The 72089-nt window shown below is 34.6% G+C and overlaps 2 protein-coding genes across 3 annotated transcripts; one reads left to right on the plus strand and one right to left on the minus strand.

Moving 5' to 3' along the window:
- The first annotated feature begins 33852 nt into the window (after positions 1 to 33852).
- On the plus strand, positions 33853 to 38064 carry LOC120196537 (aspartic proteinase CDR1-like). The gene is made up of 12 exons (XM_039198327.1): positions 33853 to 34106; positions 34174 to 34294; positions 35145 to 35572; positions 35681 to 35837; positions 36161 to 36243; positions 36352 to 36448; positions 36639 to 36711; positions 36857 to 37066; positions 37234 to 37358; positions 37475 to 37576; positions 37655 to 37752; positions 37838 to 38064. Exons 1-12 carry the CDS (start codon positions 33853 to 33855, stop codon positions 38010 to 38012), a joined length of 1923 nt encoding a protein of 640 aa, XP_039054258.1. The 3' UTR covers positions 38013 to 38064.
- A 634-nt stretch (positions 38065 to 38698) lies between these two features.
- Positions 38699 to 55079, minus strand: LOC120196708 (peamaclein-like). 2 transcript variants are annotated; one of them, XM_039198447.1, is made up of 4 exons: positions 55066 to 55079; positions 54053 to 54059; positions 39054 to 39200; positions 38699 to 38920 (listed from the first exon to the last, which is right to left on the minus strand). In XM_039198447.1, the coding sequence occupies exons 3-4, from the start codon at positions 39172 to 39174 to the stop codon at positions 38736 to 38738; spliced, it is 306 nt and encodes a 101-aa protein (XP_039054378.1). In that variant the 5' UTR covers positions 39175 to 39200; positions 54053 to 54059; positions 55066 to 55079; the 3' UTR covers positions 38699 to 38735. The 2 variants fall into 2 exon arrangements, with proteins under 2 accessions (XP_039054378.1, XP_039054379.1); XM_039198448.1 differs by having other exon boundaries at positions 38719 to 38922; positions 39071 to 39200.
- Between the last annotated feature and the right edge of the window lie 17010 nt (positions 55080 to 72089).

Below are 72089 nucleotides of genomic sequence, written 5' to 3' on the forward strand. Positions count from 1 at the left end.
AGAATTTGGCTGTGTTGTGTGAATTTTATTTATGTAATTTGAATTTAAGAATCATTTTTCTATGACAATTTTCTTCTCATCCTGGTATTGATGTTGCATATGGTAAAGCATTCTTCTATTATGCACAATTCAAAGAATATGTCATCTTTTGCGGCAACAATGGTACGCATCTTTGTGATTAAATTCTTGTTCAATTTTTTTTAATTTATTTATTTTAAAATTCTTGAATGTTCTTAATCTTGCATTAGAATATTATCCAGATATTTTCTCCGAAATGTGATAAATTCTAAGCAAAATAAGTGATATGTTCAGATCGGATACCCAAATATCCGATCTAAAAATTCAAATATCCAATTTTTTTCAGATCGGACTTGGATTATTATTTTAATTATTTGAAAATTTAAATATCTAAATTTATGATTGAATTATTTTTTCTTCAATTTTTGGTCCATAAGATATATATACTTTGGTTGGTAAGAAATTATAATAAGACAAGTGTACCGTTACTCAGTTTAAAACTTTGTAAAATATATTTCCTCAAGAAGTCATTGTTTGGGGAAACTTAGTTATAGATTGTCATCCAATAAAAAAGGTTTTGACTTTTGAATAACAAATGTGAAATATTGATGGTTATTATAAACCTGTTAGAGTTTTGAGTAGAAAATATTGACACGTAATTTCATTAGGGATGGGCACGAGGTGGGGGCGGACCGATATTTTGACCGCTTCGTCCCTGATTTGAAAACTTATTTTTTATATCCGATTCTGTCCTGCCATGAATTTTAGTTTTTCTCTTGTCTCGACTGCGATCTAAACCGACTCGAATTTATTAATATTTAAAATTAATTAAAATTAATATATCTTATAATAATATATTTATAATTATTTATTATATTTTAAATGGTTAAAACAATATATTTTATAATATTTTTTATATTTTTAATAATTAAAGAACATATTTTAATAATATAAAATTAAAATTCCTAAAATATTAAATGTATTATTTATAAGAGGTATAAATTAACTGGGTCGGGTGGGATTGGTGATTTTTCACCTTAAACCTGACCCCGTCCTGTCCCAAACTTATATATTATATAATCCATCTCGTCCCACCCGAGCCCCAAAATTTCAACAAAAAAAAAAATCACCCTTATAGGATCGGGTCGGGATTCATTGGATTTGGATATTTTTTACTATCCCTAAATTTCATGCAGATATTTAGAGATTGCAATGGTGGTCTACACATATTCCTTCTCTCATTTTTCTAACTCCCAACCTTTTTGTTTTGGTTGTCCTCCCGGTTCTAAGGCTTCGTCTTTATTAATCGGATCGACTCATGTTGCATACCTGATTTCGGTGGGTGAGTCTCCCCACAAAGATTTTTTACATACATAAAGACTCAAACTCAAAACCTTGTTTAAGCGATATTAAGATGCTTACTATTTAAACCACCCTATTGGTTACAACTCCCAACCTTGTTGGACTGGGATATATACGTGTGTCGTCTATTTACATGCGCTTTTTTCAGTGGTGCACTTTAAGCTCTGCAGGTCTTAAGATTTCAACTAACTAGTTGGTTTCGATCACAAACTCTTCAACATTCAAGTGCCCAAGATCTAATCTGCTATGAACTAATGAATATGTTTTAATTAAGGTTTTTGTCAGTTTAAGATTCCCTACGGTTAAAACCTGTGCTTCTACCATACCAATTGCAGCAGTTCCGGATCAGGGCACCATCATCAACATTAATTTTTAATCTTCCAACCGAAGGTTCACACCAGTCAGTGACCCACCCGGAGTAGACATTGCATTAACCGTGGAAAACACATGTCGAAGATATCTAGCATTTTCCACCACCAGCACTGTCGGTTGGAGCTTCCCCTCATGCACCAAACTTTTTCACCACAAGGCCACCATTGAAGTGAATCAATCACGGTCAAGAGTTGACTCAACAAGCCATGCTTTGCATGTTGCATGCTGACTGTTCAAAAGACGTGCGTCAACACCGCACGTTAAGAGTAAGGATTTCCTTTGTCACGTACAATATGCGTGCGTCAACACCGTGCGTCAAGAGTAAGGATTTCCTTTATCACGTACATCATTTTAATCTTTGGTAGGGTTCTCATCTTGGACAACGCTTTCCACAACTTCAAGGGTCCGATGCAATATCGTTTTGACTCAGCAACCAATGGTAACTTGAGCCTGCGCGGGTTGAATAGATACCAATGGAGTGACGGCTCCATAACAAGACATTCTTACGGAAAGGTGCAATGGGGTAGCCAAGGATCATAACAGCATCAACATTAGATAACTGTTAGTAAATGAGACCTTTTAGCTTACTCAATAAATTATGTTCATGAATATGTCAAGTTTAATAAAGAGAAGATGAAGTGTCTAGAGTTGATAGGAGTAGTTGAAATGCCAAAAGGTTGTGACTATTCATTGTATCACAATTATTATAAGACATGCCTCACCCCTATATAAAGAACTCTTGTACTCTTCAAATATATATACAAACACATCAATCAAAGTCAAAATTCTCTTTACTTATTCTTCTTTTCTTCTACTTTTCTCCATATTTTCCCTACTTTGCTTCAACAATGGGTATCAAGAGCCATATGGTCCTAAGGGTCTAGAAATCACAAATAAACTCAAAAGGAATACAAGTAAGAAAGAAGATGAATTTCACCGATTGAAGTATGGCTTCAACGTCAACCTCTTTCATATCAATTTCTATGCCATCACCTTCTATCTTCACAGGGGATAACTATGATTATTGGTGCATTAAAATGAAGCTTTTTCTTAAAGCAAGTGCATTATGGGAGATCATGGAGATTGGTTACGAAGAGAAAAAGAAAGATGTACAATACACTGATGCAGAATTAAAAAAGTTCAGCGATGATGAGATGAATTAGGATGCAAGAGCTTTATCTCATATCATCAATTATGTCTGAGATATAATTTTCCCCAAAATCATGAGAGCATCTTCCGCAAAAGAAGCATGGTGACTTTTCTAGGAGGAATTCCATGGTGATTAAAAAATCAGAAATATTTGATTCTACACTTTGAGCAGTCAATATGATAACATGAAGATGAAGGAGGATACCAAAGGTTACACTTCTAGATTCATGGAAGTTGTAAACCAAATGAAGATATATAGGGAGGATATCTCATATGCAAAAAAAGTGCAAAAGATCTTAGGATCTCTGGACAGAAAGTTCAACACAGTGTCCACCATCATCGTTGAATCAAAAGATGTAACAAAGCTCAGCGAAATAGAGTTAATGGGGTTTTTGCTTGCCTATGAGCACAAATTCAGCAAGAATGAAGAAAACACATCCTCTGAAACTGCTTTTCCATCAAAGCAATAACAAAAATCCTTAAATAATAAGGGGAACAATCGAAAGAATCAAGGTGTTTCAAGAACAGGGAAGGAGCACCCACAATCAAACGGCAAGTATCATGCTTGTAGCATATATAATAAAATGAATCACCTTGAAAAAAATTGCTATTACAAGGGGAAGTCAAAAATGCAATTACTGCAAGAAATTTGACCATTTGGAGAAAGATTGTTGGCATAAACAAAAGGCACAACAATCACAGGGTCGTATTTCCAATGAAGCAGAAGACTCCTTGTTTTATGTACGACAAGCTTTCACCTCTAGTGGAAGCAAAGATAAGTGGTTGATTAACAGTGGGTGCACTTCTCACATGACAAATGATTAAAGCATATTCAACAAGCTTGACTCTTTAATCAAAGTTCCAGTTTGCATGGGGAATGGAGTAGTGGTAAAGTTCATTAGAAAAGGCACGACTTCTGTACAAACAAAAAAAAGGTACAAAATACATTAACAATGTTCTCATTGTTCCATATTTGAATGAGAGTTTACTTAGTTTTGCTCAAATGGTCAGAAATGGTTATTCACTTATCTATGAAAATAACCATTGTACTATCATGGACTCGGAGAAAAAGGAGATTGCAAATGTCTCCATGGAAAACAAAAGCTTTGTTTTGAAATGAGATTCTGCAGCAGAAGGAGAACATGCAACTCACTCTAATGATACATGGATATGGCACAGAAGGTATGGACATTTCAATATGCGTGCTCTTTGTGAACTTCATAAGAAAAATATGGTGAGAGACTTTCCTTCAATTTCCTTAAGCAATGATCTATGTGAGCCTTGTAAACTTGGCAAGCAACATAGGTTACCTTTCCCGAAGGAGAAAGTCTGGAGAGCATCAGAAAAATTGCAACTAGTTCATACAAATGTTTGTAGAACTCACATAACCTTTTCTCTTGGTGGAAACAAGTATTTCATCCTCTTCATCGATGATTTCACTCGTATGACATAGGTGTATTTCATGAAAGAAAAGTCAGAAGTTTTTAATGTCTTTAAAAAATTCAAAGCACTTTGTTGCGTATAGAGTACTATAAAATTATACGCAATTAATGTGCAAGTATACACAATCGCTCAAGTAATATAATGATGAGTGAGTAATGTCTCCACATGTATTTGTTGAAATTTATTAGTTTAACCAAAGCAAAGAATTACTTTATCTATGCATAGTTAGTGTGATGGTATGTACCAATGGAAAATGTCAAGGCAAAAATGATGGAAATGTCATGGCAAAGCAAACTGTGTGTAGAGAAATAAAGTGAAAATATAAAGGCAAAACAAAAAGGTAAATATTGGATTTGACTAGAATGACTTGATAATCCTCGTACAACAAGCTACTATGGGAATGAATTATAGGAGTCACTTGGGAAACTTAAGTCTAACTTCTTAGGATAATCTCACTTCTATGTTCTACTTACTCGATATAGTTTACTAAAGATGCCCTATGCTATCTCTAGTCAAGGGACTCGATAGGTTGAGAATGCCATGACAATACCTATTGGCATTAGTAGGTGCAGGGATCCCATCAGTCTAACAGAATATGTCATGACAATACCATTCATTATTCACACTAACATATACCCTCTCGACCGAGCACTACTCCTTTTAGTTGATTGAAATCCTAGCCTTATGTTTAAATGTTGATAGTCTTAGTTACTATCTAAAACCCATTGCTTATGTTGATCTTCCTTAGTTTCTCTCGAATACTAAAGATGAGCTACTTAGTTTCTCTTGAACACTAAGTATTTTCGTAAGGAATGACTACTCTCACAGCTCCTACAACTTTAAGACATTAAGCACCATAAACAAAACAAATAAAATAATATATAAGAACAATCATCCATTGAAGAAAGAACTTAAGCATTCATCGTGAATTCCCACCAAATAAAGTTAGTTCATGGTGGCTTTCAAATAATCCATGAAATAATTCATAAAATCCATTCGTCCCTTGCAACCCAAATCAAATGAGAAATAACAAAAAAGGTGATGGAGGAAAGAGCCTTTGACGCGTGCTGTCGGAGCTTTCCTTGACCACGACAAACTGTCTTAGCTCGCTAGCTCTTCCCAGATGCCTAGCTCTCCACTCCTTTGAGTTCGTTAATAGAGGAACACCACTAAAAATGTAATGAAGAGAACGATGGAGAATATGAAGATTTTTTATGCTGGAGTGCGTAACCTCTTCTCTCTTTTTTGAAGTATCCTTTAATAATAAAAATATATAAAGGTATTCTTGAGATTTTGCACTCAAAATACCCATCATACCCCTGGAGTCATCTTTTGTGCATGAGGTCTATATTTACAGGTGGCAATGGTCCCCAGCAGGCGGTTACAACCATCAGACACGTGCCTTGCCAGCTGTCATTTTTTTAAAAAATATCTTTTTGTCTTTTTCTATGCCAGAAATGCCAAGGCATTTTAATCTGCTTCAACAACGTGTGATGTCACTACATTCCTTCTCAGCTTGCCCTTTTTTCTTGTCATTTCCTGCACATCACTAAAAACCACACCTTCCTCCTCATACAATATCTTAATAAAATAAAATAAAATAACACAACTACTACACATGCAATTATATACAACTACATGCATCTACAATAACCTATATGAACCCTTAAACAAATAATAACTTAAGTGAAAAAGGTCTTAAAAGTAGTCTTTTTACGGAGTTATCACACCCCCAAACTTATGTTATTTCTTTTCCTCAAGCAATGGATAACAATTAACACAAATAAAATGTCATGGCAATTTTCAACAACCAGACAGTCAAGACAAAAATAAAATTTCAGCCCTTGGAAAAATTGGCTTCAACATGCTAGACATATAGAGAAATCAAGTACTTTTCCCTAGGTCAAGATTCTTTATGGTTGTGTATGTGCGTGATTGTATCTAATCTATACTTAACAAATTTAAGCAATTTCTAATTAAGTTCCCTACTTTTGCCCCTACAATACTCATTCATTCAACATATTTAGACTCCCTTTTTACTTTTTTAACCTCCTACGAGGAGATTTAACCTATCACACCTACCATCCCACACCTACCATCCCACACTCTAGGTAAAAGAGAGCATACCTTCTACCTCCAAGCTAATCAAGTAGAGTCATTCCATGACTGCTTTCATTCACTCATACACACATGGCTTCCATTTATTAAAGAAAGTTCCAGGCACTGCCATGACAAAGAACAGTGTCCCTCTACAGCTTTTCCGAAGCATTTATTCACAATTTTAGACATAAGGGATTTCTCATTGATTTATCATTTCAGTATAATTCCAAATTTCAATGCCAAGGATAACTAGAGTTATTTCATAAAAATTTCCTAAATTCATTAAGTATAGAGGATATACAATCATGTAAGAATAATTCACAAAGCATCAAACCTTAAAGTCATTTCTATTATTCTCAACAGTCATTTATGTTCAATTTCTAGCCTAAAAAGTTCATCATCATCGGGTATCACCAAAACATTCTGTCTAACTGTCCTACCACTTACTGATGCCATGGCATAATGTTATGCTAATACTATCATGCATATGTTCTACAAAGAACACAACCTCCCCCAAACTTGAGAGAAGTGTTGTCCTCAATGCTTAAGACAACAAATTACTTACTTAAACTAAATGCAATGTTATGTAATGCAAAAATGAATGTGAAATGAGTGCAAAGTGAGGTACCTCAATTTTTTATGGTGGTGGCGGTGCTTGCAGCTCCATATCTTGTTCTCTTTCAGAGAGGATCAGGGTTGGAATCGCTCCGGAGTAACAAACTGGTGGTCAGGATCTAAGACTGGCTTAGCAATGGGAGGGTCAACATCATCAGGCTCAGGAGATGCCTCGACATCAAATACCGATAGAATTTCATCCGGGAAACCCAAAAAGTTTCATTCGATGTGGGGAAAAATTTCTTGAAACATGGACTGAACCACATCATCCTTGTGTTTTACATAGCCAAAAACATTTTTTAAAACACCAATTAGAACATGCAAATGTGTTTGTGTCTATAGGATAGTTCATTCGATAGCAAGCATTCTTTCCTCGACATTAGATGGTTTGTCATCCTCAGACTCTTTAGTCGTAGCTGCCTTAGTTTTAAGGTTAACCAAACCCAATAACATTGGGAACCGAGCTCTTGTTATGCTCAAGACCCCAAACAACACCTCATCAAAACTACTTTCAGAAACTTTTTTCTTTCAATAGAATGCAGTAATAAGATTCAGAAAGACCAAAGAACTAGCTTTCTTACTCAAGCATTCATGCACTTGTTTAACAATTATTCTACCTACATCAATAGGACGTGTAACCATAATGGAGTGTAAAAGCATTAAACGTGGAAATGTTACCATCGTATTGGGGGCGGTCTGTATGAGCTTACGCTTTATGAAATGGTTCAATAGATTTGTGCGCGGTTGAATATGTTCTCGATTAACGAAGTAACGAATGGTATGGTGGCCATTCCAAGTGGTATTCGGAAAACATAAATCCTCAAGGACTCTGTCGTATGTTGCACTGTCAGCATCTTTCTAAAAGTTTGCATGCTAATCTTCAACTCCATGTAAATGAAAATAACAATTAATGGTAGAGGGCGTGAACCAAATATATTTACCTCGAACGAAAATGGCATGTTGATTTGGTTTAGAAATATTCGCATATAACTCTTTTACGAAAGAGACGTTAACAAGGCTGGGATGCCTCACAAACTTGTGTCATTTCAATGGTTCAATAATGTCCATCACCTCTGGCCCAAAACCGCCGTCATGTTCATCAATGAAGACGAAACCCAACTGAAAGAAAAGCTTACGGTTCTTGAAATTTTGAAATTGTTCATTTGCCGCATCGTCTACAAACTACTGAGGGATAGTTATTTCAGCTTCCGCGGGTCTCATTCGTACCATTTTTATAGCGGTTTGAAGGAAAAAATACAAAAACTTGAGAGCTTATTTTGCTTCAATGGCATCGATTTTGGTGGAAAATGAGAGAAGATGATGATGAATAGGAAAAGTTAAAAGAAATAATGGGAGAGATAGAGTGAGTGGATGGTTGAAAATAAATGAGTGGATGGTGTAAATGGGTAGGTGGGAAAAAGAAAAAGAAAACTGTAAAACTAAATGTGATGTGAAAGGAAAATATAGAGAGAGAAATAAAGATATAAAAAATAAAAGAATATAAAGAAAGAAAGTATAAAAGAATATTTACTCTTTAATTGCTTTGTCTTTTTCCTTCCCCTCTTGGTAACCGCTCATTTGTGCATCCCTAGGTACTGGTGGGTCCTTACAGTACAAAACAAATTGTCATTATCCACGAATAATAAAAAAAAATAAAGAAAAAGAAAAAGGAAAAAAATAAATTTGTTATTTTTGCACAATCAACATAATTCAATGTCATGGCATTGAATTTTTGTTCATGGTTCACGCACACTCAGACGTCGTGCAGATACAACATCGACTTATCACACAACATTAGAGCTCCATTGTAAACTTTTAGGCATTAACTATTTACCTAAAGATCGTCCTATCGTCCGCATTTTTTATATATATTGCTCCTTGAGGATAAACATGATGCATCTTAAATGGTCCTAATCGTTAAGATTTGAGCTTTCCAAGGAAGAGCTTAAGTCTAGAATTGTAAAGTAATACTTGTTGACCAACATTAAAATATCGTCGCATTAGCTTTTGGTCACGCCACTTTTCAGTCTTTTCATTGTATATCCTGGCATTCTTATACTCTTGTTTTCTGAACTTTTCCATCTCATTGAGGTCCAACAATCTTTGTTCCCCAGCTAACTGAGCATCAAAATTTTTCCTCTTAATGGCCTAATACGCTTTATGTTATAGCTCGACATGGAGGTGGAAAACCTTCCCATACACCAACTTGAATGGTGACATGCCCAGCGGAGTCTTAAAAACTATTCTATATTCCCATAGTTCCTCATCTAACTTTGGTGCTAATCATTCTGCATTGGATTCACCCCTTTGTCTAAGATCTGCTTAATCTCGCAGTTGGATATTTTAGCTTGGCCATTCGTTTGTGGATGGTATGTCATGGCAATCTTGTGACAGATTACATATCTTCTTAATGTCTTGGCAATCAACTTGTTATCAAAGTGGGTTCCTTCATCGCTAATAATGGCTCGAGGTACTCCAAACTGAGTGAAGATGTATTTATGCAAAAACTTAAGCACGATTTTAAAATCATTCTTTGATGTCGTAATTACCTCCACCCACTTGGATACGTAATCCATGGCCAACAAAATGTGTAGATCACCACAAGAATATGGGTATGGTCCCATGAAATCAATACCCCAAATGTCAAACAACTCAATTTCCAAAATGCCTTGCAGTGACGTTTTATGTCAGCTGGATATGTTCCCAGTGCGTTGGCATCGATTGCAGGACTTGTAAAATGCCTGAGCATCCTTGAACAAAGTTGGCTAATAAAAGCCTGACTACTAAACCTTGGAAATGGTCATTGCTCCTCCAAAATGGCCTCCACTTGGCGTCGTATGACAATGATATAGAATGTCTCATTTCTCTTATTCAGGTACACATCGTCTAATGAGCTGGTCAATACAATGTTTAAATAAATATGGCTCATCCGAAAAGTAGAACCTTGCATCATGCTTGAATTTTTCTTACCCTAGTTGTTCAAATCAAAAGGCAGTATACCACTAATAAGAAAATTAACAAGGTCAGCGTACCACAGAATTGTCATGGCATATAAAATTATCTCATCAGGGAATTTCTCTTGAATATCTACAGTGTCATGGTATTTAGAATCATTCTCTAGCCTAGATAAATGATCAGCAACTTGGTTCTCAATACCTTTTTTATCTACATACTCTAAGTCAAATTCTTGCAAAAATAAGATCCACCTAATTAGTATAGGCTTGGCATCATTTTTATTCACTAAGTATTTTATAGCTGAGTGATCAGTATGAACAATAACTTCAGTGCCTATTAGGTATGGTCTAAATTTATCAAATGCAAATACTACAATAAGTAATTCTTTATCGGTGGTTGTGTAATTCATTTGTGCCTCATTCAAGGTACGACTAGCATAGTATATGACTGAAACATTTTACCTTGTAGTTGCCCCAAAACAACTCCTATGGCATAATTGCTTGAATCACACATTAGTTAAAATGGCGATGTCCAGTCGGGAGGAACTACAATGGGCGCAAAGATCAATCGTTGCTTCAGCTCAGTGAATGCGCCTAGGTATAATTCATCAAACACAAAAGGTTGGTTGTGTTTAAGCAAGGTGCATAAGGGCTTAGAGATTTTAGAGAAGTCCTTGATAAATCTTTTATAAAAGCTAGTGTGTCCAAGAAAACTCCTTATGCCCTTGATAGAAGTAGGCGATGCCAATTTTTCAATTACTTCAATTTTTCTTTATCCACATCAATGCCCTTGCGAAATATCTTGTGCGCTAAAACACTGCCTTCAGTCACCATGAAGTGACATTTCTCCCAGTTCAAAACCAGATCAACCTCCTCATATCTCTTGAGAACTTTTGCCAAATTGCAAAGGCATCACTCGAAGTCGTTTCTAGAAATGGAGAAATCATCCATGAATATCTTAAAGAAGTCCTTAACCATATCAGAAAAGATATATTGCATATAATACTGAAAAGTTTTCGGTGCATTAAAGATTCCAAAAGCATCATCCTATAGGCAAAAGTGCCATAGGGATAAATGAATGTAGTTTTATCCCGATCCTCTGGTGTGATGGCAATTTGATTGTACCAAAAATATTCATCTAAGAAATAGTAAAATGCTTTGCCTGCAAATCGATCAAACATTTGATTGATGAATGGTAGAGGAAAAGGGTCATTCTTTGTAGCTTTGTTGAACTTACGATAATCCATACATATCCTTCATCCAGTGATAGTGTGAGTGGGCAATAACTCATTATCCTCACTGGTAACTATAGTCGTTTCACCTTTCTCTGGCACACATTGGACAGGGCTCACTATGAGCTATTAGATATAGGGTAAATTACTCTGACATCAAGCCATTTAAGTATCTCTTTCATTACCACTTTTTTCATAACGAGGTTGAGTCTTCGTTTCGGTTCTATCGAGTTGTCATGGCATTCTTCTAGCAGGATCTTATGCATGCAAATCGTGGGACTAATCCCTTTTAAATCAAGCATAGTCCAACCAAGCGCTTTCTTATGTTGAGATAAAACACTTTACAAACTTTGCTCTTGGTTAGTAGTAAGGTTAGAGTAAATAATCATAGGTAAAATATTATCACTACCCAAATAAACATATTTAAGATGCCCTGGAAAAAGGCTTAAGCTCCAGGGTAGGTGCATGCAATAACGATGGCTTAGGAGGAATAAATTCATCAAAATTCAGGGGTTCAAATTTCATACCTGGTCTAACTAGTAGTAAGCTAGACTGTTCCATCCCAGCTGGCAATTTGTCACGATCTTTAAGATTTCATCATCAATAGAACATTCCTTATCTGTTAGTGGAATGAAATTGTTTTAGCAGAGTTGTTCAGTTTCTTCTTCAATCAATGAGTTCATTTAAAAAATTCCTTGGCATTCTTCAGGGTCGGCAACATACTTGAGAGTATGAAAAACATTGACAGTCACACATTGGTCAGCCACTCTCATGGTAAGCTCATATTTTTGATTATCAATTAGGATACGACTAGTGGCTAAGAAAGGCCTACCCAAGATGATGGGTGCCTTGGCATCAACTTCACAGTCAAGGATAAGGAAGTCGGCTGGAAACACAAATTTATCCACCCTCACTATGACATCCTCGACTCTCTCTTCAGGTCTAACATGGGAGTGGTCGGCAAGTTGTAGAATCATGGAGGTGGGTCTCGCATCTCATATGCCAAGCTTCAAGAATATATGTTTTGACATTAAGTTCATACATGAACTAATATCATATAGTGCATTTCCAATGAAATGAGCTCATATAGAACATTGACAAATGAAGTTGCCCATATCATTTTGCTTTGGTGGCAACTTACTTAATGCAGAGCAATATTCTTTTGCCATGGAAACTGTCTTACTTCTCAACTTTCCTTTTTTTGGTGAAAATTTCCTTAAGAAATTTGGCATAAGTCGGTATTTGTTCAATAACTTCCAAGAAAGGTACATTAATGTGGAGATGATCAAGAATTTCTATGAACTTTTTGAATTGAACTTCAACATTGTGCTTCTTTAGTCTTTGTGGGAAGGGTGGTGGGGGTCTAATTTCCTTAATTGTGGGAGTTAAAATTGTTTTTTCCTTGGTATTAGAATTTAGTGCTTCGATAGGCTTACTAGTAGAACCCTCATCCTTATCCTTTTTAGTAATGATTTTATTGTGTAATTCACATTCAACTTGTTCAGCAGTGGAGGTAGAGTCATCATGTTTTGTTCCCTCAAAATTGACTTGTTGATTAATCTTCATTCCACTCCTAAAAGTCAATGCGTTGCATTGCTCTTTTCCAAGCGATTTAGTGACTTCAGTGTCACTTTGAAATTGTCTTTGACGATGCTCTTGCAATGCCGTAACAATTTGACCAACTTGACCTTCCAAAGCTCTCAGAGATGAGCAATGGCTTTGATGTAAGGTGCCTTGACTATGAAGTAAAGAACTAATGCTTGCTGAAGATAAGGCTCCCTTGTTAGCATTTTTCCATGGCTTAGTATTTTGGTATCCTTGAGATTTAGTGTAATTATGCTGACGAGTAGGTTGACTAGTATTATGGGTTCCTTGATTACCCCATGAGAAATTAGGGTGTTAATGCCATCCTACATTATAATTGTTAAAATATGGATTGTTATTATTCCTATTTAAATTACCTACAAAGTTGATGGACTCGTGATTGGTTGGGCATTCGCTCTCGTGATGATTGCCTTGGCATAACAGACATGCCAAGCTAGCTGCTTTTACTTCCTTTACCTCAGTGGAGCGTTGAAAATTTTTCAGCATATTAGTGATAGCTGAGAGTTGAGTAGACACAGAGTCCTTGGTATCTAACTCAAATGCCCTAGGTGCCTTTCCAGTTTTAAGCCTTGAGGAAGGGAATTGATAGTCATTGTTGGCAATTCTATCCAAAATAGCACACACCTCAGTAGGTGATTTATCCAACAATGTCCTATTTGCTGAGGCATCAATCATCATCCTTGTGGGTGCATTGACTCAATTATAAGACATAAATAATTTATTCCAATATTGAAAACCATGATTAGAACACTTTTGAAGAAAAATCTTGTAACAATCCCAACATTCATACATAGATTCGTTATCGCACTTGCGAAAGGATGCTATGTCATTCCTTAGCCAATGGTTCATGTTCGGTGGGTTATAGTGCAATAGGAAACTTTTGCAAAGATCATCCCATGGTTTCATCAAACTGGATGGAACACCACTCAACCAAGCCCTCACTCGATCATGCAAAGAGTAGGGAAATAACTTTAATTTTAGCACACCTCATGCACTCCTTGTTGGCGGAAAGGATCACAAACCTCTAAAAAGTTACGAATATGCTACCTATCATATTCAATTGGCATGTCCCCAAACTTCCCTATAGAATTCAACATATTAAACATGACTGGTTTGAGGTCAAAATGAGCTCTTTGAATTTCGGGTGCTACAATTCCAGGATTCAGATAATCTAGTATAGAATTCAAATGATCACGAATAGCACGAGGCCTATCAACAAGTCTAACATTTTGGAATGCCTCGGCATTCTGATTTCTGTCATCTTGACCAATGCCCTGGTTCCCAATTTGATACATATTTTCTTGAGCACGTTTCCTTTGCCCAAAAAGTCTCTCAATCTCAAGTTCAATCAGTTTCAATGGCTCATCAGAATATCTTCTAGGCATACATCAAATAAGCTTGAAAAAGAATAAAGTAAAATATAAAGTAAACTATACAAAAATAAAGAAGAAAAAAATAAAATGCTCTGGAAAAACTAATTAACTTCACGTTGACAATCCCCGAAAACAACGCCAAAAATTTGTTGCGTGTTATGAGTACTATAAAATTATACACAATTAATGTGCATGTATACACAATCTCTCATGTAATATAATGATGAGTGAGTATTGTATCCATAGGGATTGAAAGAAATTTTTGAGTTTAACCAAAGCAAAGAACCACTTTATCTAAATATAGTTAGTGTGATGGTATGTACCAATGGAAAATGTCAAGTTTAAAAGGATGAAAATATCGTGGCAAAGAAAATTGAGTGTAGTGAAATAAAGTAAAAATATAAAGGCAAAATAAAAAGGTAAATACTGAATTTGACAAAATGACTTGAAATTCCTCTCACAACAAGATACAATGGGAATGAATGATAGTAATCACTTGGGAAACTTAAGTTTAACTTCTTAGGATAATCTCACTTCTATGTTATACTTTCCCGACAGAGTTTACTACAGATGCCCTATGCTATCTCTAGTCAAGGGACTCGACATGTTAAGAATGCTATGGCAATACCTATTAGCATTAGCAGGTGTAGGGATCCCATCAGTCTAACAGAATATGTCACGACAATACCATTCAATATTCATACTAACATCTACCCTCTCGATCGAGCACTACTTCTTTTAGACGATTGAAATCTTAGCCTTATGTTTAAAGGTGGATTAAGCTTAGTTACTAACTAAAACCTATTGCTTATGTTGATCTTCCTTAGTTTCTCTCAAATACTAAAGATGAGCTACTTAGTTTCTCTCGAACACTAAGTATTTTCTAAGAAATGGCTAATCTCATAGCTCCTACAACCTTAATACATTAAGCACCATAAACAAAACAAATAAAATCATAGAAAAGAAAAATCATCCATTAAAGAAATAACTTAAGCATCCATCATGAACTCTCACCAAATAAAGCTAGTTCATGGTGGGGTTTGAATAATCCATGAAATAATTCATAAAATTGATTCGTACCTTGCAACCCAAATCAAATGAGAAATAATAGCAAAGGGGAAGGAGGAAAAATCCTTCAACGCGCGCTGTCAGAGCTATCATTGACCACCATAAATTGCCTTAGCTCGCTAGTTCCTCTCGAATGTCTAGCTCGCCACTCCTTTGAGCTCGTTAATAGAGGAACACCACTAAAAATGGAGGGAAGAGAACAGTGGAGAAGATGGAGAAGATGAAGAAGATGAAGATTTTTCTGCTGGAGTACGTAACCTCTAATCTATTCCTTGTGAGATGTCCTTTAATAATAAAAATATCTATGGGTATTCTTGGGATTATACACTCAAAATACCCATCATACCCCTAGAGTCATCTTTTGTGTATGAGGTCTATCTTTACATGTGGTAGTGGCTCCCAGTATGTGGTTATAACCATTAAACACATGCATTACCACCTGTTCTTTTTTGAAAATATCTTTTACCTTTTTCAGTAACGTGTGATGTTACAACATTCATTCCCACCTCTCCCTTTTAGCTTGTTATTTCCTGCTCATCACTAAAAACCACAGCTTTTTCCTCATACAACACCTTAATAAAATAAAATAACACAACCACCACTAATGCAATTATATGCAGCTACATACATCTAAAATGACCTATATGAACCCTTAAACAAACAATAACTTAAGTAAAAAGGGTCCTAAAAATAGCCTTTTTACGGAGTTATCACACTCGCAAAAACCCAAAGGGGTGTAAACTATAGAAACTCAGATTTGATCGAGGCAAAGAGTATACTTCTACATAATTTGATGTTTAATGTGAATATGAAGGAATTGAGCATCATCTTATAGTGGGTTATACACCTCATTAAAATAGAATTTCTGAATGAAAAAATAGAACTGTTATGGAGAAGGCTCGATGCATGCTAATGGAGAAGAATTTACCAATGAAATTCTAGGTGGAAGCTGTGAGTACAACAATATATATGTTGAATATATTGTTCACAAAGGTAGTTCAAGATAAAAATCTGATTGAAGCATGGTTTGGAAGAAAGCCATCAGCGAAACACTTAAGAGTATTTGACTCAATTTGCTATGGTCATATTCCAACTCAAAAGAGAAGAAAACTAGATGAAAAGGCTAAAAGAGGAATCTTCCTTGGCTATGATTCTCAAGACAAAGGCTATCGAATTTTCAATATTGACACCGAGAAGATCATGATCAGTAAAGATGTGGAGTTTAATGAAGATCGAAGATGTAATTGGGATTAAGAGTAGGTTAAAAAAGGAATTATGTACTGGTTTTTAATCCCAATGATATAGTGAGTGATGAACCTAGCAATGAGAATGATGACAATCACATGCCACCTTCTCCTATACAACCTAACGATGATAGAGGTGAGTCTAGTGATAGTAAGAATGCTATAGGTCCTCGAGGTAAAAAATCACTCTTGAACTTATATAGAGAATGCCATGTCTTTCACTTAGATCCAGAGGAATGTGAAAAATGCTACCTTCGAGCTGAAGAGAACCAAACATATGAGCATGCTTCTGAAGACAAAAGGTCACAGCAAGTGATAGAAAATGAAATGAGTATGATCAAGAAAAATCAAACTTAGGAGTTGGTTGATAGACCAAACGATCTCAAAGTTATAGGCATAAAATGGGTCTACAAGATCAAATTGAATCTTGATTGCTCTATAAGTTAGTACAAGGCCTGACTAGTCATCAAAGGATACTCCTAGTAGCCAGGAATTAACTATGGAGATATATTTCTCTTGTTGCTAGACTTGACATAGTGAAAACTTTGATTGCTTTAGCAGCACAAGAGCAATGGAAGATTTATCAACTTGATGTTAAGTATGCTTTCCTCAATGGTGAACTCAATGTTGAAATTTTCATTGAGCAACCTCCCAGATTTATTATCGAAGGAACAGAAGAAAAAGTGTTCAAGTTGAAAAAGACTCTTTAAGGCCTAAAAAAAGCACCACGAGCGTGGTATAGGAAAATTGACACTTATCTCATTGAAAAGGGGGTTGATAGAAGAAAAAATGAACGCACTCTTTATATAAAAAATAAGGCAAGAATGATTTGCTCATCATTTCACTTTATGTTGATGATCTTTTTGTCGTAGAAAACAGTTAAAAAATGATCCTCTCGTTCAATGAGGAGATGAAGAAAAAGTTTGAAATGACAGACTTGGTCTTAATGAATTACTTTTTGGGGATGAAAGTTCATCAAGGAGAAGATGAAATTTTTATCTCTCAAAGGAAGTATGCCAATGATGTTCTTTAGAAGTTCAAAACTATAAGTCGATTAGTACACCTCTTGTAGTGAAATAGAAGCTGTCCAAGTTTAATGGTCAGAGCAAAATTGACGCTAAGGAATTGTTGAACAATGTTTTATAATATTTTGATCTAACAAATTAAGGAAAAATTCGTTTGGACTTGAATTTAATTTGTCCAAAGTTTTCAAAAGTTTTCAAAAATAATTTAACGTCCATTAAATTAGAATTTGAGCATAAAATTGATTTTCTGGGTACGTAGTACCGATATTGTTCTTACAGATCGATACTGCATGAATAGTACTGATAATGTTCATGTGGTACTGATACCAAAGGTAAGAGAATTATCAATACTCTCTAGGTAGTATTGATACTACCAAGTGTTTTTCAAACAGCTCAAATTCTAGAATGTAAAATAGGTACCGATACTCAAAGGAGTATCGATGCTACTATACATAGTAGTGTCGATACCATAAGCATAGTATCGATACTGGTCAAGCCCAACAGATAGTAACAGCTAGTTGATTTAAAAATTATAAAGGAAGTACCGATACTCATTAAAGGAGTATCGATACTCATAGCCTTGGGCAGTTTTAGTTTGCAAAAAATTAATCCCCAAATGGCTCAAAATCATCCCCCAATGGCTAGAAATGGCCACAAACACATTCCAATCTATGAAAACAAGTTGAGGACACATGAAGAAAGGTTAGAACACCTATCCAAGCAATCAAACACAAGAGAAGCGTTTTTCATTTCTATTTTTCCTTTCTCTTGTAAATATTAGTATTTTTAGTGACATTAATTTTTGTAAACACATACCTTGTGAGGTTTTCTTGTTTTCACATTTTATTTCTTTTGTAAAAGGGGAGTGTTTCTATCTAAACCTGTTAAAAGTTAGGGATTTGTAAAGGTTATCTTTTTATACTGTGAAAAAAAAGAACAAATTACTGAATTTGTTAGAAAATCTTTAGTGAGGAGCTAAGGTAGAGGATGTAGACTTGGTTGAGAAGTTGAACCATAATAAATCCTTGTGTATCTATTTTCTTATCTCTTAAATCTCCTTACTCCCTAAACTCAAATAACTAATTCAATCCCTCTTGGCAATATTCGGTTGGTCAATTGAGCTTCATCGAATATCCCAATAATTGGTAGTAGAGCTTGACTCATTAGAAGGTTTAACAACCTTGAGACGATCCTAGAATAAGCTCTATCAATTCCCGACACAATTGAGAAGATGGTTTCGACCTCCGGCTCTTACTACATTGAAGATTTTCAACCGATCAATAAGCCACCTTATTTTAATGGAGCAAATTATGCCTATTAGAAGAATAAGATGATGCTCTTCATTCAAGCCAATGATCTAGGAGCTTGGAACTCAATCATGAGAGGGTGCTCTATTCCAATCGGTGAGATGGATGATTGGAGTGATGGAGAGAAGAAGAAATTCCAACTCAATGCTAAGGTTATGCACATTCTATTTTGTGCATTAGGCCCAGATGAATATGAAAGAGTCTCCTCTTATTCCAATGCTAAGGATATATGGGACAAGCTCCAATTCACTCATGAATGAACTGATGAAGTGAGGGAAACCAAAATCAATCTTCTCAACCATAGCTATGAGAATTTCAAGATGAAACCGGATGAAGACATCAAAGCTATGACGGATAGATTTTCCGTGATTGTCAATAGCCTCAAGGTATTTGAAAAAGTAATCCCTAATGAGAAGCTTGCAAGGAAGATGATATACTTTCTTCCAAAGTTTTGGCAATCGAATAAGACGGTGATTATCGAAGATAAGAACCTAAAATCTCTCACTCTTGATGAACTTATTGGTTCTCTTCTCACTCACGAGTTGATGATGAAGGAAGAACAAGATGAATTGAAGAAAAACAAGAAAAATAACAAGGTAGGTATAGCCTATGAGAGCGATCAAGACTCAAGGGAAGAGGTGGATGCAGAAGAAGAGATGGCCAAGCTCTTCAAAAGATTCAAGAGATCCATTACTTTTAAGGAAGTGAACCATAAATCAAGGAAAAAGAAGGGTCCTTCTGTGTGCTTCGAATGTCAAAGAATGGGGCATGTCAAGTATGATTGTCCCCTCTTAAAGAAGAAGGGATCAACCAAGAAAAAGGCATTTATGGCAGTTTAGAGTGATGAAGATGACACCAATGATGAAGATAAAGTAGCCAATCTATGCCTCATAGTCATCGAAGAACATTCTGAGGTATCCTCTAACTCTTGTGATTTAAATTCTTATGTATTTTAAGAGTTTCAAGATGCCTATAATGAGTTGTATTTGGAATTTGAGACCATGAATTCCAAATATAAGAAATTAATTTCAAAATTTAAAGTTGAAAATGATTTGATTTTGAAAGCAAAAGTTTATTTTGAAAAACAAAATAAAACTTTGAAAAATGATTTAGATCTTTCAATAGTCAAAATCAATGATTTAGAAAAAAAAATTTGATTTGAGAGTTAAGCTTGGAAGCTTAACAAAAGAAAAAAATTTAATTTCCAAAAACAACTCATTATGTTTAAAAATGGCAAAATGCTCATATAGCCATTTTCATGGTCATATGGAACTTACTTGTCCTATAAAGAAAAGAATTTTTTTAAATTAGACAAGTATGTGTTCCAAAGGGCACAAGGGGAATTGAAACTAACACTCAAGGATCCAAAGCAATTTGGATACCAAAATCCAAATGAATGTCTCTTGTAGGTGTGTGAGAGCAATGGTGATGAGAGTGAAGATATTCAAATGCTCTAGCCACACTTTAAAAGGAATGAGTAACCTCTAAACTTAATGTTTTTGTTTTTGATTAATTGGTTGCTCATTTAATTTTTAGAATGCATGAGTTTTGATTTTAAATAATTTTATGTTTTTCATCTCATGTATGTTAAAAAGTGTTATGATGGACATTGTAAAGTTTTAATGATTTTTTCATACTTTCTATCTAGTTCATCATAATGAATTTTGGTCAAAATTGTTTTTAATGCTTTGTTTTACAATTTTTTATTTTTGACCTTAATTTAAATGCTTATGTATGTGATTCATTGCAAATGATATCTCTCTAACAATTGATATCAATTTTTCAAATGCATAATATTCTTGGATAGCTTTATGCACATGCACTTAAATTCAACAATTGGTATTGCATAAAGTTTATTAGACTTTGATATATTGAATTTCATATGCTACTAACATGTTTGCTCATCTTTGTTGAAAATTAATTTTTTTTTAAGTGTCATGCTTTTAAAGTCCATTTTTTTTGTTTGGGATGCGCTTATTGAGGGGAGCTTTAATTTTTCAAATGATTTTATGCTAAAACTTACCACTTACTCTCCATTGTTATTTTTGAACTTTAAAGTTGAATTATTTTGATATAAAAAAAAGGGGAGAAGTATGAGTTTGAAAAATTCAATTTCAAGAATGAAAAAGGGGGAGCTTTAATATTTTCCAAATATTTCTCCTTTTCATTAAATGTTTTATTAAGGGGGAGTTTTGCCAAAAACAAATTTTCAAATGTTTTGTTATATCAAAAAGGGGGAGATTGTTGAACCATGTTTTATAATATTTTTATCTAACAAATTAAGGCAAAATGTTTTTGAACTTGAATTGAATTTTTTCAAAGTTTTCAAAAATAATTCAAAGTCCGTTAAAATGGAATTTGAGCACAAAACTGATTTTTTGGGTACGTAGTACTGATACTGTTCTTATAGTATCGATATTGCATAAACAGTACTGATACTATTTATGTGGTATCGATACTATTCATGTGGTATTGATAGCAAATGTAAGAGAAGTATCGATGCTCTCTAGGTAGTATCGATACTACCAAGTGTTTTTCGAACATCTCAAATTCCAGAATGCAAAATAGGTACTGATACTCGAAGGAGTATCGATACTACTTTACATAGTAGTATCGAAACCATAAGCATAGTATCGATACTGGTCAAGTCCAATGGCTAGTAACGACTAGTTGATTTAAAAATTATAAAGGAAGTATCGATATTCATTAAAGGAGTACCGATACTCCTTGTCTTGGGCAGTTTTATTTAGTAGAAAATTAATCCCCAAACTGCTCCAAATCATCCCTAACGGCTAGAAACATCCACAAACACATTTCAACCTATGAAAACAAGTTGAGGACACTTGAAGAAGGGTTAAAACACCTATCCAAGAAATCAAACACAAGAGAAGAGTTTTTCACTTCTATTTGTCCTTTCTCTTGTAAATATTAGTGTTTTAGTGAGCTTATTTTTTGTAAACACCTACCTTGTGAGGTTTTCTTGTTTACACATTTTATTCCTTTTGTAAAAGGGGAGTGGTTCTAACTAAGACTGTTAAAAGCTATGGATTTGTAAAGGTTATCTCTTTATCCTGTGAAAAAGAAAGAACAAATTAGTGAATTTGTTAAAAAATCTTTAGTGAGGTGCTAAGGTAGTGGATGTAGACTTGGTTAAGAAGTCGAACCACTATAAATCCTTGTGCATCAATTTTCTTATCTCTTAAATCTCCTTACTCCCTAAACTCAAATAACCAATTCAACCCTTATTGGTAATATTTGGTTGATCAATTGAGCTTCATCGAATATCCCAACAGGAATACAGAAGCTTAGTTGGAAGTCTACTTTTACCTCACAACAACCAGACCAGATTTGGTGTTTGCAGCAAGTTTCCTTTCAAGGTACATGACTGAACCAAGTGATGTTCATATGGGTGCTACAAGAAGAGTGCTAAGGTATTTAAGAAGAACCTTAGATTTTGGAGTTATGTTTAATCCATGTGCAGACTCAAAATTATTTTCATACTTAGATAATGATTAGGCTGAATCAGTGGATGACATGAAAAGTATTCTTGGCTATGCTTTTTCACTTGGGTTTGGAGTGTTTTCATGGATTTCAAAGAATCAAGAAATTGTGGCTCAATCCACGGATGAAGCTGAGTACATTGCAGCATGTGCAGCAGTGAATCAAGTTGTGTGGCTCAGGAAAATATTGATAGACTTAAGACATAAGCAACATGAAGCTAGTGAAGTTCTGTTTGACAACAAATCAACAATAGACATTTCAGAGAATCCAATTTTTTTAGCAAAACAAAGCATATGAAGATTAAGTTCTATGCACTTCAAGAAGCTTAGCAACACAAAGAAGTGAAGTTGGTCCATTGTCCTTTAGAACCAAAAGGCATATTTGAGTTCCTAAGACTCAAACTTGGTATGATGGCCAAAAGTCTAAAGGAGGAGTGTTAGTAAATGAGACCTTTTAGCTTACTCAATAAATTATGTTCATGAATATGTCAAGTTTAATTAAGAGAAGATGAAGTGTCTAGTGTTGATAGGAGTAGTTGAAATGCCAAAACGTTGTGACTATTCATTGTATCACAATTATTATAAGGCATCTCTCACCCCCTATATAAAGAACTCATGTAGTCATAAAATACATATACAAACACATCAATCAAGTAAAAATTCTCTCTACTTCTTTTCTTCTACTTTTCTCCATATTTTCCCTACTTTGCTCCAACAATTAACACCTACATGCCACTGTCCTTACATCCCAACGTGGAGCTCCTAGAACCATGAAATGCCCACAAAGAATGGGGTCAACCTGCGAATCAATATAATTATCATTTAAGACAATTATTTTTGTTCCTCTCCGGGGCACCTGCTTTTCCATCTATATCAATACGCCAAAAGTAGCCATATTTTAAATTTTGCATGTCTTTATAAATGCACCAGCTCCATGCATACGAGGGCTTGCCACCAAGCTGAGCCTTTAGCATATTACCATCGGGGAAATAACGTGCAGAGAGCACCTTAAAGCAAAGGGAATGGTGATCGTTCAACACACTGAAGCTGGAAAGAAAGAAGCGCAATAGGAGCTAGAAAATAAGACCGAGAAGCTTAAAACTCCGGATCCCGTTGAACAAGAGCTGGAAAAAGAACTCGAGATTCTAAGAAATCAGACGAAAACATTCGGAGATGAAGTTCCTGATGATAATCAACGAGAAACTTATGATTTTGAATTGGATAAAAATATTAAATATTTCCATGTGAAATATTATTTCCAAATCCTGATACAAGAGTGTTGTAATCTAATGTAACTTCTAGATAAATATATAATTGTAATTTAGGAGATATATCTTGAGAATGTTCTAAATTAAAATAGAAAGAATATATGTCTAGAAATATTTATAAAATAATCTAGATATTTATATTATATCTAGAATTATTTATTAGAATAATCTAGATACTTGTAATGTTAAATGGCTAAGATGTTGACATGTGTCAACAATCTAATGATCACTAAAATCTATAAATAGGGGTGAGTTTTACCATTGTAGTAAGAGTGAAAAGAGTATATAAGTGTGAAAGAGAGCTTAGAGGTAGAGAACATAAAAATATTGAGGTAAGTGTGCAATATTGTAATTTTCTTTTGTATCAATAAAAGTGTTCTATTCTCTTAAGTTTAAGCCTTGATTTATTTTAAGCTCTTAGTGCACTTGAGTTAGTTTTATTATATGGTCAGCTCTGTCGCCTGATTGATATATGATCGATTATACCGTCTTATTGATATATGATCGGCTCTACTACTTGAATGAAATATGGTCAACCGACCGCCTAAGTTGTACATCATCTATATATAAGAGAAAATCCTTTTTATTTTATCAAAAAAAATCCTATGAATATTTTTCAGCTCCAGACAATGTTTGTTCTCAAATACTCTTCCAAACTTTCATTAAAATATTTTCTTATCAAATGGTGTTTCACATTATTTTCCATTTAATCGGTTACCAAATTGATTTTCACCTAAATAAAAATTATACTTGGTTTGCAGTTTTCAGTGTTCATATGATATTGTTTTAATCTTTCTAAGACTATGCAATTGGTAAGAAGTTGTATCGTTGCTAGGCGCAACATAGAGGATTAGACCTATATTCGTCATTCTATCTTTTGGTATGCCTCTTTACTTTAATTTTTGCGCTCCTAACATCAACCAATTTGATGGTAGATGGAGTTTTATATTTTTGCCTTTGATAGAGGTATTTCAAAGTCTGAAAGAGGCATATTGCTTTGTGTAAGTTTACTGAATGAAGAGTGATATATTATTCTTTAATTTATATCTCTTTTGTTGCTGCAATTGTCAGTCTTTCTCTAAGTAGATTAATGTTTGATTCATTGTACTACTTAATCCTATAATTATGATAGATTTTTACGTGTCATCATTGTTCTTCACTCCCTTCAATTATTGATGAGGATTGTTATGTTTGGTATTATTTGTTTTCTGCTATTGGCATTACACAATTTTTTTAATTCTCTTAATCACAATGCTTCTATTCATGCTGAGATGGGAGATAATCAGGAAGATATTGAGATGGCGAAGAGTAGCCGCATGGCTCCTATAGATGCTACTGAGATAGAAAACAATCCACTAACATTAGATATTGAGATAGGGGAGGGTGACCACATGTCTCCCGTTGATATGGAGATGAAAACCAATTCATTGACAGAAGATATTGAGATGGGGCAAGTTTCACAAGAGGCAGCTGTTGAACCATTGGAGGGAATACTAAACAGGACGGTAATCCTTTGGGGAATACTCTTATGCGCCACATTATTGTATAATTCGATTTAAAATACTCTTATGTGCCATGTAATATTTTTTTCACTTGATTTTCTTCCAACAAAATTATTCTGTCACTCTTTATGCTTCTTAAGTGTCCCTTCATTCTTTTTTTTAGTTACAAGTGTCCCTTTATTCTTTAATATTGTATTAACAACATGGATTCAAATTACGGTCACGGTCGTGTTTTCGGTCATGTCCTGTTTACCGTGATTATGGTCATAGCAGGCACTATTTCCGGTATAGCGGGTATATTGGAAGACAGCACTACCGCTATTTTGCAGGTGCTATCAAAGTCGCGGACCGCTATTTAAAACCCTGATTAACACCTATAAAATTATATTAATTATGTAAAATGTTCATATTATTTTGAATGGTAAGTAGTTTTTACTTTTCTGTTCAAGTCTTAACTAAGATAAATTAAAATTTTAATTTATTGAATTTTTTTGGGTACAATATAAACGATAATAAGAACTAGAGCCTCAGAACTCCCTTCCCACGGGTATCAGCCCTAAGCATGTCTGTTAGCTTGTTTGATGGATCCGATAGGATAGTGAGGTCCTCCGATTGATTTCTCGCCATGTGTGCTAGCCAGTCGACACATTTGTTACCTTTGCGTATGATGTGTCTGACCTCCCAGGCCTGACCATATCTTAAAAGTTTCTTGCAGTCCCTCACCAGTACGTTGCATGGGTGGTCTTCCATTTCTTCTCCATGCAAAGCCTCCACAACCCAGTCAGCATCCATTTTTAAAATGAGTTTAACTGTGGCAAGGGATTTCGCAAGAAGCAAGCCCTGCCGAGCTCCCCATAGTTCTGCTAGAACACTGCTCATTTTCCCGATACGTAACATGAACCCGCTAACCCAGTCACCATTTTCGTCTCTTATTAAACCTCCTGCTGAAGCGAGATCCGTTGTTCTATTGTAAGCTCTTTCGGTATTGAGGATCCAAGTGTCCTCTGGTGGTTTTGTCCAATGTATCCATTGAGGTTCCCTGATCACTTGGGTGTAATCTTTAGCCATAGCCATTTCTGTGTCTCTAGCCAGGCCACGAGCATATTGGCCTACTTGGCTCAAATCCCTTCTCTTGTTTGTGAACACTTTATCGTTTCTTTCCTTTCAGAGACCCCAAATAGTAGCTAGAAAGGGAGTGCCCCACTCTAAATCTTCTCTCGTTTTTCTGTTAGAGCAGCCATTTTCCTTGGCCATTATTTAAAGCTTCTTGTTCTAAATTGATCGTCGTATTTGTGGGCCTCCAGATCGAACCAGACTTGGCTCGCTGTAGTGCAAGATCTTAGAATGTGTTCTATGGACTCTACGACATCTTTCTATTCTTTCCATTTGGCGTCTGGGGTCATCATCTTCTTGGCTCGGTTCTTGTTTGTATTTTATTTGTTGAGTACACATAACCACGTAAAGAATCTTATCCTTTCAGTGGCTTTGGTTCTCCAAACTCAGTCGAATTTTCCTGTTTCAAGCTCATTCATCTCCATTTTCTTAATAGCCTTAAAGGCAGAAGCAACCTTAAACCTACCGTCTTTGGATAAACCCCATATTATTCTATCGTGTTCCTAAACACTGGTGGTATTTCGGATAGGAATACCTTGGATTTGCTTCCTTGATTCCTCTGAAATGACATTCTGGACTTCCTCTAGATTTCAAGTTTTGTTTTCCTATATGAAATGGGGAACCATCTCGTTGCTGTCAATCGTTGCCATGGCCGGATGAGTTTTGACAAGTAGAGCCTCGCCCACCCATCAGTCTTGCCGAATCTAACTTGCCGACCAGATCAAATATGACATTTACTGCCTTTCTCGACTACTCTTTGGGTTTTCAAGATCCCCTTCAAGTCGAAGAGTTGTTGTCTTGTTTGCTAACATTGGTATTTGTTTTTACGTAAGCTCTGTAAAGCTCTTATGTCTGCGTCGCGCAGACCACGCGTAAACATTGGGCTTCGTAGACCGTTTGTTTTTTAGAAGACAGAAACTCTTCTAACGTCGGCCCGTGGTCTGCGCGGCGCAAACGTGGTCTTATTTCTGTAGATGTCTTATAACCTATTCAAAGAAGTTTTATATTTAATTTTATATTATATTATATTTGATTTTAATTTTAATATTAATTTTTTAAATAAATTAAATATTAATTTTTTAATATTATATTATATATATTAATTTTTTAAATAAATTAAATATTAATTTGTTAATATTATATTATAGATATTTAATTTTATATCATATAAATTATTTTATATATTATTAAAATTTTATATTTATTTTAATTATTTTGATTTAAGTTTAAATATAATATTTTTTTAGATTTGTTATTTTTAAATTATATTTAAATTTTTTATACAAAATGTAAGTATTTAAACCACATTACTTAATAAAAATGATTTCATTGTTTGATAGTTAAGATTTTAAAATATAAAAAATTATAAATTATGTTTTTAAAATTTTAAAATATAATCACAATTAAATAAAAAATAATCATAAAATAATTTGATAAATTAAAAAATATTTTCTAAAAATATCATATAATTATAAAAATAAATTATGAATATATATTTAAAAAATTAAAAGTATTACATGATTGTATATTTAAAAAAATCATATAATTTAATGATCATTTATAAATTTTATTCTATAAAACTTATAAAACTAATAATACATGTGATTACGTGAGACTTATAATAGAATTAATAAGGTGGTGTTTGTTTTTCTAAAAAAAATTATTATTGTAGTTGTATGAATTATTTAAATTTCAGTATTGTAAAACTAAAATTTATTTAAATCTCAGTATTGCAAAACTCTTTTAAGTTTAAAAAATTAGTTTATTTATATTTCAGTTTATTTTAGCAGTCTGCAGACATTAAAAAAGCAGTCTTCTTCTTGCAGACTGCAGACTTTTGGTCTACCTCTTCTGTTGCAGATGCTTGCTGATGTGATCCGCAAACTGTAGACCTTTTACCTCTGCAAAAACAAACACCACCTAAGAAATGATTTTGTCTTAATTATTCCTCCCTATATACTTTGCACCATAGCATGTCTTGTCTGTTGTGAATTTTCCAGCCATTCTTTGCCATTAATGCTAAGTTCATATATCTCAAGTTTCGTATATCGAGACCTGTTGAAAATTGGTGTAAATGCAACGAAAGCACCGAAAGCACCGAAAGTTGGCAGCATAAATTCCACCGAAATTGTTGAAAAAAATGACTGCACTGAAATTGTTGAAAAAATGGCATGGTAAAATCTCAAATTTAGTCTCTATACTTTAGGATATTTACAAGATTAGTCCTTAAACTTCAACTATAAATATCCTAACCTATTTAGCTTCAAAACTATCTCAAATCATTCTAGCTTTCTCTCAATACTAGAGAATTTAGAGAGTTTTCTTGAGAGTTGTTTTCTCCTTTTTTTAAGAGAGAATTGTTATTGTTTTCTCCTTGTTAGATCGGGAGAAGTTGTAATTCATATTTTCTCATAGTGAAATTCTTCTATATTTGCCCGTGGTTTTTACCTTATATTATTTAGGGGTTTTCCACGTAAAATTAGTGTCTTCTTTATCTTCATCTTTATTTTCTCAAATTATCAGTTGCGATTTTGCTCTATCCGATAGTCGTATTTCGCAACAATTGGCATCAGAGCCATATTAGAGTGTGTAATATCTACTTATTGTCTTTGTGGTTGCCACCAAAAGGTGGATCCTACAACATAAGAAAGTAAGAAGATATTACCCATTCTTTGAAGGTTCTAGAGAGATCTATTCACGATAGTGAAATAGTGGAAGCTATCCATAATAGAAGCTATGGCAACGAAATTTGATATTGAAAAATTCAATAGGAGAAATTTCTTATTGTGGAAATTGAAGATGAATGTCATCCTGAGAAAAGACGGTTGTCTAGCGACTATTAGTGAAAGGTCGGTAGATTTCACAGATGACAACGAATGGATCAAAATAGACGGGAATGCTATGGCAAACTTTCATCTAACATTAACAGATGAAGTATTGTTAAGCATCGAGGAGGAGAAGACAGCTAAAGAGATATGAGATCATCTCACCAAACTATACTGAGGCCACATCGTTGCACAATAAAATTTTCCTTAAGAGGAAATTGTACACTCTTTAGATGCCAGAATCTACTTCAGTGACGGAGTACTTAAACACACTGAACACTTTATTTTCTCAGCTTACATCATTAAGATGTACAATAGGAGAACAAGAACGTGCTGAACTTCTACTTCAAAGTCTACCCGATTCGTATGATCAACTCATCATCAACTTGACAAACAGTAATGTCACCATTCTAGTCTTCGATGACGTTGCAGCTATTTTTCTACAATAAGAAAATCGGTGCAAGAACATGGAAGACAGACAAGTAAATATGCAACAAGCAGAAGCGTTGACAACGATGAGAGGGAGATCAATAGAACGTGGCCAAAGAAGCAGTCACAAACATGGTAGATCAAAGTCGAGAATAAAAAAGAATTTAAAGTGCTTTAACTATGGAAAGAAGGGTCACTTGAAAAAGGATTGTTGGAGTCTAGGTAAAAACTCCAATCCACAAGGCAATACCGCAAACACTTCAGATGATGGAGATGCTTTATGTTGTGAAGCATCAACCACCGTGGAAGGTAGATAGAGATTTGCAGATATATGGCTCATTAATTCGGGAGCAACATATCACATGACCTCAAGAATAAAATGGTTTCATCATTATAAACCTATCTCAGGAGGATCTATGTATAGTTGCAATGATCATGCCTTAGAGATTATTGGCGTTGGAACTATCAAATTGAAGATGTAAGATGGAACAATTAAAGTTGTTCGAGATATAGGACACGTGAAAGGCCTGAAGAAAAATTTATTATCTTACGGATTGTTAGATAATAATGCAAGCAAGATTGAAACACGGAAAGGAATCATGAAGGTGTTCCGTAGAGCGCTTGTGGTGATGAAAGGTGAAAAGATAGCAGCAAACTTGTACACGCTGAAGGGAGAGACTTTGCTAGAAGCAGAAGCCTCTGTTGCCTCATGTAGTTCAGATTCTACAATGCTATGGCATCAGAAACTTGGACACATGTCAGAACAAGGAATGGAAGTCCTTGTGGAGCAAAAGCTACTTTCAGGCTTAACAATGGTATCACTTACTTTGTGTGAGCATTGCATAAAAAGTAAACAACACCGGTTGAAATTCAACACGTCAAATTCTAGAGGCAAAAGTGTTCTAGAATTGGTTCATTCTGAGGTATGGCAAGTAACAGTTACATCCCTAGGTGGAGCAAAATACTTTGTCTCATTTATTGATGACTACTCTAGGAGATGTTGGGTGTACCCTATTAAGAATAAGTCATATGCGTTTTTAACTTTCAAAAACTTCAAAGTGCGGGTGGAACTTGATTCTGGAAATAAGATCAAGTGTTTCAGAACAGATAATAGAGGAGAATACACAAGCGAAGAATTTGATGACTTTTGCAGGAAAGAAGACATTAAAAGACAGTTCACAGTGGCGAACACTCCTCAACAAAATAGAGTGGCAGAGCGGATGAACAGAACCTTGTTAGAAAGAACAAGAGCAATGTTGAGGGTTGCAGGCCTAGAAAAATCATTTTGGGCAGCAGTCAATACCGCCTGTTATTTGGTGAATCGAGCTCCATCAACTGTAATAGAGCTGAAGACATAAATGGAGATGTGGACTGGTAAACCAGTTGATTATTCAAACCTCCGTGTATTTGGAAGTATTGTGTACGTGATGTGCAACTCCCAAGAAATTTCAAAGTTGGATCCAAAATCCAGGAAATGCAAATTCTTGGGGTATGTTGATGGTGTAAAGGGGTATCACTTGTAGGATCCCACTGCCCGCAAAGTGATCATCAATAGAGATGTTATCTTTGTAGAATATAAACTACAAAGAAAAGAAGATAAGCTACAAAGAAAAGAAGAAGATGGTAGCGTTGAAAAGTCAGAGACTACACATATACATGTACAAAATGAGTTTGAATAAGGAGATTCTTCTGAAGCAGAACCAGCACATAATGAACAAGAACCAGAGAGTTCTGAAGCTCCAACAACTCGTCAATTATATCGTATGAAAAGACGTCCCAATTGGCACTCAAATTAAGTTATAGAATGAAATATTGCATACTGCCTTTTAACAGATGACGATGAGCCATCAACATTTCAAGAGGCAATAAACAGCTCAGATGCTTCACTATGGATGATGGTGATGCAAGAAGAAATTGAAGCCCTTCATAAAAATATTACATGGGACCTTGTGTCACTACCACAAGAAGGAAGCTAATTGGTAACAAATGGGTCTTCAAAATCAAGCGAAATGGTAATGATCAAGTGGAGAGGTATCGTGCAACACTGGTGGTCAAATGATATGCTCAAAAAGAATGTATTGATTTCAATGAAATCATTTCTCCTATGGTTCGACTAACAACAGTTTGAGTAGTCTTGGCAATATGTGCTACATTGAATTTACATCTAAAGCAGCTAGATATTTAAACAACTTTTCTTCATGGAGACCTTGAAGAAGAAATTTATATACTCCAGCTTGAAGGTTTTGAAGAAAAAGAAAAGAAGAACTTGGTTTGCAGGTTGAAAAAATCTTTGTACAGTCTAAAGCAGGCGCCAAGATGTTGGTATAAGAGATTTGATTCCTTCATTATGTGCATTGGATACAACAGACTTAATGAGACCCTTGTGCTTATTTCAAGAGGTTTGGTGATAATGAATTTGTTATATTGTTGTTGTATGTGGATGATATGTTGGTTGTAGGACTCAACAAAGATCATATTAAAGAATTGAAGGCATAACTGGCTAGGGAATTTGAAATGAAGGACTTGGGATCAGCAAACAAGATCTTGGGGATGCAAATTCACCGAGACATAAGTAATAGGAAGATTTGGCTTTCACAAAAGAATTACTTGAACTAGATGTTGTAATTCCTATTTTCTTATAGTGAAATTCTTCTATCTTTGCCCGTGGTTTTTACCCTATATTATTTAGAGGTTTTTCACATAAAATTTGTGTCTTCTTTATCTTCATCTTTATTTTCTCAAATTATCAGTTGCAATTTTGCTCTATCCGATAGCCGTATTCCGCAACAAAACCTTCCTGAGATTTACTAGTGAACATTTTGTCCCAGCTGACCAGATGTTTATGCGTGTAATTAGTTCCTCCTTTCCATAGTAAGTTTGCATTGTGTGGACAGAGATAAATGTTGTGATTGATTGGATTAGGGTTCTCCCTTCCATGGACAAGACTTTTCCTTTTGAACCGAATAGTTTGCGCATCACTTTGTCGAGTAGGAGTATAAGTATCTGCATTAGCCCTCTTATGGATTATTCGGACTCCCAAGTAGGTGCCCAAGTCGTCCGTCAAGGGGATGTTACACGCTTTGCTTAGTATTTTAGCAGTAACTGGATTAATATTGGGAGAAACAAACAATTTTGACTTATGAGATATTTTTGAGGTCTTCAGGGCCCTCAATTCCATATTTTCTATGTTTTCAAGGATCATATGAGAATCTTTTCGTGAATAGAATAAATAGGTAGGGTGAGAGCGGGTCACCCTGTCGTAGATCTTGTTTAGGGGCAAAATTCTCTGTTGTTTCACTATTCCATAGGGTTTTAATCGTGCATGAACTGACAAAATTAAAAGAATTTCTTTACTTTTATTTTTTTCCTTTCATTCTTTATGAGTATTTATACAATCCAAACAGAAGGGTTTAAATTATCGTATGTATTTAATAAAAAATTATAATCTAATTATATTCTCTCATTTTCTTTACGATATGTTTTCCTTATTTTCTTTATTTTATTGGTTGTGGGCTACATTAGTTTTGATGTTGATAGTCGACCCTCAATATTTCTTAATTTTCCTTTATTTTATTATATCACATTTTTGTTTATCTTTTATTTTTTTATTTTTAATAATTATGTCTTTATGATATATTTTTCTTCATCTTTATGGCTTGTTTTCCTGTCTTTTGGCACGATTCATTCTTCTTTATCGATCGTTTTGGTCGTTCTATTTGTTTAATTTTCTCATAGTAGGATTAGACGTAGCCTCGACTGATCAAGATGATTGTTATTTATTATCATGTTGATATTCCCTTCTTTGGACTATCAGATTGAATTTAAATATGTGATTTGTGTTTGAAGATAGTCTTCTCAATACGCTCGATTTTGGTTTACGATTGTCGGTGATATTTTAATAATTTGATCCTCTTTTATGGTTTGTTTATCGATGCAGACAGATCTCTTCGTATCTATATTTTATTCAAGTTTTTGTGTATGGAGTTTTAATCTTTCCCTTATATGGTTCTTGCATGATCACAAGTGATTAGTTTCTTAAGTTAATAGTTATAAGAAATATCTTAATTATATGCTTAGTTTATGTTTATAGTGATTATAAACTTTTATTATAATTATAAATAATTTTTTAAATAAAATTAACGATTTCTATTTACATAAAAAAAAATTGTTGTATGTATTTAGGAGGGTGAAGGTGTAGTCCAATATTTTAAGAAAAATAAAAGTGAAACAGATCTGGCTACTGTAACGTATAGTTTATTATAAAAAAAGACAATACGGAAGTTGGTTACAGTAGAAACAGAAATCCAAACATTCATTTGTAATCCAATCCAAACAACGCTTCTTGACAATGGCAATGGCATGGCCACTCGCTTTCTTCCTCTTTCTTCTATCCCAATCTCTCTCCCCGTCGCCGTCGCAGCCAATCCTCCTCCCTCCACCTCACCCCGTCGCTCGTCCAGCCATGGTCCTCCCTCTCTTTTCTCCTTCCAATAATTCCTCCATAACGTTTCCCAACACTTCTCGTCGCCTCCTGAGATCCAACTATAACTCATCTCATCCCAGCGCTCGCATGCGACTCTACGACGACCTCCTCAGCCGCGGGTACGCACTCTATTATTCCCTCTAAATAATACTCGCATGCATTTTCTGAGGATTTGAAATTTCATAGGTATTACACTACGCGGCTATGGATCGGGACACCTCCGCAGAAATTTGCCCTTATAGTCGATACCGGAAGCACTGTTACTTACGTTCCTTGCTCTACTTGTGAAAATTGTGGTACACATCAGGTGATGTTAAATTTTCATCTTCTTCCCATTCCGATCTTCCTTAATCACTTTCTTTTGCTTTTTATTAAACGCTTTATTCGTTTTTAATATCTTTAAAGATTACATTGGTGTTTCAAACAGTAATTGTAAAATAGTGTAAATGTGATCGTATAATTGTATATATGAATAGGTGTCAATGTAGCATTAATGATTATTTTCAAATTTTTGTTTTCATACTTTTTTAAATACATAAACATATTAAATTTTAACTAATTTATGCAATATATGCATTTCGTTTACGCAATTTATATGGAAATAAACTAAAATCCAAATCTTGAGATCATGTTCCTAATCTCTAGTGATTTAGCGTATTCCAAGCGCATTTGAGATGGAGCAGAAAACCAACAACCAGGTCCCTTAATCAAGGTCAGTGTTCGAATTATGGTGTTTGCGAATGGAGCAAATTGGGTTAGGAGGGTTACCATTGCCTCTGCAGTACCCGATTTCTTTTGATTAATTCAAAAAAAATATGGAGCAGAAAAACTTCTTTCTGATTTCTTTAGCATTACTCCAATTATTGAGACATTCGATTTTAAGCTTTATTTGGTCGTTGATTGCATCCCTTTTTAGAAGGGAAAATAAAAAGGTTATTTTTTCTTTTACAAAAATGAATGTAAAAAATATTACAGCTTTTACATATAGTAAAATGCATGGTTTCTTTTTTTCATATGTAATAGTAATATTTTACATTTGTTAAGATGTAAAATCAAACTATTTGTTTTTAGAACAAACCTAATGATATTCGATCAAAGTTTTCATAATGTTGGCTCAACAAAATATTCTTAGGTGGTTTCTGATTTGTTTATATCAGGATCCAAAGTTTCAGCCCGAAATGTCCAGTACTTACCAACCTGTAAAGTGCAGTTTGGATTGCAACTGTGACCAAGACAGGGATCAATGTATATATGAGAGACAGTATGCTGAAATGAGTGTCACTAGTGGTGTTCTTGCTGAGGATGTCATTTCATTTGGGAATCTAAGTGAACTTTTACCCCAGCGTACTGTTTTTGGTTGTGAAACCGAGGAAACCGGTGACCTATACAGACAACATGCAGACGGCATTATCGGATTGGGCCGTGGTGATCTCAGCATTGTTGACCAGCTTGTGTATAAAGGTGTGCTTAGTGATTCTTTCTCATTATGTTATGGTGGGATGGATGTTGGTGGGGGCGCTATGGTTCTTGGTGGTATATCAGCACCATCAGACATGGTCTTTAGTTATTCGGATCCTACACGCAGGTACGTTTTGTAAACAATTTTATCTCAGAGATAGAGTACCTCGTCAACTTCCTAACAAAAACAATCGATACACCCGGCACATTTACTCTAGTTTCGGGATGGCAACAGTCCATATTACAACATTCAGTTGAAAGAGATACATGTTGCTGGGAAGAAGCTAGGTTTGAACCCAAGCATCTTTGATGGAAAGTTTGGAACTGTTCTGGATAGTGGTACAACATATGCATATCTACCAGAAAAAGTGTTTGCGGCCTTTAAGGATGCTGTAAGGTTTTGTTCCCATGAATTAATCACAGTTTCTTAAAATTTTAGGCAGGCCTATTAATGTGCTTTGATTACTCTTTTGTTGCTCCTGGCTAAATGACTTGGAAATTTTCACTCTTCATCCTTCATGGCATTGATATGCGGATCATTGAAGTTTTATTCTCAACAATTTTTGCATATTTGACCTGGAATTTATGTGCTTAAGGGCATGATATGACTACATGCTTTATAGATTAACATGTTAGAAGTCAAAACTTAAAACTAATAAATTTTATTGTGTTTGTTCATTTCCCCCTATCTCATATTTGCATCTTTATATTGAAGATTATGAAGGAACTTAATAGCTTAAAGCAGATCAGAGGCCCTGTTGCAAGTTACAAAGATATATGCTTTTCTGGTGTTAGCAGGTATGCCTATATTACTTACCATAACAGAAAAAATTGAAATTTTTGTAACTATTTGTTATAGAAACTGATTAGTTATGTTTAACTGTTAAAATTTGTTTTCTGCTTCAGTGATGTCTCTCAACTCTCAAAAAAATTTCCAACAGTGGAACTGGTATTTGGCGATCAGCAAAAGTTATTGCTTTCACCTGAGAATTACTTGTTTCGAGTAAGCTTTTCACATTCTAATTGTTTTCTGTTGATTGAACATCTTCATTTCTCAAGGGAACCTTCTTAAGGTTATACTTGGAGTTGGTTTAACTATAATTGTATTTGATTCAGTCAAGTATTCTGCCCTGTCCTCGATGTTCAATATGTGACTAGGATTTTTTCACTTATCTTTCATCTTATTCATGAAGCATTCTAAGGTAGAAGGTGCATATTGCCTTGGGATCTTCCAAAATGGTGTGGATCCAACTACCCTTCTGGGAGGTATGCTTACTTTCAGATAACTCTAGTATTTTGTGATCTTCTTTGGGAAAAGTTTGATGGAATATCTCAATTTCAATTTCAAAGCTTTAGTTTGATGCCATGAAAATTGTGAGACTGCTATTTTTGTTATTTCTTTTCGTAATAGGAATCGTTGTGAGGAATACTCTTGTTACATATGACCGCGAGCATTCAAAGATTGGTTTCTGGAAGACTAATTGTTCTGAACTATGGAAAAGACTTCATGTAACTGGTGCACAGTCACCATCACCTTCATCTTCAAGTGGGAAGGACCATTCAACCTTTGAAATGCCACCTACGTCAGCTCCTGATGGAACACCTTATTATGCTCTTCCAGGTATGCTAAACCATGGTTATACCCGGACACGTTACAGGGTTTGAAGTTAGAACTCAGTTCTGCTGCTTATTTTATTGAAAAGCATGAAAATGATCATTACTTCTGTTAATTATGCTTTCCGAGTGATATTTTCATATTATAATGACATTTTTATTGTTGATAAATAGGGGATATCGAAATTGGTGCAATTTCATTGGATATAGCATTGAGTGTCAACTACACATATCTAAGGCCGCGTCTGGTCGAACTTCTTGAGTTTATGGCCAAGGAGCTAGATGTTAATGGTTCACAGGTTAAACAACTACCATCTTCAAATGCAGGGCATTAGTACTGAAGGAATTTTTGAACTATTTTGTTGAACGGTTGATTTTTCTGTCTATGGTTATGATAACTTTTGGATGATTTCAGGTCCATTTATTGGATTTTTCATCTGAAGGAAATAGTTCTCTTGTGAGATGGGCCATAGTCCCTTCAAGATCAGCAACCTACATTTCTAATGTTACTGCCCTAGTAAGTTTTCTTTGTATATCATTGCAATTCATTTAACGTATGATTACAGTTGTTTGCTTGATGAACCTCTGCTTCCAGAACATAATATCTCGGCTCGCGGAACATCGTGTGACGATTCCTGAAGCCTTCGGGAATTATCAGTTGGTGCAATGGGAAGTGAAGCCTTCTTTGACGCAGTATGTTTCCCGTGATTAACTTGTAGATTTTGTTGACAAGTATGATATAAGCTCTAAATGGGTTTGTTGGTTTTAAACGATACAGAACATGGTGGCAGCAGCATTACCTAGGGGCGCTTATGTCTGTAATCATGTTAATTATTGTTGGATTATTAGCTTCTGGGATTTGGCTGTGGAGACGCAGACAACAGAGGTTTGTTCTGTATCAATCCGTCAACGGAACAGCTCGGGAACACGAACTCCAACCACTGCAGTCTTAGAACCTGTGGGAGAAAAAGAATGAGAATTTCAGAGAGATTTGGGGTATGGATTCTGCACACAATACAGGAGGAGCCATGGCTATTTTGCTTTTTGTAAAGAGAACAAAATTAAATAAACGCATCACCCTTTGTGTGGGTCAAAACTGAAGGATGCAAATGATCAAATTTTGCCTTTATGAGTTACATCACCAAGCCTGTTCTCAAACATTGACTTTCAATTTGTATTTATTTATTGTAGTTGTTCACTGTTTATTTCTTACTGTCACTAAAATTCTTGAAAAATGATGCAACTTTCTAATACCAATAATACGATTGAAGTAAGTTAAATGCATTGGCAAGAAAATGAAAAACCAGATTTTATGAGCGGAAAGAAGTTGGGATTATGGGATTGTTTTTAATAATGTCTCGTAGTTACCTCGGTGGTAAAGAAATTGTTATTATTCATTGAGGTCTCGGGTTCGAGCATCAAGAATGTTAGGGGTGCTTGAATAGATACTATTTTGTATTTATTATTATAAAATCCATATAATTAAAGGACGTGGATAGCTATTAATATATTATTACAATTATTATTTTATTATTATTATTATATGCCTTCTCTATGAACTGTGAGAAGGCAGATAAAAAAGTGGCAAAAACCATGCGTAATAAGCAGAAGTGATGGTTGAATTGTAATACTAATAAGTGAACACCATCGTATATATGCATATGGGAAGTTGAAGTTCAAGGGCACTTGGGGTTGCCCTTGGAGTTCTTCTTGTCCCTATAGCAAGGGCACTCCGACTTGTTCCCATAGGTACCCGATGGAACACATTTGCATTCTTGGCAGCATATCCCGCAATACTTCAAGCACCGGTCTTTCATTCCAGCCTTCCCGCACCTCTCCCCGCACTTGCTGTCACAGAAACCTATTAATTTTCGTCACACAAAAAAACCAACATTTGTTTAGTACTATATAATGATATCAATAAAAAAAAGTGAACTATATTTGGTAGATTTAGTATTTGCGTAACATTATGTCATGCAAGGAGAGAGCGTTACTCGGAGGAGCAGGTGATGGAGGAGAAACAGGAGCTGCAGGATATGCAGCAAAGGAGTGTTGGATAAATGATGAACACAAAACCAGGGAAACAAACAACAACGTAGCCATTGTAAACTTCATTCTTTTCTCTTTTGATTTGTTGATATCAAATGTGGCTTGCCCTTGGAGGGATTTGTGAGATATTGCAGAGGTATTTATAGGTGTCATTTCATTTGTACGTGAAAAGGAAAATGCCGTGTACAGCTAGGTAGCTTTGCTTCGGTACAGGCTGTAAGGCTGTCCTACATTTCCTTTTTGTTGGGGTGAGGGGGACTATCACCCACATCTTCAACTCTCAGGTTTTTTAATGGTTCAACCTTCAAAGGTTGAAGATTCGAATTGCCAAACTCCCACCCTTTACTATTTGTACTTTAAACAAAGGGTAAATTACGCTATTCGTGATTAAACTTTACTCTTTCTCCTATTTCACTCATTGTACTTTCAATTTTTCCAATTTTCTCACTAAACTTTTGAATTGCTTCTGTTTTAATCACTATAAATTATTTTATTATTATTATTATTATGTGATGTGGCATTATTATTATTATTTAATATAAAAATAATTTCAAAACAAATAATAAAAATAATATCCCTAACCCATTTATCTTCTTCATCCCAACCCCCACTGACGACCACCACTACTTCTCGTCACCATCGATCACCGTTGGCCTTCAGAACCAGTAGTCGTTTGATTTCAAATTGTAGCGAGAGACTCGTTTTAACACACTGAGTCTAAATCTAGTGGTTTCATCAAAAAATGTCCAAAAACCCGTGAATCTCGACGAAAACATTTTTGTTTCCTCACTCTCGATTTCTAATTCATGGAGTACTGAGCATATTCTGACAAAATGGAGGTCAAATTCGGACTTAGGGGGTCGATACGAAGCGACCCGTGAAATCTGAGACCGAACTACCACCATCTACAACGGTCGGCGACGATCGACATTTCAATTTTCTCACTTTTGATCTGATTCGGAGCATGTTCCGACAAAATGGAGGTCATATTTGGACTCATGGATCAAGATGAAGCGACTGATAAAATCTGGGACCGAATGGCCACCATCCACGACCGTTGACGGTGGCATCCAACGTCGACGAACAATGGACGACCATCTTCTATTTTTAATTTGTATTTAAATTTTTTATATTAAATAATAATAAAAAATGACATGTCATTCCAAAATAATAATAAAATAATTTAGAGTGACTAAAACAAGAATAATTTGAAAGTTTAGTAAAAATTAAAAAAATTAAAACTACATTTAGTGAAATAGAAGAGATGATAAAATTTAATGAGGAATGATGTATTTTAACCTTAAATAAAACAGATCTTATTGACAATATGGTCAAACTTCATGAAGGATGAAAGAGCCATTTCTGAAACCTAACTTTTTTTTAAGTCAAGATATTCACCTACCCCAGTGGCGGATGCATGTGGCTCTCTACGGGAGCACTTGCACTCTCATTATTTTGGGGGAAAATTTAAATTTAGTTTAATTTGTTAATGACAATAGGAAAAATAAGAAAATTTGCATGCCCAAATTTTTTTTAAAATAAAGCATTATAATTTTAGACTCTCATTTTTCAATTTTTAGATCCGCCATTGCCTATTCCAACCCAATTTGTATATTTCCAATAAAAAGAACCTTTTATTTTACCTATTCCTACTATTTTTTTAATAATCAAGTCACTTTTTATTTATTTATTTATGTCAACTTGATCTTGGCCAGTATCTGTAGGGTTCATGACAAAACAAATGCAAAACGTAAACCATGAGTAATTAGCAAGTACATCAATCGTTCTCCAACTAAACCATGCATTAAAACTCATTTCCGCTGTCGTTAATTAAATCAAGTCAATGTCCTCATCCCATCCAGGCTGTTCGATTCCATCATCAATTGGCCCAATTTGCACTACAATTTTCTTTCCAGCTAGGAGTAACATTTACATATCGACGAAAACAAAAATGAATACAGTGAAATGAAAAGCAAATTTTTATAGTGGAAAAACAACAGGCAGTGTCGAGTCCCATCCAATCTTACTACATTTACCTCGTTTCTTGTTGGGGGTTTGACATAAAAAGAACAAAGGGTTAGGTTGGCCAGTAATTGCATATACAACCTTAGTGCACATGTAATGAAGCTTATGTCTCTCATAGAGGGTGCAGGGATAGACTTAGAGGGGTAGATGGGGTGGTAGTCCCTTTAAAAATTTTAAATTTTTATATATTTTAGATTTTTTTTTGTATTTTCTATTAAAAATATGTTTTCATATCCTAAAATTTTATAAATTCTCTCTTACCTAAAATTTTATAAGTTTATCCCTCCTGATATAAAATCTTATATCCGTCCTCGATGACCAAATTAAGTGAGATATGATAAAATCCTTGTCAACGAATGTTTTTACTTATAACAGCAGATTCCAAGTTGTTTTTTTACCTCCAATGACAACCTACCTACCATCTATAACTAGCTGGACCCTCAGTATCTCACTCATTTATAATTAGTTTAAAGGAATACAATTATTGATAAATACGTTATTTAATATATCTCCATCTCCAAGCTTCATTGCTAGGTAATTAAGGAGATGCTATTATCAAATTATTATTACCTACTACTATTCACACAATATTTTCTAAGTGTACCATTCCAGCCAATCCATGTTTATCTTCTGGTTCAATAAAAAAATAAAAAGGAAAAAATCCACATTAATGACTGTATAACATCCTTGATTCAGCTGGACGCCAAACCCAAATCGAAAATGTTACATCAGATCATTAAAATAATTCCACAATTTAAAAATACGACTTATTAAAAAATTAAAATAAATTATACAATATATGTAAAAAGTAAATATTACAAAAACGAACCTCGTTATTTGAAAACCAAATACATAAGTAAAATAAAGTATTTACAATAGACTCGAGTAAAAATTCACAACAGCAGTGGTTTATAGTGGTGTTTTTTGTCCTATAGCAGCGTTTAAAAACGTCGCTAAAAATACTGTCGGCGCAAAACAAAACGTCACAAATAATGCCGTTAATACAAACACCGCAACTGTTAGTGGTGTTTTCTACTAATAAATGCAACTAAAAGTCAGGTTATATAGCGGCGTTTTAGTATACAAATGTCGCAACAGGTTCACCATATACCGGTGTTTTTGGGCACCAACGCCGCAATAGGTTTGATATTTATAGGCGTTTTCCCGCAACAGGTTTGCTATTTAGTAGCGTTTTTAGTCACAAACGCCACAATAGGTTGGTCATTTAGCGCCAAATATGCACTCTGTTAGTGGCATTTTGCCCCTAAAACGCGTCTAATCGAAATTGATTTTCAACATATATTCTTCTTATTTTGTATTACCCAAATTTAACCTGTAACAATATCCAATAATCATCTTAAATTTAATTATGATTCGAATTAAGTAATAATACATAAAAACATAAATAGATCAAAGTTTACAAACATCCAAGTTAAATATAATGTAGTTCAACATTTTTCAATAACATAAACAAAGCATTAACCTAAGAAAACTCCTAGGATGATGAATTCTTCATTTGATTCTGCTACATCATCTACTTCATTGCTTCAATTTAATTTTGAAGTTTTGCATATTTTTTCTGAAATGTTGTTTCTCTCTCTGCCTCTCTCTGCTTCTCTCACTACTTCTCTCATTGCTCTCTGCTTCCCTCGCTTCAGCTTCGGCTTTCATTTGAGTAATTTTTTCATCAACTTAACTCAGTTGTTGTTTTAATCGATTAAATTCTTGTTGAGAAGACTGGCTGTGTGATGGCATTACTGAGATGAGCTGGATCCAAAATATTTGATTGGAGCAACGAATGATCCCTGACAGCGAACTCGACCATATCTTTCAGGATCGAAAACTTCAACAATAACTTGATTTTCAATATCATCCGCATTAATATAAGCATGGGATGAAGCCGTAGCTTCATACTCTACCCTTTTATTGCTCAATTTTTCCTGATCATCGGTTAAGAATTTAGAACAAATTCAAACATTATTTAAAATAAAAATATTATACTATAAATATAACATAATGCAAATTTTATGTCCATTAAATATAGTATAATTTATGCAGCTTCAGGAGCCATAGGAGAGCCATCTTTTTTTGTATGTGTCATTTCGAAGAGCTTTATTTGTCCAACTCTATTGATGGACGTGATTTTCTACAATATAGAATATAAATTAATACTTACAAAAAAGTAATAAATAATAGAAAAATATGTTAATTACTATATGCTACCAACTTAAAATGACTATATGAATAATCATAATTTAAAAAAAAAAGAAAGAATACATGTACATAAGCTACACGAGCAAAGCTCTTCGATCCAGCAGTGTGAGTAAACTTTTGTTTTTGTCTGCTATTAATACCAACGTGCTCTCGTTCCTACAATTTGAACTCCACATGACTTATAAGTCAATAATATAGTGACATAATATTATTTTTAAAGCTTGTCATACCTCTCATTTCTTTGAACTTCAAAACCTGACTGTATCTTCCCATTGATATCTGAGCATTACAGGTGGGACATTTTGCAGCTTTCCTTCAAGGCTGAGATTGTTCTTAAAATATTTATTTTTTAAGAAACTCTTGTGGTCTCTCCATTTCTTTTCTAACGCTTGCTTCAAATAATCATCTGAGACCTCTAAAGAAAATTTTTCCTATAAATTACACAAGTTTGAAAGTAAATATATATTACTATTAAACTACAATGAATTATTTATTACAATGAAATTATTACCTTAATGCAATCCACATCCTGGTTTTTGTTACTATTCGACATCTCACGCCATGACTCAAAATTGAGCGGTAGAAGACTTGCATTGCGTGCAATAATGCCTAGGTAACCTGATAGAACACGTGTTTTTATCCCAATAGGTTGACCAACATCGTTACTTGAAACTCTCACGCGGTCCCTAAGAGGAAGTTGGTACAATTGTTTCATTATCGTATGACCTATACTCTTGCGTCTTTAACCATTTTCAGCTACATGAGAAATAATTTAGTGTAGTTTATCAAAATCAAGCCAATAAGAAAATCAATCACCATTTAAATAAAGAGTCGAACATTACCTTCAATTTCTACAGTTTCTTCAACTTTTGTTACGTGTTGTGAGTACTATAAAATTATATGCAAATAATGTGCAAGTATACACAATCGCTCAAGTAATAAAGTGATGAGTGAGTATCGTCTCCACAGGGATTGGTGCAAATTACAAAGTTTAACCAAAGCAAAGCACTACTCTATCTAAGTATAGTTAGTGATGATATATACTAATGGAGAATCTCACGGCAATGGAAAATATTTGTTGGTATATACGGATTAATAGTCTAATGGGGTAACGAAAGGAACTGTAATGGCGAGCGCAGATTGTAATGTTGAAAATGATAGAAATGTCAAGGTAATGAAAAATAGTAAAAAACAACAAATAGATGATAGTTTGATAATCCTCACACAACAAGTTTCAACTGGAATGAACGGTAGGGATTGATTTAAGGATGCTAAAACTTATCTCTTAAGCAGATTTAATTTATCTAAACTTCACTTGCTCGACAGGATTGCTGAAAATGCTCTCGCTATCTCTAGTCAAAGGAACCTAATAGAATAGAATGCCACGACATCTCTTCTCAGCCAAATCTATGGCATCCTACAGTATTTGATAAAAACTACCCCTCTTAGTCGTTGAAATCCTATCTTAGTCTCTGTCAAGAACTAAGGGATTAGGAAATAATATTACTATAATGGTTCAAAGCTTAAGAAAATACTACACCCCATTGCTTATATGAATCTTACTTGTGTTTCTCTCGAATACTAAAAGTATTAATAGCTAAGTTTCTCTCGAACACCTAGCCTTCATCTAAGTAATGGACATTCTCATGCCTCCTACAAACTTAGACGATGAAGCATTCATAAGCAAAACAAGTAAATGCAAAAGATAAACATAAATCTACCATTAAAATAATATCAAACATCCATAAAATCAACCCCACCAAATAAGGTTAGTTCATGGTGGGGTTCGAATTATCCATGAAACAAAACATAAAATTTATCCGTTCCAATAACCCAATATCAAATGGAAAATAACAGTAAAGGGGAAGGGAGAAGAAACCTTCGACGCGTGTAGCCGTAGCTCTCCTCAACCACCTCGACTCGCATTAGCTAGCCACTTCTTGGAGCTCGTAAATTGAGGAACACCACTAGAAAATGAAAAAAAATGATACGGAGAAGAAGGTGAGAAAATCTAGCTGAAGATGGTTAATTCTCTTTCCTATTTCTCATATGCGGTGAATATAAAAATATAATATCCAAGGGTAATAATGGGCTTTAACATTCCAATTACCCATCATACCACTAGAATCACTCCTTGGGAGTGAATTTTATCCTCTCAGGTGGCAGTGGTCCCCAGCAGGTGATTATAACCATCAAATACGTGCCTTGCCAGCTGTTTTTTACAAAAATATCTTTTTGTCCTTTTCTACGCCAGAAATACCAAGGCATTTTCATTTTCTTCAGCAACTTGTGATGTCACGACATTCCTTCCCAGAGCAACCTTTTGCTTCCTATTTCCTACACAACATAAACAACCATATCTTTCCCTCATACAACACATTTACAAGATAAAATAGCAATACCACCACTAATGCAACTATATGTAACTAAATGATCCTAAAATGAGCTTTTAAACAAACAATAACTTAAGTTAAAAAGGCCTTAAAAGTAGCCTTTTTAGGAAGTTATCACATCCCCAAACTTAAGCTATTGCTTTTCCTAAAGCAATGGATAGCAATTAACATAATCATAATGTCATGGCAATTTTCAACAATAGGAAAACAAGACAAAAATTGAATTTCAACCCTTAGAAAAATTGGCATCAACATGCTAGACATATCAAGAATTCAAGTACTTTTCCCTAGGTCAAGATTCTTTATGGTTGTGTGTGTGCGTGATTGTATCCAATCTATGCTTAACAAATTTAAACAATTTCTAATCAAGTGCCCTAGTTTTTCCACGACATTAAACACATTCATACTCCTTTTTTTTAAATGCTACTACGAAGGGAGTCAGCTCATCACACCTATCTTCCCACACTCTAGGTGAAAGGGAGCATACCTTTCACTCCCAAGCTAGTTAAGTAAAGTCATCCCGTGACTTCTTTTATTTACTCATATGTGAGTGGCTGCCATTTATTAAAGAGAGTTCCAGGCAATGCCACGGCAAAGAGGAGTGTCCCTCTACAACTATGCCAAAGCATTTATTCATAATCTCATATGTAAGGGAGTTATCATTGATTTATCCTTTAAGCACAATACTAAATTTCGATGACAAGACTAACTAGAGTTCCTTCATAAAAATTTTCTATATTTCATAAGTATAGAAAATATACAAATCGTGTAAGAATAATTCACAAAGAATCAAGCCCTAGAGTCAGTTCTATCATTCTCAATAGTCATTTATATTCAATTTCTAACCTAACAAGTTCATCATCATGGGGTATCATCAAGACAATTTATCTAAATGTCCTACCAATTTCCGATGTCATGGCATAATGTTATGCTAATACTATCATGCACATGTTCTACAAAAAACACTACCTCCCCCAAACTTAAGGGAAGCATTGTCTTCAATGCTTAAAGAGAACTAAAAAAACTATATGCCATGCAATGAAATGCAGAATTAATGCAAATGGATGCAAATGGAGGTACCTCATGTTTTCTGTGGTGGTGTTACCTTGGAGGTGCTGGCAGCTCCTCTTCTTGTACACTTGCAAAGTAGCACAGGGTTGGAATATAAAGATATAGAATAATAATAAGAGATGTTGATGCGTCCAGTCGATGTCTTTGTACGCCGGCTACTACGTCGTGCAGGAGAATTGGACTGGGGATTCTGTTAGCTGGAACAACAGGTGAGTCTGGGGTCGGGGATCGTTGAGGGTAGGGAGTCAGTTTATCAACAGGGGGATTGACGTCATCTGGTTTTGGAGATGCCTCAGCATTGAATGACAATAAAATTTCATCTGGAAAACCTGGGAAATTATGTTGCACATGGGGAAGTATTTCCTTAAACATAGTTTCCACCACAACATCTCCGTGTTTCACATAACCAAAGAAATTTTTTATGTCATCGTGCAAAGCGTGTAACTGAGTCTGAGTTTGCATGACAAGTTCTTTGAAGGAAAACATTCTTTTCTCAGCATTAGATTGTGCATCATCTGCAGACTTTTCATTAATAGGGGCCTTAAATTTGGGTTCTCAAAACCCAACACTAATGGTAACCGTGCCCTAGTAATACCCGAAACTCCAGATAAAATTTCATTAAAAGAATTCTCACATACCTTTTTCTTGTGACAGAAAGCAGTAGTCAGATTTAGAAAAACTAAAGCACTAGCCTTTTTACCTAGGCATTCATATACTTGTTGAACAATAATCCTACCCACATCAATAGAACGGGTTACCATAATAGAATGTAAGAGCATTAATCGAGGGAGAGATACTGACGTATTGTGGGCTGTTTCCATTAACTTGTGCTTCATGAAATGGTTCCACAGTTTGGCACGCGGTTGGAGGTGTTCACGGTTAACTAAGTAACGACTTGTTTGGCGGCCATTCCAAGAGGAATTTGAAAAACAAAATCCTCCAAAACTCCTTCGTAAGTTGCACTGCCAGCGTCTTTTTCAAACTTTTCATTTTGGTCTTCAACACCCCGCAAATGAAAGTAACAATTAATGGCAGTTGGTGTAAATCGAATGTACTTACCTCACACGAAAATTGCATGCTGGTTCGATTTGGAAATATTAGCATAAAATCCTTTCACCAATGATGTATTCACTGAATCGGGGTGCCTTGTAAACTTGTGCCACTTATGTGGAATGACTATATCCATTACATCTGGTCCAAAACCGCCATCATCTTCATCTGTAAAGATGACCCTAACTCAAAGAAAAACTTCCTATTTTTGAAGTTTTGAAACCTTGCTTTTTCTTTATCATTTTTGAACTGCTGAGTAATAGGGGCTTTTGCTTCGGTAGGTCTCGTATGCACCATATTTGCAGTGTTTTGAAGAAAGAAAAATGAGAAAGGAGTGAGCTTTGTGTGCTTGGAAATCTTGAGAAGTTTCAGTTATGGAGGAAAATGAGGGAAGAAGAAGATACGAGTAAAGATTAAATGAAATAGTGAAAAAATGGAGTGAGTAGATGGTTAAAAAGAAATGAGTGGATGGGGTAAATGGGTAGGTGGGAAAAAGAAAAAGTAAACTGTAAAATTAAATGTGATGTAACAAGACAATGGAGAAAGAAAAGTAAAAATAAGGAAATAAAATAAAGGAATAAATCAGAAAGAATATTCCCCCTTTTAATTTCTTTATCATTTCCACCCTTAATAACCGCTCCATGCATGGTTGCAGTACTATGGGTCCCCTATAAAACAAACCAGAATTATATACAAAACAAAATAAAAATAAAAATAAAGGAAAGAATAAATTTATTATTTATGCACAGTTAACGAAATTCAATGTTGTGGCATTGAAATTTGATTTTCAGTTGGGCATACTTCAGCATCGTGCAGGTACAACACTACCTTGTCGCGTAGAGGTGGAACTCCATTATAAGCTTTCAGACGCTGGCCATTGACTTTCAAAATCGTCCTATCATCTATATTCTTCATGTTAACGACTCCATGGGGATAAACATAATTCAACTCAAATGGTCCTGACCATCAAGATTTAAGCTTCCTAGGAAAAAGTTTTAGTCCGGAATCGTAAAGCAATACTTGCTGTCCAACATGAAAATGTCGTGGCATCAGTTTTTGGTAGTGAAACTTCTTGGTTTTTTCCTTGTATATCCGTGCATTTTCATATGCTTGTTCTCTAAACTCTTTCATTTCATTAAGTTCTAGTAATATCTGCTCCCCAGCTAATTGAGCATCAAAATTCAATCGCTTAATGGACCAATATGCCTTATGTTTGAGTTTGACCAGGAGATGGCAAGTATTCCCATACACCAGCTTGAATGGTGACATGCCCAGAGGATTTTGTACATTGTTCTATATGCTCAGAGTGCTTCATCTAATTTTGGTGACCAATCATTCCACCTTAGGTTCACCATTTTTTCTAAAATCTGCTTGATCTCACGATTGGATATCTCAGCTTGACCATTTATCTAAGAATATTATCCTGTGGTAATATTATGACGAACTCCATATCTCCTTAATGCCTTGGCAATCAACTTGTTATTGAAATGGGTTCCTTCATCACTAATGATACCTCGAGGTACTCTAAACCGAATGAAAATATTCTTCTACAAAAACTTGAGTATGATTTTAGAGTCATTCCTTGATGTTGCTATTGCTTCTATCCACTTGGATACATAATCCATAACAAGCAAGATGTATAGATCTTCTTCGGAAGATGGGAATGGTCCCATGAAATCAATGCCCCAAACATCAAACAGTTATATTTCCAAAATACCTTGCAATGGCATTTTGTGACGCCTGTATATATTTCCAGTTTGTTGGCATCGATCACAAGATTTGTAAAATGTATTAGCATCTCTAAACAGATTTTCCCAGTAAAAGCCTGATTGCAGGACCTTAGTAGCGATCCTTGCTCCTCCAAAATGGCCTCTGTTTGGGGCCGATTGACAATGGTATAAAATGTCGCGTTGTTCTTCATCATGTATACATCATTTAATGAACTGATCAGCACAATGCTTAAACAAATATGGCTCGTCCCAAAAATAATACCTTGCATCGTGATTGAATTTCTTTTTACCTTAGCTATTCAAATCAAAAGGCAGTATTCCACTAAAAAGAAAATTAACAAGATCAACGTACCACGAGATTGTCGTGGCATATAAAATTTTCTCATCAGGAAATTCCTCTTGAATATCTATAGTGTCATGCATTCAGAATTGTTCTCTAGCCTAGATAAATGATCAGCAACTTGGTTCTCAATACATTTTCAATCTACAACCTCTAAGTCGAATTCTTGCAAGAGTAAGATCCACCTAATAAGTCTAGGCTTTGCGTCATTTTTATTCACAAAGTATTTTATAGCTGAATGATCAGCGTGAACAATAACTTTAGTGCCTATTAGGTATGGTCTAAATTTATCAAAAGCAAATTATTTCTCAGTGGTAGTGTAGTACAATTGTGCTTCATTCAACGTACGGCTAAAGTAATATATAACATGAAAGAGTTTACCTCGGCATTGCCCTAAAACAACTCCTACGACATAATCGCTTGCATCACACATCATCTCGAATGGTCATGTACAATCAGGAGGGACGACAATAAGTGCTGAGATCAATCGTTGTTTCAGCTCAGTGAATGCGCCTAGTCATAACTCATTAAAGACAAAGGGCTGGTTTTGTTGAAGCAATGTGCACAAGGGCTTAGAAATCTTGGAGAAGTCATTGATAAATCTTCTATAAAATCCAACATGTCCAAGAAAATTCTTTATACCCTTGACCAAAGTTGGTGGTGGCAATTTTTCAATTACTTAAACTTTCGCTTTATCTACTTCAATGCCTTTGTGAGATATTTTATGGCCTAAAAAATGCCTTCAGTCACCATGAAGTGACATTTTTCCCAATTCAAAACCAATTCAGCTTCCTTGCATCTTTTAAGAACTTTTACCAAATTGCTGAGGCATCACTCAAAATCGTCTCCAAAAACAGAAAAGTTGTCCATGAATATCTCAAGGAAATTCTCAACTATGTTTGAAAATATAGCTTGCATGCAACACAAAAATGTTGTTGGGGCATTACAGAGTCCAAAAGGTCTCCTCCTAAAGGCAAAAGTGCCATAGGGACAAGTAAATATAGTCTTCTCCTGGTCCTCTAGTGCGATGTCAATTTGATTGTAGTCTGAGTACCCATCTAAAAAATAATAGAATACTTTTCCTTCCAATCGATCCAACATTTGGTCTATGAAAGGTAGAAGAAAATGGTCCTTTTTTTGTAGCTTTGTTGAGTTTACGATAATCCATACATATCTTCCATCCAGTAACAGTGTGAGTGGGTAATAGCTCATTATCCTCATTGGTAATCACATTCGTGCGTCCTTTCTTTGACACACATTGTACAGGGTTCACCAAGAGCTATTTGATATAAGGTAAATCATTTCATCATCAAGCCATTTCAAAATTTCGTTCATTACCACATTCTTTATAATAGGGTTGAGTTTTATTTATGGTTCTATAGAGTTACCATGACATTCCTCTTGTAGAATCTTATTCATGTAAATCGTGGGACTAATTCCTTTCAAGTCAGCCATAGTCCAACCAAGTGTTTTCTTATGCTGCATAAAAACACTTAACAAACTTTACTCTTGGTTAGCAGTAAGGTTAGCGAAATAATCACTGGTAAAGTTTTTTCGCTACCCAAGTAAACATATTTAAGAGGCCCTGACAAGGTCTTTAGCTCTAGGGTATGTGCATGCAATAATGAGGGCTTAGGAGGAATAAATTCATAAAAATTCAAAGGTTCAAAATTCATACCTGATTTAGCTAGTAGTAAGCTAGATTGCTCCTCCAAAATTGAGAAGTTGATGTACTCCACTAAGCTTTCATCATCCATTCAATGTTCCTTATCTGCTAACTGAGTAAAATTATTATGGCAAAGCTGTTCAGTTTCTTCTTCAATTACTGAGTTTAATTCTGACATGCCTTGGCATTCTTTAGTGTCATCAACATACTTGAGAGTACAAAACACATTAACAGTCACACTCTGATCAGCCACTCTCATGGTGATTTCACCTTTTTCACAATCTATCAAAATACAACCAGTGGCTAGGAAAAGTCTACCCAGAATGATGGGTGCCTTGGTATCAACTTCGCAATCCAGAATTAGGAAGTCGACTGGAAATACAAATTTATCCACCCTTATAATGACATCCCTAACTCTCCCTTCATGTTTAACATGGGATCTGCGACAAGTTGTAAAATAATCGATTTGGGTCTTACATCTCCTATGCCAAGCTTCAAGAATATAGATTTCAGTATTAAGTTTACACTTGAACCAATATCACATAATGTCTTTCCAACGAAATTAGCTCCTATCGAACAGGGAATAATGAAGCTATCCGGATTTTTTTGCTTTGGTGGCAATTACTCAATGAAGAAAAAAATTCTGTTGCCGTGGCAACTGTCTCATACATCTCTACTTTCCTCTTCTTGGTACAAATTTCCTTAAGAAATTTGGCATACGTCAGCATCTGTTCAATAGCTTCCAAGAGAGCTACGTTAATATGGAGCTGATCAAGAATGTTCACAAACTTCTTGAACTGAACTTCATTATTATGCTTCTTCAATTTTTGTGGGAAGGGTAGTGGTGGTCTATCTTCCTTAACTGCAGGAGTATGAATTGCTTTTGCCTTGGCATTAGAATTTTATGCCTTGGCAGGCTCACTAATAAGACCCTCCTCATTGTCTTTCTCAGAAATAATATCATCATGTAATTCAGCTTCATACTTTTCGGTAGTGGGGGTAGCGTTGAAGTAAGACGCCTTGACTATGAAGTAAAGCTCTTTGATTTTTAATTGAAGTAGAATGGTCTTGCAGCATTGTCTTCGTGGTAGATATGAAATCTTGAATTGTAGCTTCCAATAAACTAATGCTCGCTGAAGATGAAGCTCCTTTGTTAGTATTAGTCCATGGCATAGTATTTTGGTAGCCTTGAGATTCATTGTTATTCTGCTGCCGAGTGGATTGACTAACACTGTGGGCTTCTTGTTTTCCCCATGAGAAATTAGGATGCTGACGCCATCCTGCATTATAAGTGTTAGAATAAGGATTATTATTGTCTCGATTAAAATTACCTACAAAGTTGATGGACTCATGGTTGGTTGGGTATTCACTCTTGTGATGACTGCTTTGTCATAATAGACATGCCAATCTAGTTGCTTCACTTCCTTCACATCAGTGGAACGTTGTAAATTTTTTAGCATATTAGTAATAGCTGAGAGTTGAGCGGACATCGAGTCCTTGGTATCTAACTCAAATGTTACAGGTGCTTTTCTCCTACTCCCAATCCTTGAGGAAGGAAATTGATACTCATTATTAGCAATTCTATCTAAAATAGCAAACGCCTCAGTAGGTGATTTATCCAACAATGTCCCATTTGTCGAGGCATCTAGCATCATCCTCGTGGGTACATTGACTCCATTATAAAACATAACTACTTGAGTCCAAAAATGAAAGCCATGATTTGAACAATTTAGAAGCAAGCTTTTGTAACGATCCCAACAATCATACATAGATTCATCGTCGTCCTAGTAAAAGGATGTTATATCATTCCTTAGCTGAGTATTCATGTTCGGTGGGTTATATCACAATAAGAAACTCTTACAAAGATCGGCCCATGATTCCATCGAACCGGATGGAACACTACTCAACCAATCCCTTGCTCGGTCACGCAAAGATTATGAAAACAAATTTAATTTCAGTATATCCTCGTGCACTCCTTAGCGGAAAGAATCACATACCTCTAAAAAAATACGAATATGATGTCTGGCATCTTCAGTTGGCATACCCCCAAACTTCCCTATAGAATTCAACATATTAAACATAAATGTTTTAAACTCAAAATGTGCAGCTTGAATTTCGGGCGCCACAATTCCAGGATTCAAATCATCTAGCATCAGATTTAAATGATCACGAATAACACGATGCCTATCAGTAGGTCCAACATTTTGTAATACCTCGACATTCTGAATTCTCTCATCTTGACCAATGCCCTGATTTACAATTTGACACATATTTCCTCGAGCACGTTGAGCATGTCTCATTTTTCAAAAGAGTCTTTCAATCTCAGGTTCTATCGGTTCCAATGGCTCTTCAGAAAGTCTTCTAGGCATATACTAAATAAACTTAAAAAAGCATAAAGAAAAAATATCAAGTAAACTAGAAAAAAATATGCAAAAAAAAATGCTACAGTAAAAACTAATTAACTTTACGCTGCCAATCCCCGGTAACGGCTGCAAAAACTTGTTATGTGTTGTGAGTACTATAAAATTATACTCAAATAATGTGCAAGTATACATAATCTCTCAAGTAATAAAGTGATGAGTGAGTATTGTCTCCACAGGGATTGGTGGATATTACAAAGTTTAACCAAAACAAAGCACTACTCTGTCTAAGTATAGTTAGTGATAATATATACTAATGGAGAATGTCACGGCAATGGAAAGTGTTTGTTGGTGGATACGGATTGATAGTCTAATGGGGTAACAAAAGGAAATGTAGCAGTAAGCGCAGATTGTAATGTTGAAAATAATAGAAATGTCACGGCAATGAAAAATAGTAAAAAAACAAATAGATGATAGTTTGATAATCCTCACACAACAAGCTTAAACGGGAATGAATGGTAGGGATTGATTTAAAGATGCTAAAACTTGTCTTTTAAGAAGATTTAATTTATCTAAAATTCACTTGCTCAACAGGGTTTGCTGAAAAATGCTCCCGCTATTTCTAGTCAAATTAACCTAATATAATAGAATGCCACAACATCTCCTCTATGTCTCAACTATGGCAGCCTACAGTATTGATAAAAACTGCCCCTCTTAGTCATTGAAATCCTATCTTAGTCTCTGTCAAGCACTAAGGGATTAGGATATAGTATTACTATGCCAGTTCAAAGCTTAAGAAAATACTACACCCCATTGCTTATGCAGATCTTACTTTTCTTTCTCTCAAATACTACAAGTATTAATAGCTAAGTTTCACTCGAACATCTAGGCTTCATCTAAGTAATGGACACTCTCATGCCTCTTAAAACTTAGACGATTAAGTATTCATAAGCAAAACAAGTAAATGCAAATGATAAATGATAAATGTAAATATACCATTAAAATAATATCAAACATCCATAAAATCATGCCCACCAAATAAAGTTAATTCATGGTCGGGTTTGAATCATCTATGAAACAAAACATGAAATTTATTCGTTCCAACAACCCAATATCAAATGGAAAATAACATCAAAGGGGAAGTGAGAAGAAGCCTTCGACGCACGCAGTTGGAATGTAACACCACAACCCGTAACCGACCCGGATACAAATATGAGGTGTCACATTGACTTTTCCAAAATATTTACTCTTACAAAATCGTAGAAAATTCAAACTTCCATTAAAATAAAAGTTATTTCTTTACATGAATACAGTCAAAAAGAGATTTACAAATCGATCAGAGTATACTTAATTTAAGCTTTTTAGTTACATACCAACAAAATAACATATAAAATAAGTACCGATTGCTTAAATTAATTCTGATATGATCTTCAGTCGATGTATACTGTCTTGTCGTTTGTCCTAACTGGGATCCCCTTGATTCTTTGAACCTACGTGTGAAATACTCACACGCTAAGTCACAGACTTAGTGAGGCATATAATACAATAATGCAATACTTAAATCATGAATATGCAATCACAGTCATCCTATATCTACTCAACCATAACATATATGACCATGCATTAAACAAATAATAACATGTCATCTTATAAGAAAGTTAATTATTTTATATCTTTTATGTGCCCATGTAGATTACAGAAAACTTAAGGTATGTGAGTACCTTGAGGTTGTGCACAAATGATGTCACCATAGCTCGTATAAATTTTCACTGAGTGCCATATAAAATTGTCCTGAAAGACCTCATATATGTCCCAAAGGACCTCGTAGAACCCTCGACTCATTGCATGCCAATTATACCCACATCTCTCATATCACATAACATGGGTTTTATCACTTATATGTTTCACATATTCACATAGTCAACCAATCATCACATATATACATGTACTCTTATAACTCATATCATTTTTTATATAATCACATATGTCCTATCTCATCACATGTATCATATGTGCATATAATCACTTATATCATATCATATAGCTTATGTGTTGTTCTCTTATGTTCACGTGGATCATATAACATAAAACATAACATATATACATATGTCACTTATACATGTACTCATAATAATCATAACATCTACATGTTCATAACCATGGAACCATGAAATCAAACATAGGAAATAAACTTATCACAAGTTTTATTTCCATAAAACAACATCTATACTATAATATGCACTCACATTAGCCTCACTTAGTCCAATCAACTCCTATAAATTGTTTTCTCTATCTGGATCGATCTTAACTCTTCGACTGTTCCGATACTTGCTTATGTTCGATATCTACAAAAATGTACATTTGATACGAATATTAGAATTCTAAACATTATAAATTGATCCTCAATAACCTAAGCTATAAGAAGAACTTAATTGAAATTTCCACTTTGAGTAGTATCGGTACCCAAGGTATGGTATCGATACTTCCTTTACTGTCGTATCAATAATGTTCTTTGGTATCGATACCCTTTCCCGGTTATGGAATTCTATTTCTAAAATGGTATCGATGCTTGTCTAATAGTATTGGTACCCTTGGTATCGATACGACCCCTTAGTATCGATGCTCCTTGAATTACTTATCCACTTTTAACTTATGGTATCGATATTGTTCATACAGTATCGATACACTTACCCCAATTATCATTCATTTCTCTTTGAAGTATCGGTACTAGATGAATTAGTATCGATATTCCTTGCCCAAAATTCACTCATTTAACTCGAAAATCCACCAATACCTACTTATATTTTCCATTTTGAACTCCTTTTATGCCACTAAACTTACTCAAACCATCCTATATTTATATAACATATCATGATCTTCAATATCTCATCATAAATCTTGTAACCAAGAATCTTACTTAATTTCCAACATGTTCTAATTTCATTTCTAACACTTTATACTTCTTATTCTAACTGTTGACTAGTCAAATTTAGTCTCAAACTTCACTTACTAACTCCTTTCCAAATTTCACTTGAACACCTCTTATATTAAATCCTTCCTAACTCTCCCATCTTTTGATTTTAAGAAATCTTAAACTTTCCTCAAGCTTAAGTATTACCTAAAGAACAAAAACCAAGCTTAAATTTAATAAATAATCAATTAACATGAAACTAATCTTTTCCAAATGGGGTTTACGGCTAAAGGAGGAAGAAGAATGAAGATAGTTCTAGATATTTGGTTTTTACCTTCCACAATTGTCTCCACGTTGTTATAATATAACCATAACAAAATTTTAATTCATTTACTTGCCAAATGACCATTTTTCCCTTCTATTCATCCTTCTTTGCTACTTGGTCCTACACAAAAATATTACACTTAAGCCCTTAAACTTTTCAATTTATCTAATTTGGTCACTAAATTCTAAAATTTTACAATTTGGTTACTAATAACCCAGTGTTTAGGATGTTACAAATCTTCCCCTCAAAGAAAATTCGTCCTTTAATTTTCACTGTAAAAAGAGATAGGGGTACTGATTCTGCATATCCTCTTTATGTTCCCACGTTGTTTCCTCTACTTTGTGATTCCTCCATAAAACCTTGACCAATGGAATATTCTTTTTTCGGAACTGTTTCACCTCATATGCCAATATTTGCACCGGTTCTTCCATGTAGGTCAAGTCAGGCTGAACTTCTATCTCTTTTGGTGTAACAATATAGGAAGGATCGGACCTATATCTCTGAAGCATGGAAACATGGAAAACATCATGAATCTTCTCCATTTCCGGTGGCAAAGCTAACTGATATGACATTGGTTCTACTCTTTTAAAGATCTCATATAGCCCAATAAACTGAGTACTAAGTTTTCTTTTTCATCCAAACCTTAGTACTTTCTTCCAATGAGACAATTTCAGGAATACTTTATCTCCAACTTGAAATTCAATCTCTTTTCTCTTAAGATCAGCATACGATTTATGTTTATCGGCTGTCGCTTTAATATTGTTCTGAATTACTTGAACTTTCTCTTTCATTTCTTTAATCAAATCAAAACCAAGAACCTCTCGATCCTTAAGCTCGTACCAATTCAAGGGCATACGGCACTTTCTCCCATATAAACCCTCATAGGGAGCCATCTTGATGCTTGACTGGTAGCTATTGTTGTAAGCAAATTCTGCAAGTGGAAAATTCTTCTCCCAAGATCCTTTGAACTCTATTACACAAGCTCTTAACATGTCTTCCAGAATTTGGATAGTTCGCTCGGGTTGTCCATCCGTCTGAGGATGAAATGATGTGCTAAAGTTCAGTCGAGTCCCTAATGTTCCATGTAAAGTCTTCCAAAATCGGGATGAAAATCGAGGATCTCGGTCAGAAACAATCGAAACAGGCACACCATGTAGTTGAATAATTTCCTTCATGTACAGTTCAGCATACTTATCCATGGAGAAATCAGCTCGTACTGGGATGAAATACGTTGACTTACTCAATCGATCAACTATTACCCAAATCGAATCTCTTTTATTCGGAGTCAAGGGTAACCCCATCACAAAGTCCATCGCCACATTCTCCCATTTCCATCGAGGAATGGGTATTGGTTGCAATAATCCTGACGGGACCTGATGCTCAGCTTTGACATATTGACAAGTTAAACACTTAGACACAAATTCTGTAATACTTATTTTTATTCTTGACCATCAATATCGACTCTTGAGATCCATATACATATTGTTTCCACCCAGGTGGAGTGTCAACGGACTACAATGAACTTTTATCAACAACTCATTCTTTAATTCTTCATCATTTGGAATCACCAGTCTTCCTCCATAGCACAGATTCCCATCAGACTTAACCTCAAAATCTTTATTTTCTTCATTCTTTAATTTCTCTAATATTCTCAAACACTTTTCATCTTTATTCTGCAATTCTTTAATTCTATCCAACAAGGTTGACCTAAGCTTCAATTCTACACATAATGTACCATCTATATCCAATGACAACCTTGCATCCAAAACTCGTAAGGATGCAAACATCTTTCGACTTAAGGCATCAGTTATCACATTTGCTTTTCCAGGATGAAAATCAATTATTATATCATAGTCCTTTATGAATTCAACCCATCTTTTATGTCTCAAATTTAATTCTTTTTGAGTCATCAGATACTTCAAGCTCTTATGATTCATATAAAGATAGCAATGTTCCCCATATAAGTAGTGATGCCAGATCTTGAGAGCTAACACTACTGCGGCTAATTCCAAATCATGTGTTGGATAGTTCTTCTTATGTGGTTTTAATTATCTAGACGCATATACTACCACTTTCCCTTCTTGTATCAATACACATCCCAAGCCATTATGGGATACGTCACTGTAAACCACATAGTTCTTATCCAATTCGGGTTGGACTAACACTAGAGCTTCTGTCAAAATTCTCTTTAATGCCTCAAAACTCGCTTGACATTCAAGATTCCAAACAAACGTTACATTTTTCCTCATCAACTTGGTCAAAGGAAAAGATATCATAGAAAAGTTCTTAACGAACCTTCGATAATAACCTACAAGCCCCAGGAAACTCCGAGCTTCATATACATTATTTGGAACTTCCTATTCTAAAATAGTTTTTATCTTTTGAGGATCAACCCGAATTCCCTCTACAGAAATCACATGTCCTAGAAATGCCACTTCATTTAACCAAAACTCGTATTTAGATAGTTTGGCATATAACTTCTTATCTCGTAAAATTTGCAAGACTATCCTCAGATGTGTACTATGCTCTTCATTAGACTTCGAATACAACAATATATCATCAATGAAAACAACTACAAACTGGTCCAAATAAGGTTGAAACATTCTGTTCAGAAGTTCCATAAAAGCAGTCGGTACATTCGTTACCCCAAACAGCATAACAATAAACTCGTAATGACCATATCTCGTTCTAAAAGCCATTTTGGAATATTTTTTCCTAAATCTTCAATTAATGATAACCATAACACAAATCAATCTTCGAGAATACCGAAGCTCCCTTTAACTGATCAAACAAATCATCGATTCTAGGGAGAGGATACTTGTTCTTTATGGTTACATTGTTGAGTTGTCTATAATCTATGCAGAAACGCATTGAGTCATCATTCTTCTTCAAAAATAATATCGGAGCTCCCCAAGGTGACACACTTGGTCTGATAAATCCATTGTCCAACAATTCCTACAACTAGATCTTTAAATCCTAAAACTCTTTCGGAGCCATTCTGTAAGGTGTCATTGCAGTAGGCGTTGTTCCAGGCATTACTTCAATTTGAAATTCCACCTCTCTATCTGGAGGTAATCCTAGAAACTTTGCAAGGAAGACATCGGGGAAGTTCCTGACTATGGGAATCTCTTCTAACCCTTTCTGCTTAGTTCTAGTATCCATCACATTAGCAATGAAACCCTGACATCAATGTAATAATAACTTCTTTATCGACATCACTGATATTACGTTTGCTAACGAATCTCATATTTCACTAAACACTATAACTTCTAATCCTTCTAAACTGATCAACGTTACCCTCTTCAGTCTACAATCAATATTGGCACGATAATGATATAACCAGTCTATTCTGAGTACCACTTAAAATTCCTCAAAGGGTAATTCAATTAGATTAGCAGAGAATTCAACTCCCTTAATCTTTATCTGACAACCTCCACACACTTTATTTACCGTGTGCCCTAATGGATTTGTCACTAACAAATCACAACTAGTGGCTTCTAGCTGAATTCTCAACTCTCACACCAATTTACTACTAATATATGAATAAGTATAACCCAGATCAATCAATACCAAAACACATTTATCATATAATTGGAAAGTACCTGCAATAATCTCTGGATCATCACGGTCTTCATTGGTCTTTAGATTGTAAACCCGAGCAGTCAAGCGTACATCTTGTTGAGTAGAGGATTTAGGCTGACTTCTTCCTCTACCTCTTGCTCTTTAAGATATCGAAGCAGATCGCTCCGACTGTGCAGGCTCTCCAACCATCATTGGACAATCCCATTTAAAATGTATGGTGTCCCCGCAACGAAACAAGCTCCAGAGATTATTTGACATACTCCGATATGGCTTCTTCCACAAAGCTAGCACTGTCTGGCTTGACCCTTATTAGATCTCTCAGTTTCAGACCCTATAGATTGAGTCTGTCTGGCTCTCATCAGATTTGATCCTCTAGCAAGGATGCAGCTGACTCAGACCTCGCCTGAGATTGAAAACCAGTATCTTTGCCTCTCTTTGATTGTGCAGAACTCAAGAAAATACTCGCTCTCTTAGATTTCTGAACTATTTGCTCTCTAAACCTTTCATTATGAGTCCTCTCTAGAGCTTTAGCATGATTAACCACCTCCTAGGACGAGGATAGATTCAAAACGATCAATATTTCTTTCAGTCTGGGACGCAAGCCCTCAACAAACCATTCACAGGCATCTTTTTCGGTCAGAATAAGTTTAGCAACAAAGCGACTTAACTTATTGAACTCACACTCGTATTCATACACAGTGTGGCATCTTTTTCGGTTAGAATAAGTTTAGCAGCAAAACGACTTAACTTATTGAACTCACACTCGTATTCATACATAGTGTAATTCAACTGCTTCAGGTTCAAAAACTATTGCTTTAATTGCTTAATAAACTGATCTCCTATATACTTATACTTGAATTCTTCCAAAAACAATTATCATGTCACTTGGTCACTTGTCATTCACATGGTGACATTAGTCCACCATATTCTAGCTTGTCTACGGAGGAATGAGACTACTCCATCCAACTTCTCCACTCAAAACAAGGGAGTCCATCTAGCATTATCTTTATATCATTCAACCAGAGGTCTGCCGCAACAGGACCCTCATATTCTTCACCTTTAAATTTAGGTGCAACTAATCCTTTCAACTCATTCGCAATATTCATTCTATGAGTTGAGGGAGCAGGAGGTTGGAAACGCATCATAATAGTGTCCAACATCCTGAAGAACACATCTTGGTCTTGTTCAGGCACTCCCGAAGGTGCCTATTATTCACCTTGCCTGGCCAAGGCAGGTGAATTGCTACTCTCTTCTGGTCTATGATCTCCCGCTTCACTTCGGGAGCTCTCGTGTTCAGACATCTAATAAGATATAACCAATGTATTCTATTAGCAAGACAGCATAATCATTGCTTATCAGATCAGAAATTCTTAATATTTTGTTGGTATGTATACTCTTTAAGACACTTTTGACTTCGGTTTATGCCTAGAATCGGCTAAACCTTAGATTTGATACCATTAAATGTAACACCCTCAACCCGTACCCGACCCGGATACGAATCTGAGGTGTCACATTGACTTTTCCAAAACATTTACTCTTACAAAATCGTAGAAAATTTAAACTTTCATTAAAATAAAAGTTATTTCTTTACATAATTACAGTCAAAAAGAGATTTACAAATCGATCATAGCATACTTAATTTAAGCTTTTTAGTTACATACCAACAAAATAACATATAATAGAAGTACCTACTGCTTAAATTAATTCTGATCTGATCTTCAGTAGATGTATATTGTCTTGCCGTTTGTCCTAACTGGGATCCCCTTGATTCTTTGAACCTACGTGTGAAACACTCACATGCTAAATCATAGACTTAGTGAGGCATATAATACAATAATGCAATACTTAAATCATGAATATACAATCCAATAATTTTAATATGCAATCACAGTCATCATATATCTACTCAACCATAATATATATGACCATGCATTAAACAAATAATAACATGTCATATTATAAGAAAGTTAATTTTTTATATCTTTTATGTGCCCATGTACATTACTAAAAACTTAAGGTATGTGAGCACCATGAGGTTGTGCAGAAATGTTGTCACCACAGCTCGTATAAATTTCCAGTGAGTGCCATATAAAATTATCCCGAATGACCTCATATATGTCCCAAAGGACCTCGTAGAACTCTCGACTCTTGGTATACCAATTATACTCACACCTCTCATATCACATAACATGGGTTTTATCACTTATATGTTTCGTATATTCACATAGTCAACCAATCATCACATATATACATGTACTCTTATAACTCATATCATTTCTTATATAATCACATATGTCATGTCTCATCACATGTATCATATGTGCATATAATCACTTATATCATATCATATAGATTATGTTTTGTTCTATTATGTTCACATGGATCATATAACATATAACATAACATATATACATATGTCACTTATGCATGTACTCATAATAATCATAACATCTACATGTTCATAACCATGGAACCATGAGATCAAACATAGGAAATAGATTTATCACAAGTTTTATTTCCATAAAACAACATCTATACTATAGTATGCACTCACCTTAGCCTCATTTAGTCCAATCAACTCCTATAACTCATTTTCTCTATCTCGGTCGATCTTAACTCTTCGACTGTTTCGTAACTTGCTTATGTTCGATATCTACACAAATGTACATTTGATACGAATATTAGAATTCTAAACATTATGAATCGATCATCAATAACCTAATCTATAAGAAGTACTTAATTGAAATTTCCACTTTGAGTAGTATCGGTACCCAAGGTATGGTACTGATACTTCATTTATTGTGGTATCGATATTATGCTTTGGTATCGATACCCTTTCCCGGTTCTAGAATTCTATTTCAAAAATAGTATCGATGCTTGTATATTAGTATTGGTACTCTTGATATCGATACTACCCCTCAGTATCGATAATCCTTGAATCTCTTATCCACTTTTGACTTATGGTATTGATACTGTTCATACAGTATCGATACCCTTACCCCAATTATCATTCATTTCTCTTTGAAGTATCGGTACTGGATGAATCAGTACTGATACTCCTTGCCCAGAATTCAATCATTTAACCCGAAAATTCACCAATACTTACTTATACTTTCCATTTTGAACTCCTTTTATGCCACTAAACTTACTCAAACCATCTTATATTCATATAACACATCATGATCTTCAATATCTCATCATAAATCTTGCAACCAATAATCTTACTGAATTTCCAACATGTTCTAATTTCATTTCTAACACTTTATACTTCTTATTCTAACTGATGACAAGTCAAATTTAGTCTCAAACTTCACTTACTAACTCATTTCCAAAATTTCACTTGAACTCCTCTTATATTAAATCCTTCCTAACTCCCCCATCTTTTGATTTTAAGAAATCTTAAGCAATCCTTAAGCTTAAGTATTACCTAAAGAACATAAACCAAGCTTAAATTTAATAAATAATCACCTAAACAACATGAAACTCACCTTTTCCAAATGGGGTTCACGGTTGAAGGAGGAAGAAGAATGAAGATAGTTCTGGATTTTTGGTTTTTTCCTTCCACAATTGTCTCCACGTGGTTATAATATAACCATAACAAACTTTTAATTCATTTACTTGCCAAATGACCATTTTCCCCTTCTTTTCTATTTGGTCCTACACAAATATATTACACTTAAGCCCCTAAACTTTTTAATTTATCTAATTTTGTCACTAAATTCTAAAATTTTACAATTTGGTCACTAACCCAGTGTTTGGGATGTTACATGGAGCTCTCCTCAACCACCACGTCTTGCCTTAGGTTGCTAGCTCCTCTCGGACACCTAGCTAGCCACTCCTTGAAGCTCGTAAATAGAGGAACACCACTAGAGAATTAAAAGAAAGATACAAAGAAGAATATGAGAAAATCTAGCTGAAGATGGTTAATTCTCCTTCCTCTTTCTCATATGCGGTGTATATAAAAATATAATATCCAAGGGTAATAATGGGCTTTAACATTCCAATTACCCATCATACCCCTATAATCACTCCTTGGGAGTGAATCTTATCCTCCCAGGTGGCAGTGGTCCCCAGCTGACAGTTATAACCATCAGACACGTGCCTTGCCATCTGTCTTTTTATAAAAATATCTTTTTGTCTTTTTCAGTGCCAGAAATGGCAAGGCATTTCCATTTGCTTTAGGAACGTGTGATGTCACGGCATTCCTTCCCAATACAACCTTTTTCTTGCTATTTCCTACACAACATAAACAACCACACCTTTCCCTCATACAACACCTTTACAAGATAAAATAGCAATACCACCACTAATGTAACTACATGCAACTACATGATCCTAAAATGAATAAAATGAGCTTTTAAACAAATAATAACTTAAGTGTAAAGGCCTTAAAAGAAGCCTTTTAGGAAGTTATCAACTATATTCGGAACTTTTGTAGATCTAACACCAAGCGACTCTTCATTATTTGTTTTTTCCTCCTCTTAATGAGCTCAAACAATCCACATATCACTTACTTTTCTCTTAGACATAATATCTGCAATAAGCAAACAACAATATTAGTAACTACCGACAATAATACTATTAATAAATATATTCGACGACATCAACATATACAAATGATAACATTATAAATTAATCAATTAAGATATAAAATCTAACTACATTGTTATGGTATACCAATTTTCATAAATAACCTCATCCATGTCATCCTGAACCCATTGGAATTGTGAACTAGTACCAGTAATAGATTCATCTAACTTTTGTGCTATAAAAGGAAAAGTTTTTGATCTTGTTTCAAAGTTATCTCTACTTCCATCCCCGATGTCTATCAAGTCTCTAGGGGTGTTACGAAGTACAACATACCAATCCTCATCCATTCGATCGTGGAAGTAAAAAACTTGTTTGACTTGAGAAGAAAATACATATGGCTCGTCCATCAATTGCTGACCAGTGTGAATTAATAGAGAAAAGTTCACCGTTGTAAAACCTAATTGATTTCTTTTAATACCTCGAGTAGTATTTACATCAGCCCAATCACACCTAAATAACACAACCTTTCGTTTGCCATAATAATACAACTCAATGATATCCGTAAGGATTCCATAATATTCTATATGTCCCTCCGCATGATGGTTGTCTCTAGCACTAGCATAACTTGTAGTTGAAGAAGTAACAACTACTCCACAATTTTGTGTCCTACTTAATCTTTCACGAGATTTTGTGTGGAATCTGAACCTATTAATGATTATGGCGTTATATTTTTTAACAATTCTATTCGGACCTTGAGAAAGCCATTTAACCTCTTCACTAACTTCTCTCCCACTCCAAACCTATTACGCATGAAAGGTGAATCGGTTAGCATTTATATCAATATATTAAAACAAAAAGATTATATGGTTAAAGAACGATAAATATGAAAGTTCACGAGAAAGTACATTAGGATTTTTATTATAAAACTTACGTGCGTAAAGGATCTAATGAATCGTGATGGAAAAGAACATATTGGTGTGCTTGTACCCAAGACTTCACATCTAACTGTGTAATTTCAACTTTGCCGAGTGGTTCACCATAACTTCCAAACAAATAAGTCTCAGCTAAGTTATTCATATTGGACACTTCATTTCTATTTGGTCTATTCAATCTTGTTTCAACATCTTCCAAATATCTAGAGCAAAAAGTTATACATTCCTCTACCAAATACCCTTTAGTAATTGATCATTCTGGATAACGCTTTTTACGATAGTAAGACTTCAACTTGCAAAAAAACGTAGAAACGAAACACGATACTATATTAATAGTTTTCATTAAAAGATATGTTCAATATATATTGAATACATATAAGTCAATAGCACTTCCCTATAGGATACATCCACCGATAGAAAACTAGTCCGCCAACTTTAGCTTCATGAGGGAGATGAACTAGAAAATGCATCATAATTGTGAAGAATGAAGGTGAAAATATCTTCTCTGTGTTATCTTTGTTGTGGAAACCTTTTCTAAGTTTTATATCGAATTGTTATGTTCTATGACAAACTACTTTGTGCTATGTCAAACTAATATGTTCTAGGTTATCTTAAATTCTTCACATCAAACAATAACAACCAGAGCATAAATTCTGAGGAAATTAAGCAAATAACACAACACCTAATACATTTCTAAACAGTAGAATAAATAAATGCAAATAAAAACAACCATATTTTGTCTTGACTGCTACTAATTTTGTCAGCAAAAACAAATGGATTGAAGCCTAACATTAATCAAACAGTGGAGATCACGCGCTAATTCTAAACTAAAAAATTGAACATGAAAACAAAAGATAAAATTGTCCGAAATTTGGCATCAAACAGATCCGGAGCAGATAAAATTATTGCCTATAAAAAAGACAAAGAAAATTCAAAATAAGTTGTTTTACCATGGAGAATAATCGGAAGATTGGTCTGGAAGAGAATCGAAAGAGAACGTTGACAGAGGAAGGTGAGGCGAGGTGGCTGTGGTTTTAACAATGGAAAAGAAGGAAGTGGAGCGTTATGCTACGCTTGTAATGATGGTTGTCTGGGGGTGACTTCACAGTGATGGGAGCAAATAAAATTAATGCCAAGAAGAAATACAAAGAGAGAAAATTCAGAATAAGTTGCTTTACCTTGGAGAAGAATCGGAAGATTGGCCTGGAAAAGAAGCAAAAAGAGACCTTGGAAAGAGGAAGATGAGGCGAGGTGGCGGTGGTTTTAACGACATAAGAGAAGGAAGTGGAGTGCGATGATGTGCTTGTGATGATGGTTGCCCGGGGGTGACTTTTCTATGATGGATGGGTGTTGGAGCACAAAATTAGAAAATTTTGCAAGAAACAATTAGGGATTTGGAACCATATGGGTTAAAGGATTGGAAAATTGTGGCATTTATAATACAAACGCCACTAAGGTACATGACTATTACGACGTTCATTAAAACAATACCATTAAATTACACGATTATTTCGGTGTTTATTACAAAAACCCACTAAAGTACATGGCTATTGCGGTGTTTGAACAAAAACGCCACTAAAATAAGAGTCTATAGCGACGTTTATATATAAATTCCACTAAAGTACGAGTTTATAGCGGCGTTTGTATACAAACGCCACAAAAGTCTGAGTCTTTAGCGACGTTTGTATAATTAAGAGTATTTTTACGACGTTTTATCAAAAAAAAAACTCCACTAAAAATGTCGTTATACACCAAATGTAACTTTTATTTTAAGTCTATCATACTTTGGTCAGTCGATGTGAAAAAAATACATTTTACTCATTGCGGTGTTTATATAAAAACGCTGCTAAAATACTACTCTATTGCGACTTTTGTTGAAAAAATGCCACTATATACTAACCCTATTACGACGTTTGTATAACAACGCTGCTAAAGTACTACTCTGTTGTAGCGTTTGTTGAAAATGCCACTATAGATTAACCATATTGAGGCGTTTGTATAAAAACATCACTAAATTTACCATTTTGTGGCGTTTGGAATGGAAACGCCACTATATGTTTAAAGTTAGTGGCGTTTACTCTCAAAACATCGCTATAGAACAATTTTGATGTAGTGATACAACATCTACTTGTCCACTCAAGTCCCTCAAATGTATTATGGTACTCTTACTAAGACTCATCTGACGATATTGTTGTCTCATTATGATCGTCGAAACATGTTAGAGTATGTATAAAGATAAATTATGAGATGATTGTACAAATATACTTTCATTACAGTGTTTATTGAATAAAGTCATTGCCATCATTGTTTTGCAGTTATACTTTTATGTCTTAAATAAACTGAAAAATAATGAAGTCTATATAATAATATGATTGTTATTAAAAGATCATTATTCGAGTATTATGGGCATGAACAATAATAATGCGTTCAAGGCTAACATATAGTTGATTGATGACAACGAGTTGTCATTGGCATAGAGATGTCAATATCAATACATGAGTATGTTGTAAGATAATAACATATTGGATTGACCCGCTGTGAGCATATGTCTTGGATTATTATGTGACGGTCACAAAATTAATCATGGTGCTGACTACATATATAATCCTTAGACTTAAGATCATTACTATCTCGGCATATATAGTCATATACTTTGATATAGTTAAACATGCTCTGTAACTGGTGGCATTATAAAGACTGATGTTGAACAAATTACGATATATGTAGTGGGATGTGAATGATCAAGATAAGACTTGTCCTTCCTAAATAATAGGAATTATATCACAAGCCACTTGATTGAGTGAGACTAGAAATGCATGGCCATACTCGAACAAGTTGATATGATATATCACAAGTTGTTCGTTTATTATAGTCTACTCTAAATATCAAGAAACATTATATGAGCTATACAAGTGTGATTATTCGAGGACTTGTGCCTATTCCAGATACAAAGGACAAAATGATATAATACATATAGAAGTTAGTCATGAAGAGGTTATGGCGAATCATGACTTCTTGTAACTTAGATGATAATGATATATTGCTAGATGTCATCATTGTTTGTAATGTTGGAATGATTCTAATATTACTACTAATGTTACAGGAAACTACATGTTCACACCTCAGGGTTGAAAATGAGCAAATTATAATTGAGTTATACGTCTACAATTTGATTGTACATAAATAAAATACATAATTAACATTAATGTGTGTGTTACTAAAATAATATAATTAATGTAATTATATTTTTTTAATAATATTTAGAATTAAACTTTAAGGGTTAGGGCAGCTGCATTATAAAAAAATATTATAGCAGTAACCTCTTAATACTTTACTCGAAAATTCTCAAAATAGCTTTTGACAAAGAAAAATTTGCTTTCCACCGGGTGAATTGAGTAGAGGCCGAGACGATATTCATGAAGGCTTGGGATTCACAGCTATTCGTGACTGGATTGTTGCTTTACTGTTTTTCCAAGAACCCAAGGTAAATCACTCATCCCTTCATTCTGAATCCAAGTTTTCGTACATGAATCCTTAGTGGGATTGTCGGATAATTTTTTTCGTTGTGTCATGGGGTGTACCGGCGATCCCAACACATGTAACTTGCGAATGGAGAAATTTGAACACTAAACAAATCTTAATGGTACACATTTACTCTAATATATTTCACGAGTTTCATAAAAATAAGCATGATAGTTTGTTATGAACTTATAGTCGTTAATCATTTACTCTTCTTATCTTTAATCACTTATACGAGCTTACCACAGTTAATTCAAGTCTAAGACATGATTTATCTACCGTCATGTCACTAATTTATTCACCACACTATCTCCAATTGTCACACTACCATATTCAATTATTCACGATTTATACTAAGAGTCTTCCTAACTTCATTATGCACAAGTGTTATAGTTCTCTCAATCTAGAAGGTCACATTTATTCATTGTCGAGAACACTATCCCACAAGATGATAAGTAAATCATGTTTTTACTACAATATATGAATCAACATGCTCGAAATTGAAACCACACACACAAATATATTATAAACATGATATAATTAAAGTCATGCCATGCTTACACAATATGAATCACAATCAAAAGAGTGTCCGTGGTAATGTGGAAGAGTTAACTTATGATACACGAGTCGGGATGACAATAATGCCTACAATACACTGAAGTGCTATACAACGCATCAAAGTGTCACAACACACCAAAGCATCACAATGTACCGTAGTGTCACAATACAGTTACTAGACTTTATGACATGTCAATTATACCCTAATGTTCTTATAGAATTATTTGGGAATATAAATAATATCATATCGATGCACATGGTACATAATATCGTGCTTTCACGATTATAAACCCCAAGGTTCCATGCATACAACACAATCATACAAAGGATGATGTCATAATAATATGAACATTCTTATCTTACTACAAGTGGGGATCACACACGTGAGGTGGCTTATCACAAGCCTCCCTAATTATCATACCATATAATAAATATTAACACTTAATATTACATTATAATACTCATTTTATTCACCCTTAACTCTTATAAATTAATTTACTACTCATAAGAGTATTCTCATAATTTTTCATATTCGAGGATATTTTAATCTTTTATCTTTTGAGGGATTTACTAGTTATTCTTATTCAAAAACCAGCATTATGAGTCTTTTCATATTATTCAATTTATTAAGTCACACTGTTCTAATCATTTTAGTACATAATGGCTTTTTGGTCGTTTTCACATCTAGAGGGTCTTTTAGTCTTTTCCAGTCAGAAGTGTATTTTAGGCATTTTTTATTTACAACCTTTATTCTTCTTACCGCAATATTAATAATTAATCAATTTAACATCCGTATTTTCAAGCCTCCTAAGATATTTTTATCACTTATTATGATCAAGATCATTTTGATCAGTTTACCCCTCTCAAGGGTATTTTTGATATTTCATTAAAGTATTAAGAAAAATTATTAAACACTTATGATATTTTCTTAAAGTCATATGCTCTCTTACGCATTTCTAATCACTATTAGGTCATAGTTAGTGTAATTCGATAATTTTATCTCGTCATTACGGATAATTATTCAAATATTCACACCTGGCATTCATCATAATTATGAAAATCATAAAATATTTTGGAGTTCGAGATTTAGTGACTTTAATTTCTTAAATTTGGACTTACCAGTATAAAATCTAATGTTTTGTTTACCTATGAGTACGAGCGATTCACGATACGAACACGACCTCAAATTATTTCGTATCTCATGTGTTGGTATAAAAATCTTATCAAATGATAAATTGGCTTAGCCTGACTATAATTCTTTTTTTACTGCATGCCAATAAATCCATCTATTACCTTCCCTAATAGAATTTAAGATAAATTATACGGGTGACCACTCAACTATTGTCTCATTTTATTTTGATCATCAATATTTCGAAATTAGACCACATTAACTATTTAAATGCTTCAATCAAGCCACTGATCGTTAACTTTTAACGCAAGAGGTGGCGTGATAGTTAAAAAACTTGGTATATTTAGATATTTGATCCTCAATATTTATGCATTCTATCAATTTGATCATAATTTTAATTCAATTAAATATTTTTAATTTCTCAATTAGATAATGACATGTATCACCACGTGATTGGGGACTATATTATATTTAAATAATTTTAGTTTTTACTCAATCAGATGGTGACACGTGTAACAACATGATTAGGTAGAAAATACGTTAAAAAAGAAAAGAGGATAATGAAGAACAAAATGTGTAATTAGGGGGAGTTGAATCTAGGATGGTGGAGGCATAGCAAGAGCCTAAAATCTCTAGGCCAAGCACC

This window comes from Hibiscus syriacus, unplaced genomic scaffold, assembly GCF_006381635.1.
Source record: "Hibiscus syriacus cultivar Baekdansim isolate YM2019G1 unplaced genomic scaffold, ASM638163v2 tig00117034_pilon, whole genome shotgun sequence".
Lineage (NCBI taxonomy): Eukaryota > Viridiplantae > Streptophyta > Magnoliopsida > Malvales > Malvaceae > Hibiscus > Hibiscus syriacus.

Excerpts from the sequence above, each read along its gene's own strand:
- LOC120196537 (XM_039198327.1), top strand. The coding sequence starts at position 33,853 with ATGGCAATGGCATGGCCACTCGCTTTCTTCCTCTTTCTTCTATCCCAA. Across the intron at positions 35,838-36,160 it reads TTGCGGCCTTTAAGGATGCT|ATTATGAAGGAACTTAATAG; the intron begins GTAAGGTTTTGT and ends TTTATATTGAAG. Across the intron at positions 37,753-37,837 it reads GTGAAGCCTTCTTTGACGCA|AACATGGTGGCAGCAGCATT; the intron begins GTATGTTTCCCG and ends TAAACGATACAG.
- LOC120196708 (XM_039198447.1), bottom strand. The coding sequence starts at position 39,174 with ATGAAGTTTACAATGGCTACGTTGTTGTTTGTTTCCCTGGTTTTGTGT. Across the intron at positions 38,921-39,053 it reads TCCATCACCTGCTCCTCCGA|GTTTCTGTGACAGCAAGTGC; the intron begins GTAACGCTCTCT and ends GAAAATTAATAG.